Below are 72,089 nucleotides of genomic sequence, written 5' to 3' on the forward strand. Positions count from 1 at the left end.
CGCGCGTGCGCGTGTATAAAAGATATGTATGTACCTACAATATGTCAGGTACTTGCTAAGTACTTTATGTGGAATATATCATTTAATTCTCACAAGGTCCTTAAGCAGTAAATACAGGTGAAGATATTATAGACCAGAAAGGAGAAGGAACTTACCCAAGGTCATGCAGCTAGTACATCATGTATACAGGTTTTAGACTTGGCAGTGTGACTTAAACCCATAGCTGAAATCCTCTCACTTCCCCTGCCACTGTCATGCGGTAGGCTGCCCTGGGTCTTGCCTTCCATGTACTTACAACCTAGTAAGAATGATAAGAGAAATACACCTAGCAATAATATAAAGAAGACTATGGGGGGACAGTATAGAAAAGGCCAATACATCGCTGTGGAGAATAGAGAAAAGAAAGATTAATTTGAGATGGTATTGACTCTGGGGAGTTTCAGGGAGGAATGTGGCATTTGAGCTGGACTTTAAGATGATGGATACTGTTGGGAGTAGAAAAGTCATTTCAGGTACAGAGAACCTAGAAAATACAGGAAGGGAGAAAAGTGCTAGATGTGTCCTGGAAACCAAGGTTAATCTAGTTGGTATGGGGACTACCTGTGCAGTTAGATGATAAGGGCTGGGATCCCAAATGCTGGGCTAGAGATTAAAGGAAATGTAATGATTTTTGTTCACTTATTAATGGAGAAAGTTCACCTGAAGGAGCTGCCAAAGCAATGCCTGAAGCTATAACTCAAAAGACAATAAGAAGACAAAAATGAACTTTTTGCCGGATAAGATGTTTTGAGAGGTTACTAACTCTGTTTGCCACATTATAAAAGGGCAATCATGGATCTGTCACTCTAGGTCCAGAGCACATCCTCATACATCTTAGACCCAAAATCTAAAGTGAGCAAAAATAGATAATGAAAGCAACTGGATATTCTCTGGCCTTTGGACAGTTTTTGCCTTTTTGATTTCACAGGTGAAGTAACTAAGGCTGGAAGAATTGACTTGCCCCAGATTACACAACCAAAAAGATTGTGACATTGATTTCAAGTCTCATGACCATTGCTGCTATGTCCTGATACAGCAGTGGAAAAGGCTCTAAGGGTATGTTTGTCCAAGATGAAGCTGTCAGATTTTAAGCCGTTTCAGATAAATCTCTCCAGACAGCTATGAAATAAGTCTAAGGATTTTGGATGAAGGCACTCATGAGTCTCACTTCCAAGTTCTTCCAGGGAAAAGAAAAAAGCTAGGAACACCTGAAAGATGCATTTTAGGGAGACAGAGTGGCATGGTAATTAAGAGAATGGGATTCAGTGTCTGAAGAGTCCATATTAGCTGTGTCTGTTACCTCATTTTATAAAATGGGGTAAGTAATATAGGTGGTTGTATGGATTCACTGAAAGGATGCACGTAATGTGCTTAGCACAGTGCTTGTTTTTGGAGCACATAGTTTCTTTCCAGCACATCGTTCTCACAACACCCTCATATAGCCCCTCCCTCATAAGAGTAAGAAACCCTAGCCCTCAACAGGTGTTACATTCCACACTAAATCTAGAAGCCTCACTATCCCTTGGAATGCCATTTCCTAGAACTGGGAACAAGAAGAGAATATTTCTGGGTAGTTTGACGTAGAATTAATAACATTCACATTCTTTGCCTAAGTCAGTGCAAATTACTTTCTATCATTTTCAGTTCATGCTTTATGCATTTCCTGTAAGAGGAAAGCTATGTTGGTCTTCAATGGTGTGAGAGAAAAATCCCAAAAAAATTCTGTTGCCAAACCACCTCATTATAATTTCCACTGAGAGGGCACCAAAAGAGCAAAGGGATATCATAAGAGTGTCACCATAGTAACATCGTAGCACATTACAATAAAGTAAAGTGGAGGTAATGACTTGCGTGGTCACTGACAGACATAGATAGACTCACAACCATGTTGCTCAGGAGAGTAGTGCTCACTCAGATAAGATTTGTGAGAGGGTCTTCCTCTTAATTTTGGTAGCCTGATTACCCAGTGTCATTGTGTGCTAACCACAATTATTACAGGCAGGTTACTAACAAATAGCAGGCATTCTCAGAGTCTTTCTTTTCATACCAAGCAATGAGAGTTAACACAACTAAGTGTCTACTTACCAAATCTTCAAAAGCAGGGCACACTTCCTCCTTACTTAGATTATGCTTTTAAAAGCTTGACTAGTCATAATCCTGGAGATATTGTTTCAATGTTTTATGAGGCATCTCTGGGTCCTGAAAATGAATGTGCATGGCTCATCCTAAGCACTGAAATGCAATTTAAACAAAGCAGATGTGTATATGTGTGTGTACAAAAAAGATACGTATAATATAGAGATATATATGGTATATATAAAGGTATTTATATAAATTCATATATCTAGTACATATATATGTATATATATAACTTTTTAAGCAATTTCAAACCGTGGTAAGACTCCACATGTCATCTTAATGCATGTTTCCTACTAGCATAATTCTTACCATTTATGATGACACTAGATGGCTATAATCATCATCTAAAATGCACATTACATCAATCCCATTTTGCAGAAGTGGAACTGAGGCATGCAAAGGTCACAGAGTTTGAGGGCTGGGAAAGACCTTTGACACTGTTCAAAGTTGTATCAGTGCAGCTCAATAAGAGGGTGAAGTTTGGAATCATTATGGACAATTGCTTGCCTTCTGTTCTATAGGAGTAAAGTGAATGTTCTTTCCTAAATTAATTATTTAAATTAATTTTATTTAAATGAAATTGTGATCTTTCCTCCTCCACTTTTGATCTGTTTGTATTTTTCATAGTGATCCAATGTCCCTTCAGATCTTCCTACCAGACTGTGTTTTTGGAGGGAGTTGTTTGTTTTTTAAATCATTTGAATCTTTGACAAGTGACTCTTTTCAGGAGAGAGGCATGATGTTTTTGTTTTAGCTTGACACAAACCACATGTAGTACACTTGTGGTCATCCTCAGTGTTCTGAATAATGGAGAATTCTCTCCTAGGAACTGTCTTAAAACAGGTCATTAGATGTGATCCAATGAGAGTTAGTTGCTGGGAGAATCAGAGTCTAAGGTAGTCTTGTGTAAAGACATCATTGTCTGGATCCCCCAAATCAATTTAAAAGTGTGACTTCAACATCTTTCTAAAATGGGGAAATCAGACTGTGTGCTCAATGGGTTTAAGAAGTGTTCTCAAAGTGATTCATATAGAAGGGGATAGGAAAACAGAGAAGAGATTTCCAGCTTATTTACACTCTTTCCCCCTGTGAATAGGAAAATAAGGAGGATCTCATATGGGACTTTCTCTTGAAAGAGGAATAAAACACAGCTTTACTATCTTTGTGATCAATACCCACTATCATGGCCAATAAGCCAGTCATTAACTCCCGACAGCCATGTATGGAAAACCAAGAAAAGTCTTTGTGCCTCCCCAACTCTCCTTGAGTATCTGTGGAAAGAAATGAAGTAAACTGTTCCACTGTCTGAATGAAGGTGGCTATTAATGAACAAGGAGGCTCTCCAAACCACCCCCTGCCTTCCTGGCCTAAGAAAACAAACAAGATTATCCCTTTCACATCCTAATTAAGGCAAGACACAGAAATGAGGGGACCCCTGTCCTGCCCTACTTGAGCTTCCAGCTGCTTTACCTACTCAAGACCCCATTTCCTCAAGATTCCAATTAGATTTGATACACTGCTCAATATTCATTTCCTAAGATGCTACTTCACCATTTGGAAGGCCCCTTGGGTTGAATAATTATTGATTTCTAAATGGCCTCCAGCCAGTTTCAGATAACGATAGTGTTTCATGTCCAGTGATATGAAAGACTTGCCTTGGGTATTGAACAGCCCTGATAATGCTTTTCTGGGGAAAAACATCTCTCTGAAAGGCTTTTAGAAAAGTTTGAGTCAAAGTTTTTCCCAACTCTTACTGCCTAATGCTCAGGTAGAGTCTCTATAGAGATGAATGGATAATTTCCTTTCTTTTATTTATTCTTTTTCCTCCCCTCCCTATGTCCCTCCTTCTTTCCTTTTTCCTTTCTTTCTCTTCCCTCCTTTGTTACGTTTTACGAAAGAGGATTTACAACAGCTGGGTAACTCATCAAGAAGAACAATTCTCCTTTTCTGTAAAATTGCATTACACTTTCATCTTTTTTCCTTGTCTTGTTGAGTTCCTGTGTTCTTCTCTGTTGATCTCGGCAGATGCTAAACCAGGTTTCCATAGATTTCCATTTGAAGTTGCTCCTCCCTGCTGCTCAAATTGTAGGCAGAGTCAGCATTAAAAACCAAAATGAAAGCACAAGTGAAGAGTTGGAAGGACCCTCAAGACCTTTGCCCCAGTGGCTTGCATAGCCCTACAACATTTACTAGAGATGGATGGCAGGGAACTCATATTGATCGGGCACCTAGAATGGGCATTTTCAGATGTTAACTCACCAAATACTTACAATGACCAAATACTCACAATGACCGTGGTATGATTAGCTCCCTTTTAGACACTGGGAAACTTGTGCAAGGCTCACACAGGCTGCCTATCATGTTACCAGTCCCCATTTGTCATCGCCTTGCATCTATCAGCTCTGTAAGAACTGAGATTAGTGTTTAAGGATGGTGTTTAAGGATGGTACATCCCTAGTGCCCTTGGCTCCAGTGACTTTATAGTGGCTGTTTTCCCAGATTGCAAGCACACATCAGGTGTAATTTCACTGTCTGCCTCAAGACTTTCCACAGCTACAGGAACTTGGTCAGTGAATAAATGCTCCGTCCTCCTATCCTTGAGATGGACAATTATGGAAGGCATTCTTTACATGACTTACAGATCCAAGCCCAAAGTGGCCAGTTGCCATTTCATCCTTACATTGGCTTTTCCTCCTTCTTGTCCCACTCATCCTGTTCTCATTCCTGCTTCCTGGACTAGATAAATTAACTGCACTCAAGTCCTTGCCTCAGGCTCTGATTTGGGGGGAATCAGAAGCAATATTTGGGTTTCTTGTAGATGGAAATGAAGCCCACCACAAGGAGAAGGTTACTAGTGTGAGTCCTATAGGAAAATAAGCCAAACTAGAGAGAGACCCTGCAGCAGAGAACACAATTCCAAGCCAGGAACTCTAAAAAATGTAGGACTCTTTGAGAAAATATATGCCACGGTTCATTAAATTGCCTGGAAGGAAATACATCAAAACATTAACTGGTTTTCTCTTCTGAGTAAATCTTCAATGGAAGTTCCTCTCATCTTCCTCACTTCTATTTATTTATGTCTTGACTGCCTCCCGGGGAGTCTCAATTCCTGTCAGTGGAGATAATGACCATTTTTTCCTGCTCCTCAAACTAGGTTGAATAATACTTAGCCATCATTCTCTACCTGAAAGGCAGCACAGCATGTTAGTTCAGAATAAGCTATGGGTTATAGAGGCAGGTCAAGTTCCAGTCAGCTGGGTGACTTAGTGTTGTCAGGTTTTGCTACATAAACAATCCTGTGAATTCACTGGCTTAAAACTGCAAAGGTTAATGTCGTGCTTGTGCAACATGCTCGTCTTGGGTTGATGGGGAGTAAGGGGACTCTGCTCCTATATCCCCCACTGAAGGACTGAGGCTATGGAGCTGCCATGTTCCAGAATGTTAAGTCACTGTGGTAGAGTGAAAGAGGGCAAAACCCTCCAGCCTTCTGTCTGAAAACAACACCAGCTCAAATTCATTGGCTGAAGAGAGTTGTGTGGGCATGCCTGGGTTCCACTGAAAGAGAAAGTTACAACTTAACTTCCAGGTGAGAAAAGAGAGAGAAAAGCAGAATATTTGTGAAAAATGTCTATCACGTCTGGACAATCACTTAACCTAGGCATCAGTGTCCTCCTCATGTACATGTGGGTGTTCACTTTAAGAGGTTGTTGTGAGGGTTACCTGAGAAATTGCTCATCAAGCACCTGACATGTAACCATTACTCAAGAAATGCTGCTAATCTGACCCTGATTCTTTGTACACCTGAAATACAATGTTCGGGTTTATCTCAATATTTCCCACATCTATGCAAATAACAGCAATTTTTTAAAAATGTTTTTTCCAGGGGCGCCTGGGTGGCTTAGTTGGTTAAGCGTCCGACTTTCACTTAGGTCATGATCTCGCGGTTCGTGGGTTCGAGCCCCGCATCGGGCTCTGTGCTGACTGCCAGCTCAGAGCCTGGAGCCTATTTCAGAGTCTGTATCTCCCTCTCTCTCTGACCCTCCCCTGCTCACGCTGTCTCTCTCTCTCTCCTAGAAATAAAAAAAAAAAAAAATGTTTTTTCCAGTCTTTAAAAATGATCCTGGTGCCTTTTTTCTGAATTTCTCCAAGTTCTAAGATATGTATTGTAGCATAGTGCCCCCCATATAGAAAGGACTAGACTACAACCATGTAATGAGAAAATACTTTGTTTTGAAGGAGAGCTACACATATATAAAATGCTAATCACTCTATTATTTATAACAAGTATTATTCTTGTGCAGATAAACTCAGCTTAAGTCCATTTGAACAGTATGGATCTCATCAGAAAGAACATATTATGCTCAAAAAACTATGGATGGGCATGAAGTTATTATAAGGGTCTGGGCTCCTTTGACTAAGCATGCGATTATAGTTTCAATGGAACCATTATCTTGTCAACAGAACACATGGTAAAACTCTCAGGGGTTGCCTCTGACTTCATGAGAGTGGGTAGGCTCTAGTTTTCCCTAGGGAAGGCAGGGACCTGAGTCATGAGCTATAGCCCCCTGTCCCTCATCACTTCAGGTTTGGACTTGGAAAGCCAGCATTTTGAGGATCTAATCATAAGACTTTCTCACTGTCCTTGGGCTGGGTCATCCCTCTACTCCCTCATCTCGTTCTCACATGATGGTCACAGACTCCTAGTTTTATAAGGTGTTCTTTATTTTGACAGAATTTGGGCCAGATATTTTTTGTTCAGCAAGTGGCTCAGCTCATGTGGACCCTGGGGTTGTTTACGTTTTCAGGACCTGCTAGTGAGAAACTCTAAAGAAGTTTATTTTACAGAGTGAGTTTGCTTTTGCCAGAATGAATTCATTTGCTCAAGTTATTTTTAAAATGTGCTTTTTCTTAGCTTCTTGGAGAAGCTCTCATCTCTTGTTTATGTGCATCTGGGTCAGAACACACTGCCAATCTCTTGATGGAAGCCCGAGAAAATGTCTAGTCAAAGTGGATCAAAGAAGGTTCTCGGCTTTGAACAGAACAGCCTCCACACACTGAATGCTGGGTTAAAATACTGTGCTGCTGGTCCCAAGGGCTGAAATGCTTGATGCTTCTAGAACCAAAAAGGCCATGCAAATGAGTCTCAAACTGCTCCTACAGGTGTGTGTAGGAGGGGGCACCACAAATGGATATTCATCCAGGAGAACACCCACTCCAGTTAATTGAACCATCACACAGTCCAGCAGCAGAAAGATTGCTGGAGGCAGTGTGTAGAGGCACAAACCCTCTACCTCATCTGAGTCAAATGGGCTCACTCATCAAACTACCTTGCAAACTCTGTATTTCACAACTGGTTTTTAAAAACAACTCTTAAGGACATATATTCTTTTTATAAATATTTCTTTTTTAACTTTATTTTTGAGAGAGAGAGAGAGAGGGCATGAGAACAGGGGAGGGGCAGAGAGAGTGGGAGACAGAGGATCCGAAGGCAGCTTCGCCCTCACAGTGGAGAGCCCGATGTGGGGCCTGAACTCACAAACCCTGAGATCATGATCTGAGCTGAAGTCGAACACTTAACTGACTGAGCCATCCAGGTGCCCCAAAAACATATATTCTTAACTTTTAGGGGAATCAGAAACCCTGTTGAGAATCTGATTGAGGCTATGGATCTACTACCCAGAAAAATGCACAAACATGCAAACTTTTGCTTAAAATGTCAGTAGTATTACTGGGGATAATATCCAAGAATGGCCAAGGGGGTCCATAAGTCCCCTTGCTTCAGAATTAGAATTTTAACTTGAGATTAATGGTATGTGGATACTATTCTTTCTCTTAGAATTTACTAAGTTCCTGCTTCATGGCAGGCACTATGCTAGAAGCTGGGGATGCAAGGATGTATAAGACAAGGACCAGCCTTGTGAAGCTCTGTATGATGGGAGACAAACAAATCCATAATAATGATACATAATAATGACTTCAGTGCCATGCTATAGAACTCCAAGCAGAGAACCTACAAGAGTCCTGAATGGAAGGTAATTAGTTCAACACATACTCTGTGCCAGGCGATTGGGAATGAGCTAGTGCACAGACATGATCTCAACCATAGGTGAATCCAGATTGGCAAGTAAAGTTCATCTGGGGGAAGACATGCGTACGCCTGGCAGTGAGAACAGCACGTGCACCAGTCAACAACGAGAGTGAGGGGAGTTGGGGAGCCACAAACAGCTCCTCAAGGAAGAAGAGAGCCCAAGTAGTGAGAGCAAAGAGTGGAGGGGTTCATTGGGTCAGATCCCAAAGGTCTCTGTGCTTCACCATGGACTGCAGGCTTGTCGCTGAGGGTTTTTTTGTTTTTGTTTTTTTTTAAAGCAAAAGAGTCTATTAGAAAGATCACTCTCTGCCTTCTGCAGAGAAAATGGATTGATTGAAGCGGGTGTGGTCTCTGTGAAAAGACCAGAAGAGAGAAAGCTGTTGAGTTAAAGTGAATGGGAAATGAGAGGTTCTGACAGTGGTGGAAGCGATGGACTGGACAGAGTCGAAAAACAGGATGAGGCTTCTGGATAGTACTTCTCATGCACTCTTTCATCCCCTAGACTGACTTTCTCCTCAGGCAATGCTCTCTGTTCCGTGCAGTGAGGTAGTGCTGGGTTCACACTAATAAAAAATGTTGTTACTGGGGGCGCCTAGGTGGCTCAGTCAGTTAAGCGTCTGACTTCGGCTCAGGTCATGATCTCACAGTTGGTGGGTTTGAGCCCCACGTCGGGCTCTGTGCTGATGGCTCAGAGCCTGGAGCCTGTTTCAGAGTCTGTGTCTCCCTCTCTCTCTGACCCTCCCCCTGCTCATGCTGTCTCTCTCTCTCAGAAATAAATAAAAAACATTTTAAAAATTAAAAAAAAAATGTTGTTACTGAAGTGGTATCTCCTAGAATCATGCTCTAAGTTGCAGTTTAATAATCAGATAGACACTCTACATTCAGTTCCTTAATGATGAAGATAATGAAGGTAACAGCTGCAACTCAATTTTATGGATTACTTACTCTGTGCCCGCTGCCCTTCCAGGCATTCTGCATGTATTAACCCACTTATTCTTCAAACCACTGAGAGCAAATGTCTGTTCCAGTTTGCATCTTAGGATCCCCCTAGTCCCAGCCTGAAAGTACTTGCTTGCTATAGATTTCCATTCACATGAAACTCTCCAACAGGCAAAACTAATCTATTGTGACAGCATTATCAGTGGCTGCCCTGGACCTATTCTATTCTGAAGCCTACTGAATAGATGAGAATGTTGAAGCAGGGCAAAGGGGTTAAATCCTTGTCCAAGGTCACACAGCCATGAAGTAGAAAAACAGGCACTTGAGCTTTAGATGTCTCAGCTCCAGGGTCCACACTCCTATCTACTCTGCCTAGAACAACAAAACCTAGTCTTTCTCCATAAAATACAGTATGAGCATTAAAACAGCCTTTTTCAATTTGTCCTGAACGTTCTAAATAATCACACAATAAAAAGGTTTCCACATCACTAACGTCTCCAGAAACAGATTTGGAGACGTACATGAAGCAAAATTCTGGGCGTGAATGTTTTTGCAGATTCAGGCTCCAAAGAACAGAAAAGCAGAAAAAACAAACAATGGTGTTTTTAAACAATGAATGTTGTTTTCCTCTAACCATAAGGGAGTTTTAAAACTTGACAAATCCATTCAGCTTTCAAAGCATTCCATATTCCCCACCCACAAGCAAATGCCAGAAGGTGCCAGTTTGAGCCAACTCTGAGCTCAGGAATGATTTCTAAATAATGGATCAGATTTCTTGAATGTCCACATGCCACAGATGGATACTTACCATCATCCTAATTGGTCTGATGAAAACTGCTTAGCCGCTTATCAAGCTATTAATTCAAAAAGAACCTTTCAGCAAGAAATGAGATAGTGAGGCACAAACGTAGCAACAGCAAATGACAGGATATTACTACTTTGAAAAGATTTAAAATTCTTAAGGTCTTTGAAATTTTAGAGCTACATTGTACATAGGCTCAATTTTAATTTTTTTTTTAACATTTATTTTGGAGAAACAGAGAGAGACAGAACTTGAGCAGGGGAGGAGCAGAGAGAGAGGGAGACAGAATCCAAAGCAGGTTACAGGCTCTGAGCCATCAGCACAGAGCCCAATGCTGGGCTCAAACTCATGAATGATGCGATCACGACCCAAGCCAAGGTCTGATGCTTAACCAAATGAGCCACCTGGGCGCCCCAGCATAGGGTGAACTTTAATGAAGGTCTTTCTGGGGAAAAAAACATGTTTCTGATTATATAGAGAGCAGTTTCCTTAATTTGCAGGGACAGATTCTTTCAGAGAGGACAAAGAAAAAATCATATTTAATATACTCATTATTTTATTTAGCTAACATTTTTTGGGAAGCATGCCCTGTGCCTGATACTGTGCTATGCGTTGAGATACAAAAATGAAAAAGATAGTTTTTGTTCTCTAGCCAAGCCATGGAGACAGGAAGCAAAGGAATAGTGTAATAGATCCAACAAAAGAGAATGCATTAGCAAGTAAGAAGTGAGGTTAGAGTTGAATAGAAAGTGTGTTGCAAAAATTTTGGATTTGATTTTGTAGATGATGCAGAGTTGTTAAACAGAAGTGACCATGAGTTTGTATAAAGATCATGCTGTTATTAATGTGAAGAAAGGGTTGAGGCGGGGAGACATCCAGGGCAGGATGAGTTCTACCTTTTTTTTTTTTAATTAGATTTTGATAAGTGTTTACACCTATTTAACTATCACCCCAATCAAGATAGTGAACATTTTCATCACTCCCAANAGGGAGACATCCAGGGCAGGATGAGTTCTACCTTTTTTTTTTTATTAGATTTTGATAAGTGTTTACACCTATTTAACTATCACCCCAATCAAGATAGTGAACATTTTCATCACTCCCAAATGTTCCCTTGAGCCCTCTGCGGTAAATACCATCCACTCTTGGTCCAAGTCACAATAGCTTAGTTTCTCCTGTTGTTGAGGTTCACGTTAATGGAATTATACAATAAGTACTCTCAGGCTGGGACTAGGGAGGTCCTAAGATGCAAACTGGAACAGACATTCACTCTTAGTTTCACAGTAGCATAAACCCTACAATGCACCCTGTACCACGCACTTTTGTATGATTTTGCGATTTTGTTATGTACTTCAGCAGTTCATTCCTTTTTACTCCAGCGTATTTATTCTATATTAAAAATGTATTATAATCCATTTATCCATTCCTGTACTGATAGGCATCTGGGCTGTTTCCATTTTGGTACTTTTATGAATAGCTTCTATGAACAGTTATGTGCAAGTATTTTTGTGGATGTGTTTTCATTTCTCTTGGGGAAATATTTAGGAGTGAAATTCTTCGATTATGTGGCAAGTATGTACTGAACTTCACAGGACTGCTCAAAAATAGTCAAAAGTGGTTTTAAAACTTTATATGAGAATTTCAGTTGCTCTACAGTCTAATAATTATCAACCTTTAGTTGATAAAAGCTAGCTTTAATTTTCATTCCCTGATGATTAATATTGGGCATGATTATAGGTAATGATTGGCCATTCATGTATTAGTGTGAAATATCTGTTTAAATCTTTTGGCCATTAAAAAAATTGGGTTGACTTCTTAATAATGAAAAGTAGTTTTCTTTTTATGTTCCAGCTACAAGATCTATGTCAGATATATGCATTGTATAGATCTCCCCCAACATAGCTTGTCTGAGTTCCACTATTCATAAAAACCATTCCATATTCTGATACCTCCCTTTCTGCTTTCCAATCCATTTCCCCTTGTCCCCTGAACACACACATTTTAAAGATCATCTAATCTTTTATTACAAGTGCTAGTTTCCAAATAGTGATTCCGTTGTGGTCAGAGAACATACTTTGTATGACTTGAATCCTTTTAGCTTATTTTGAGACTTGTTTAACGGCGCAGAATATGGTTTATCTTGGTATTCCATGTGCTCTTGAAAATAATGTATAATCTACTGTTGTTGAGTACAGCTGTGTTCTATAAATGTCACATTAAGTTGGTTGACAGTCTTATTCAAGTCTTTATATCCTGATTTGGATATAGATTTTTCTCTAAAGTCTTTCATTAAAATTGAATCTATGCACAGTCTCGTTCTAAAATGTCTTCTTGTTACATCAAACATTGAGAAAGGACTCTTTAAATCTCTAGCTATAACTGTAGATTTGTTTACTTCTCCTTACAGTTCTTGCTTTGTATATTTTGAAGCTGTTACTAGGTAAACAAGCACTAAGGGTTGTCATGTCCTCTTGCTGAACTGACTCCTTTAGCGTTACAAAATATTCTTTCTCTCTGGTAATATTCTTTGCTCTAAAATATGCTTCTCTGATACTAATTACAGTCACTCCTGCTTTCTTTTGATTAGTATTGGTATGGTGTATCTTTTTCAATCCTTTTACTTTTAATCTGTCCTTTATTTTTAAGATGTGTCTTTTTGGGGGGCTCGTGGGTGGCTCAGGCAGTTGAGTGACTGACTTTGGCTCAGGTCATAATCTCATGGTCTGTGGGTTCAAGCCCCGTATTGGGCTCTGTGCTGACAGCTCAGAGCCTGGAGCCTGCTGCAGATTCTGTGTCTTCCTCTCTCTCTGCCCCTCTGCCACTCATGCTGTCTCTCTCTCTCTCTCAGAAGTAACATTAAAAAAAAAAAGATGGGTTTTGTTGGTAGCATACAGTTGGGTCTTGTTTTTTTTATCCAACTGACACTTTCTACTTTTTAACTTAGAATATTTATACTTAAATCTCTTTAAAAGATAATTAAATAAAAATAGTAACAATAAAGCTTGGAGCTTATAGCATATGTAGAAGTAAAATGTGAGGCCACAATAGCACCAAAGGGGAGAAGGGAGAAATGGAATTACACTATTGTAAAGTTCTTAAACTATAGGTTGAGTAGTATATTACTTGAATACAGACTGAGAAGTCAAAAAAATATATATGCTATATTATAGATCTTTATATACATCCATGTATATATATGTATATATAGGTTAGTATATTACACTAGCAATCCCTGAAAAGCAAAGTTACAATAAGCCAACAAGAGAAAAAAATGGAATCATAAAAAATACTTAACACAAAAGAAAACAGAAAAAGAAAAAAAAGAACAAATGCAACAAAAAACAAGATGACAGATTTAACCTAAACCATATAAAAAATCACATTAAATATAAATGTTCTAAAACATGATTAGGTAATTAAAAGGTGGAGGTTTTCAGATTGGACAAAAAAACAGGTATGAGCTCTGGTCAGGTACTGACCTAGATAGTCTCTTTAGATAGTCTCATTAAATCCTCTTTTAATAATCACGAGGTATCATCATGGACTCAATTTCAAATATCTTTAAAAAAGTGAGCCTCAGAGAGGTTAAGTAATTTCTCCAAGCAACCCAGCAAGTANAGCACTTTAGATAGTCTCATTAAATCCTCTTTTAATAATCACGAGGTATCATCATGGACTCAATTTCAAGTATCTTTAAAAAAGTGAGCCTCAGAGAGGTTAAGTAATTTCTCCAAGCAACCCAGCAAGTAATCACTCTCAGGCACTGCAGAGGGCTAGGATGCCCATAGTACTTGCTTCCTTCCCTGCCCTTCAATTCGACAACACTGAGTACCTACTACATGGAGGAAGTGCATTAGGTGCTGTGCTGCATGGCAACCTGTACTGTTGAGGATGAAATCCAAATTAACCAGCTGATGACCATGGGCTGCAATTCTACTTAAGATTTGGTTTCCTCATTTGTAAAGTGTAAATAATAACAGGTGCCTTATAGTGTTGTGATGATACACTGAGAAAGTCCAACGGGCAGGGCATATTAACTGGGGGTGGTTCCGGTACTTTAAGCCATACCCTGCAGATCACAGGAGAAACATCAATTGTACAATTCCACTTCAAAACCAAAACGTGCTTGCTAAAAGTGACCATCACTACCCTCCTGTTCAACCTGCAGCATTACAGAAATAGACCACAGGAGTCACTGTCTCATTTTTACTTTACAGCATTCTATGAATGCTTGATGATTCTTCTTTGAGAATCTTAGCATGCAATGAATCAGCCTTCTTTTAAAGAAACCTTTCAACTCAACTATTTTATTTATGAAATCCTTTTTTTCCCCATGAGTAAAAATGTCAATCTTAGGGGGGCCTGAGTGGTTCAGCCGGTTAAGCATGTGACTTGGGCTCAGTTCAGATCTCACAGTTCATGGGTTCAAGCTCCGCGTCGGGCTCTGTGCTGACAGCTAGCTCAAAGCCTGGAGCCTGTTTCAGATTCTGTGTCTCCCTCTCTCTCTGACCCTCCCCTGCTAATGCTGTCTCTCTCTCTCTCTTTCTCTCTCAGAAATAAATAAAATACTAAAAAAAAAAAAAAAGAATTTAAAAAAATGTCAATCTTATTTTCTTTCCAGATTACAAGGTTTAGATTCCTTGTGTTTTAGGACACCTGGAAGAAATAACTTCAGCTTTAAAAAATTTTTTTTAAATTTAAAAATTAAAAAAAAATGTACTCAAGCATTACTTTACATTTGAAATACTAATACATAACTTTAAAAATCAAAATTCAATCCTGGGAGTTAAGAAGAAAGTTAAACAAAAAAACAACATAAGATTCCAGCATTTTATAGAACCTTCAAATATCTTTTCTTTCAAAAGTGAAAACAATTAAAAAAACAATTTAGATTTAATACAGAATGTCACCTGAACAGGAAACCAATCAGTCTTTCATTGTCATAATACTGCTTTTCTGAACAAATAAATGTTGGACACCATATTTCAAAGACAGTTTATTCAAAGTTCTCCATCTAGGAGAAAAGAGCTATAACAATGTTTACACATGCTTTAATAACTTACTTCACTGTACAACTTGCATTCTATATAATACAATAAACCAGCAAAAGAAAATAATTGGTCAGCACTCTTTAATAATCAATTATATAAGAAGCACTGAGTAAGGGGTACAATAAGGTGGTATTCTTTCACGAGTGCACCACAGAGCACCAGTCATCTTGTTCCATTTGGGTCTAAAAATCAAGATGTCTACACCTTTCTTATTAGTGATGTGAAAGGCAATTAGGACGTTCCAGAACAGAACATGTTGCTTTTGGTTCAATTTGGTGAGCAACGGTAGAGGGGCTCTGTCACTTTTATCCCTTTCTTATAAGTATTTTTCCCTTTTGTGTAACTTCCACAGTTTTAAATAAAAATAATTTTTATGCTTGTGTATACTATTATGTCAAAACTGTTCTAGCACAGAATTGTATTAATCAGTTATTTTACAGCTAGCACAATGGTCCAAACACATTAAGGAAACAAAAGAAATTGACCACTTAGTTCTGCCGAAGTAGCACCTAGTAAAATAGCACATCAGTAAAGTTTCTCCTGCTTTCCTCACATGATGCAGAGGGACAGAGACATGGCAACAACCTCAAAAATAAGGGCAGAAATTTGAGAAGGAAAAGGACCAGTTATTGTTCTCTGTTCCTGAAAAAGGATCTTACTAGTTAGTATATTCTCCATTACATTTCATAATCTTGAAGTTACAATTGCCAAATCAGGGTAAGACTATGCAGGAGGAAAACAAGATAAAAATGACTGACTAGTGTAATTTGAATTTCTTCCAAGTAATTATATTTTCCAAGAAAAAAAAAGGCACAGGAGGTACACATCTCAATTTGGCTCAAAAATAATAAAAATTAATTTAAATAGTTGGCATAACTACTAAAACATAAAACCCAATTTCCTCTATTGTCTTTGACAGAGCTCAACACATACACACATACACACACACACACACACACAAATACCCTGATTGGTTTGCCATAATTGGGACTACACATACTGTGTGACGTTACCACACAGACTGAACCCTAAGGACCACCAAGTCTACAAAGTAGGATCTAGTAATTAATTTGAATTAAACATCTGCTTGATCAATACATTCTTTCAAAAACTTAACCTATGTTCCAAATAACTTCCTTTCATGGAACTGAAATGATTCAGATGCTCTAATTTTCAGCTGATTATAAAAGTATTACAGTAATCTTACATACCAAGAAACACCAAGAGATGAAAATTCACCTAGTATTATATCTGTGAAAACTAACTCAGATTTCACTTTGATACATGTAAACCATAAACTGTTAAGTTTCAAAAACAGTAGTTGTGGTCAAGTTCATATCCTATTATTATATCTTTAAAAGATAACAGGAACATTACTCTAATTGTAAACATAAGTCTGTACCCCAAGACAGCACACCTAAGAAAAGATGCATCCATTGTAATGATGTACCGGAAGTCCCGACAGACCTGTAACAACTGTAGTGTAACTAACTTTAACTACATTGCCAAGTAGGAGTCTGGGACATGACCCAAGGGAATGATGTTTCCCACACCACTGAGCTACTTCAGCAGCAATCATGATGGTGACAAAATACATTTAACAAGTTACACATTTAAAAAGTCATTAGAACATCTCGTTCTTGTACACTAGTATAGAAAGGTCTTCCAAAGATAAATGAGTGTAGGCCTGGTTTAATTTTCTCAGCTAGAGCCATTATTATGTTAAGGTCGCCCTCTGCTGTTAAATCAAGATCTATCTTCAGGTTCCGAAGGGACTTAAAGGGCTTTTTCCCCTTCTGCCTATAAATAATGAAGAAAAAATTTTTTTTACATATAAATACATAAATATATATAGAAAACATCCAAAAGGAACAAAACAAAGCATAATGCACAAAGGTTTTTATTCCATATGGTTTTACTTACGTATCATCTTCTATATATTTTATTAGCGTCAAGGCTTTTCTGTGAAGGACGAGTAGAAACTGCGCCAGGAAAGTACTCCTCAGAGATAAACCAGGCTTCAAATGAAAAACCTACAGGAAAATGAAGAATTTCCATAAATAATTTGCTCCAATTTTTCTTATACACCATATCTCTATCACAGTGTTGACAATGTCTGGCAGCTAACACACATTAGAGCAGCTCTCTACAGCCATTCCCTCTGATGCCCCTAACAGACCGGAAGTACTAAATCCAGAGGCCATTACGTTTTTCTGAAGTTTTCTATTTTATCTTTGAAAATGGACTCAAATTTTACATTCTACCCCAGAATATATCCCTGTTTACTTTATTAAGAATCATGATGTAATTTGCTTCCAGTTGTGTTACTTAACTTTTTCTGCCCATATCTCCATATAAAATTCAATCTCTCAGAAGTTGAGCCATGCTTATAGACTATGGTTTTAAGATTTTCTTCTCTCTCTACTCATGGGGTGTTGAGGGTACATGTGTAGTCATAAAATGATTTTATACAGCTTAAGAAGCATGGGATTAATTACGTGACTACAAATTATCCTTGAACTTTGTAGTATGTCACAGACCACACAGACCTGGTTCGAAAATTGTGAGTTAACTTAAGGATCTAATTATTTCAAAGCTAGTTCTATGACCTTGTTTCCTGGCCTAATCTCCAGAATGATATTATGACAAAGCTCTGTTATGTTAAGAAATAAATCCCATGTAATCTGTAATTTTATTCATATGTTAATTAAGCAGATTATTTTTTAAAAGAAAAGACAACAGATGTTATTATTTCAGTAGAAGTATGCTAAGTTTTACAGACATTTTGGCCCCATTAAGGCAAATAAAAACCACCCTTCCCTCCCTGAAAGAAAACACCTTGAGTTATATGTTAGTGGTTGGAATTAAAACATTTATTATTTGACCTGGGGAATAATGCATCTTTAATTGTTAGTATACATCCTATGCCCATTAGCCATTCAAAAGAAAAATCATTTTCACTTTAGAAAAACCTGAGACACTATAAAAAGACAGTGACTTAATTCTACAATGATATGTGTATATAGCACAAGCAACGTAGTATATATTAAAAAAGATAATACATCCTACTGTTCATTTTCACAATCTTGGATTTAACATTTACCTGATCCAGGAAGGCTTTTACCAGAGTGTCTCTGTGTAAAACATCTTGAAAAATATTCCTACAAAGAAAACAGTCCAAATGTTGAAATGGCTATACAACATTACTTTCCAAAATTCCTCACTCCAATCAATAAATTCCACTTCTTAGAAATGGAATATTATATATAAACATATTTATAAAAATAAGAGGTGTGTGTTTGGAGATATAAAATATATATTCGTTTTAACTCAGGGATACACTTGTATATTACTGGAGTTTGTCAAGCCAGTATGTAATTATTTTTCTCCTAAAGATATAAGCAGTCCCAAGAAAGACACGTACCTATCAATCTATTTTTGTACCCTTACCTTATAAATAAAAATTGAGAGCCTCAGAGAATTAATAAATATGATTACCAATTCTTGCCATGTCAAAAAAAAAATAAAAGCAACAAAATAAAATGTATCACTAAGATCAAAACCCAAAATAAAATAAAAGGTTAACTTTATGTTTATAATAACTTGTAATACACTATTCAGGAAGAAAAAGGTGAAAGGGTGAATGCTTAAAAACATTCAAATGGGATTAAGGAACATCTTGAGCACTGAGTTGCATCAACAAACCTATCATCAGGCAAGTACTATGAACCAATTACCCAGGACAATATCAGCTACTTGGTAATGAGTAAGTAACTAAAACATTAATGAACACTTCAGATAATATATATCTAACTCACCATAAGGTAAGCAATTTTTAACTGAAATAGTAGGGATCATCACTGAACTGATAAGACTGGCCAAGAGGTGTGTGTGCATAGATAAATAGGAAAGTACCTAAAATTTCCTAGATTAGGAGATGGGTATACCAACAAATTACAGAAGAATGAAATTCAGAAGGAAATCTAAAAAAAAAAAAAATCAGCATTTCCTGATTACTGGCTGTCTAACTGGTGGCCAATTTAGTAGTAACAGCACCCCTTTTTCTGGGTCTGGAGAGAGAATAAGCCTAAATTATTTAAGCCTAGTGTTCTGAATATACTTGTTTCATGGACTGTCTCAGTCTTAAGTAAATCAGATGAAGCAAATGTTAAAAAAGAATTATTCCCAGTGACTGATTTTTCATGTAGTGGCAGTGAGTGGTATTAGTTTTAAAATTAAAAATATCTTATGTGGAAACTAATTTGACAATAAACTATTTGTAAAAAAAAAAAAAATTAAATTAAAAATATCTGAAAATTAAATAATATTGCTTAAAGAAAACTAAAAAGTACAATATATCTATAATTATAAAAGTTAATACACAATCTAATGGTAGAGAAAGTATCATTTTTGGCTCATTTTATGCTCAGAATATTTACTCAGAATTGTCAACAAATTTTAAAAATTCATGACTTTTTTTTTATCATAAGACTAGATGGCTAATCAGTGAGGCAATCAAATATAAGTGACTAAACTGAGTAAGAAAAGTTAAAAGCATACACATACTTTCTCTAAAAACATAAAAATACTACATGGTAAATCCATTCTAAAATTCACTAAATTCCACAAAAAAGGAGTTCTGAAGTAACCAAAGAAAAAAAGTGGAAAAAATACTAAACACTTTAGTTAGGAAGAAAATGTCTGAAAGCACAAATTAATTTTGTGAACTACTATACATGTACCAAAATTCCCAATACTTGAAAACATGGTCATCACCTGGAATTCCGATTTTGACCAATTTCTTTTCTTTCTTTTTTCTTTTTAAAGTTTATTTATTTTGAAAGAGAGTGTGAGCTGGGGTGAGGCAGAGAGGGAGGTAGAGAGAAAGAGAGAGAGAAGGAGAGAATCCCAAGCAGACTCTGTGCTGTCAGTGCAGAGCGAGTCAGGGCTCAATCCCACAAACCGTGAGATCATGACCTGAGCCTAAATCAAGAATCGGCGGCTTAACCGATTGAACCACGCAGGTGCCCCAGTTAGTCACTATTAGCCTTTGCACCTATTACTGTGCCTAGGGCCTCAATGTATATTTGTTAAATGAATACTTAAACATTTACTTTTAAGGACTAATCTAATCTCTCTATGCAAAACATAGTAAGATTTAGAAAAACAGACATTTAAGAAAAAAAGTCATGATTAATCAAATTATTTCTTCAAGCATAATTCTCTTAGTAATAGTTCTTTCCTTTCAAACACAGACTTGTTTTGCTTCTACTCACAGAAGATACTATTGCATGATACCGTTTAACAACAATACATTACATACAAATCAGGAGTGAAGCTTTCATCTGTATAGATGATCGTATCCTGAGCCATGTCTTCTTCTGAAGTGGCCCTCCAGAATGCTGTCAGCTCAGATCTCATGTATCTACGCTGATTGTAAATGTGCTCGTGACATGGTGGCATCTGCTTGACAGTGTTGACGTCCACATCTATGTGTGTGGTGGGATAGGGAGCGTACATGACTTGACGGAACGGGAGCACAAAGCTTCCAGTTGAATCCTGTCATAATGAAAAGAAAGTTTAATGTCTTATAGGCCAAAAGACATGAAGAATTATTTTTTAATAAGAAAAACAGGCTTACACAAATCCATCTCTAGAAGTTTATCCTAGGAAATTAGGCATGATTGTATACAAAGTTTTAGTGATGTGTGCACTAACGCACTGGCTTAAATAGTTAAAACACTAGAAAATAAGTAAGCTTCCAAAGAGAACTGAGTAAATAAAAATGGCTTATTTTTAGCTGCTAAAAATGAATTTGTAGAACAAATGAAGTTATCAATTTGTGTTGACACAGAAAGATGTTCACAATGTATTATGGAAAAAGGAGGTTGAAATAAGTGGGGATAGGGGCAGAAAACTAGGTAAAAAGATACATACAGAAGAAAAAAAGACCAGAAAGATAGATGCCAAATATTAATGGTGGTTACTCATTAGATTATGAGATTGCGAGTAAACTTTTATTTTTCTTGATTATTCCTCATGTCCTTTTAAATCCCAATGTATATATATATTTTTATAAGTAAAAAAATGTGCTTCTTTCCAAGTATTGTCAGTTGGGTAGTCAACTGCTATGTGACAAGTATCTACTGTGTATGAAGCATTGTAGTATATATTACAAATACAATATAAAAGTTATTTTAAATTTTTCACTCATAATGCTGTAATAAACACTTTTTTTTTTAATGTTTTATTTATTTCTGAGAGTGAGAGAGAGACAGGCTGCATGAGTGGGGAGGGTCAGAAGGAGACACAGAATCCGAAGCAGGCTCCAGGCTCTGAGCTAGCCGTTGGCACAGAGCGACGTGGGGCTTGAACCACCAGCTGTGAGATCATGACCTGAGCCGAAGTCGGATGCTTAACCAACTGAGCCACCCAGGTGCCCCTGTAATAAACACTTTCATAAGTAAATCTTTCTCCTTATATAATTGCTTCCCTAGGATGGATTTCTAGAAGCATAAATAGTAAATTAAGTCTCTGAACATCTGTATTTATCTTTTATTTTAGAGAGACAGAGAGAGGGAGAACGTATGTACGCATGCATGCACATGAATGGGGAGCAGCAGAGGTAAAGACAGAGAGAATCTTAAGCAGGATCCATGCTCAGTGTGGAACTGGATACAGGGCTTCGTCCCACAACCCTGGGATCCTGACCTAAGTTGAAATCAAGAGTCACACACTCAAATGACTAAGCCAACCAGGCATCCCAATCTTTTTTTTTTTTTTTTACAAATAGTTTATTGTCAAATTAGTTTCCACATAACACCCAGGGCTCATCCCAAGTGCTCTCCTCCATGCCCATCCCCCCCTTCCCCCCACATCCATCACTCCTCAGTTTTTGTCAGCATTCAAGAGTCTCTCATGGTTTGCCTCTCTCCCTTTCCCCCACCATTTCCCCCCTTCTTCTCCCCCTTGTTCCTCCGTCAAGTTCCTCCTAATCCTCCTATACGTGCAAACATATGATATTTCTCCTTCTCTGCCTGACTTATTTCGCTCAGCATAACACCCTCAAGGTCCATCCATGTTGCTACACATGGCCAGATTTCATTGTTTCTCATTGCCACGTAGTATTCCATGGTATAGATAAACCACAGCTTCTTGATCCATTCATCTGTTGATGGACACTTAGGCTCTTTCCATGTTTTGGCTATTGTTGAGAGTGCTGCTATGAACATTGGGGTACATGTGCTCCTATGCATCAGCATTTCTGTATCCCTTGGGTAAATTCCTAGCAGTGCTATTGCTGGGTCATAGGGGAGTTCTATTGTTAGTTTCCTGAGGAATCTCCACACTGTTTTCCAGAGGGGTTGTACCAGTTTACATTCCCACCAACAGTGTAGGAGGGCAGGCACCCCAATCTTTGAACATCTTTAAGGCTCTTGACAAATAATGTTCCAGCATTTCTGAAAGGCTTAACAATTTATACTTATATGGAAAACTCTTAACAAGTATTTTTCATTAGATTATAGTTTCAAGCTTTCCTCATCACAACTGGTATAGGTCCCTTTTAGGGATAAAAGTACATAATTAAATGAGAAGGTACTGAGAAAAAAAGTACTAAGTGCCTTATTATGCCTTTGATAAAAAGAAGTTCTAATTTTCAGATCTGTACAATTCAAATTGGAAATAAGTTTCCCTTAAGTATTTTCTGTATTATTCTGAGCTCACAGCATGCACACTATTAAAAATGCAAAAGCTGAATATGATTTTTATTTGCCACAACTTTTAATAAGTTTTGTTTCATTTTGCTATGTATAGATCCTCAAGAAAGCATTCACTATAAGAATCACATAACCATTAGGCAATCTACCTTCTTACATCTTCTGACTAATTGAAACATCAATGATAGATTCAATAAAGTAACTGTTTTCCCTGTAATTATTGAAAATAATTGCTAATTTACATTTATCTGCCTTGCTCCTTGAAAAGCGGACTCAAATAGTCAGAGAAAGACAAGTACCATATGATTTCACCCATCTGTGGAATTTAAGAAACAAAACAAGTTAACAAAAAAAAATCCAGACAAACCAAAAAACAGATTCTTAACTATAGAGAACAAACTGATGGTTATTGGAGGGGGGGTGGGAGGATGGGTAAAATAGGTGATGGGGATTAAGAGTACATTTACCATGATAAAACACTGAATGTAAAGAATTACTGGAACACTATACTGTATAACTAAAATGAGTATAATGCTGTATGGTAACTATACTGGAATTAAAAAGAAAAATAAATAAAAGAAAAATGTAAAATAATTTAAAACTATATACATGTGAATACATATATACATATTGTTCAAATCCTATATACAATGCTGAAGACAGGAAGCAGCTTTAAATTTTTTTTAATAAATGAATACAGTACATAAACAAAAATGCTAACACAAAAATTCAAATCCTTTTCAGAAAAAAAGTACCTATTTTAGATGTGCAATCTGATTCAGCCACACATTTTTTTTAATGTTTTATTTACTTTTGAGAGAGAGAGAGAGAGCAAGTACTGAAGGGGCAGAGAGAAAGGGGGACACAGAATCTGAAGCAGGCTCCTGGCTCTGAGCTGTCAGCACAGAGCCCAATGAGGGGCTCAAACTCATGAACCACGTGATCATGACCAGAGCCAAAGTTAGATGTTTAACCAACTGAGCCACCCATGCACCCCAGATTCAAATAATCAACAAATAATCCTGGGGCTAGACAGGCAGCTATAGGAAACCAAACAGACACACACACGCAAAGATATTCTAAGCTGTTTCACTCATACTTATAAATATGTAAGACATATACTGTGCTCAGACTTGTGTATAGGATCAGCTCCTTGGCATATAAACATGAGATGCATGGCATGCTAATATTTAAAGTACATTTATAAAGAGTGTCAAAAATGATTTTACAAAGTTGCTTTCACTTGTGACAAATGGAAACTATACCTTTAGCAGGCCTTGTACAAAGAGCCCTGACTCATATTTAAATGAGGATTCTGCTTCACATAATCTGGAACATTTTCTCTCTGCTGGAGTCAGAAAAAGGCATAATGTTCTTACTATCTGTAAAAAAAAAAAAATTAGCATTAAAATAGGAAATTAAAAGGCCATTGGTATGCTTATGAAAGAAATGTGAATAGGAACTTCAGCCATTACTGTCAATAAAATACATCCTGAGAAAAAAGCATTCCTTAGTCACCAGGAGTAGTCCATGGGACATAATATTTGTTGCTTAAAATAGGAATTCTGTGGTCAAGTAAGCTTGGGAAATAGTGGTAAATGTACTATATGATATCTCAAAACCTTTAGCATTGGAATATATATTGTGACTTTCTGGGTGATTGATATAACATGCATACTTTATCCAATTATTATATATATATAAATAATATGTATGTATATATATGTATATATATAAATAATATGTATATATATATAATTGATCATGGAAACTTTACATTTCAGTACAAACTAATGACTTAATATAACTATTAATTCCACCTCCACCCAGCAGCAAGTATTTTTCAACAAAAGAAATAAACAATTTTGGACAAGAAAACTAAATGCAGTTAAATTAGGCAGAATTATAGCTTCTGTTGAGCAGTTCCACATGTAAAATCCCATTCTAATCAATATAAGGAGTGTCCAAATCCTTCAAGTGAATGACAATTCTATCAAATTTGATTTAAAATAAGCAAGCCACTGGTTGGAGTCTAGAAATCTGGAATTCTAACAGGATTTGATCTATAGCTCTATTAGGAAAAGTAAAAAGCTATGTTAAGTATGTTGGGATTCAGACTGTCTCAGAGTTTTTATATTTTAAAGTAGTGGCTTTCAATATAGAGTGATGGCAGCCTTTTTCTCAAATTAAAAAGATAAAAGAGAAGTGATTACTCCAGAAGAGGATGTGCAATGAAAAAAAAATGTTTTAAAATACACAGGGCCCCAACCACAGAGCTTCTTTTTCCAGAAAGCTACTGGGAAGTCCTTCTGTGAAACCTGAAGGTTCTGGTTGACACAGAGGGAAAACTGCCTTCTTGGGGTAACAGATGTAATAATAAATCACTAGACCAGCATAATAACACAGGTGTACTAACCTCTCATGATAATACTAGATAATAATAGATGCACTAACCTCTCATAAATGGATGTATGGAAAAATGTTAATTTTGATAAATTAAGGGTCATGCAAGCATACAGGGTAGCTATCTAGAGAAAAACATTACAAATATATTTTCAAGTAAATAATCATTCCTAACACATTTCCTGTGTAAAATATAAAAAGAAAAATCAGGTTTGCTTAAATTGATACTTATGTACAATATATTTCTTTCTAGTTAACAGTCAGTGAAGAAAAGTACAAAATCCCTTAGTTTAGTGCCTAATGTTTGGAAAGGTAACTTCATTAATTCTTTATTAACTCATATAGCACTGAAGGAAGTGGTCGCAGACATTACTGAGTAAAACATAACTTCCGCTAACCATTGAACAGCAGTAGGTCCCTAAAAGAAACAGATTTAGTAAGAAAATAAGGTAAGAAATCAAAACGAATAATTAGATAACATTTCTTTGGCGTTAGTATCACAAGTACATGATTATCTTCATATTTCTTAAAAGTGACATCAGAAAATAGAAGACAAACGTTTTTTTAAAATACCTTATTTTAATGAAATTCTCAAAACCATTTATACAATACTGAGAACTATATCAAATGAATTATCAAAATGAAACTGATAAATGATTTCCTCTTTAAACAGTTTATTTCAATTTACTTCTGCACAGGGTGTCACAGTAATTTGGCTTGACTGCAACCTAACTTTTAAAGCACAATCCATAATAGGTTAGCAGTATTAAGAAGTGAGATTATTTGCTGGATTATAAAATAAGTTACCTTATTTACTTTTTCTGCACTGCTACCTACTACAACAGAACAGCCGCAGGTCTGCAAGTGTGAGCTAATGGCACTGCAAGGTGGAGAAAAAAGATGAAAAACATTGGCTGTAAAACAATTTCACAAACTAAACAAAAAAGGGCAAGTGAACTTCAAGTAACAGACTAGCTTTACATGATCAATGACAAAGCTGTAGGTAAAATTACCAACTTTTATTTCCATAGTACTTTTATGTTTTCCATAGGCCTTTCAGACAGATTCACCCATTTGAACTTAAAACCCAGTTAGTAAAATGTCACCATTTTATAATGAAAGAAACTGAGATGTCAAGAGGTTAAGTGATTTACTTAAAGACAAATGGGATTAAAAACTAGGATATGACTGGTGACAGTGAGCAGAAGGAGGATTAAAGTGCTTCTGATTCATATTATGTAAGGCTTCCAGGTTCAAAACACTCACGCCTCTGAGTTTCCATCACAAACCTAAGGAAAAAGACTATGGACATGAAAGCAAATATTTTATCCTTTCATTTCTCATGAAAAACAAAGTAAGATTTTACAGTAATCTACAATAGTAAAGAATCACTGAGGTAGAAAATGAGATTCTAAGTGCAGACAGCGCACTTAGTAGAGGGATAAATGTTGGCTGATACTATTGTCACGAACATTTTCCTTAGAAGAGACAGAAGTAGAAAATGTTAGCTTTTAGCTGTTACGTGCTTATACATTCTGGGCACTGTTTTAAGTGCTTACTATGATTTATCTCACTCAATTCTTATAATAATCCTATGATGTAGATGCTACTCTTATTCCCATTTTACAGATGAGGAGATGGGGGCACAGAGACTTTAGGTATCTTGCCCCAGCTTATACACAGCAATAACCCTGGAAGTCTGGTTTTAGAGTCCACACTCTAAAATCTACTATAAGATGGAAAGGATCAGTAAAAATACAAATAATTTTCTTTTCTAGGCCTAAATAACCTAGGTCCATCCACAATGCAACCTAATTCGTAAGGGTTCTGTGATATTGTGATTTGTAAGAAATATGTATTTGGTCTTTATCCACATTTCCTGTCTCACAGCTCCCAAAACACTTAGAATTTCCTAAGTGCAGAAAAAGATCAAGATGCCTTTTGTAATGTTAATGGGGCGACTTTTGGAAAACATCTAAGGATGAGGGCTGATTGCCAATGGAGCCAACCACTGAAGATTAGAACTTTCAGTTCCTCCCTCTGACTTCTGGGTAGGGGAGAGGGGCTGGAAGTAATCACCAATGCCCAATGATTTGATCAATCATGCCTATGTAACGAAGCCTCCATAAAAACCCAAAAGGAAGAGGTGTGGAGAGCTTCTGGGCTGGTGAACATGTGGAGATGTGGGGAGAATGGTGTGCTCAGAGATAGTATGAAAGCTCTTGACCCTTTCTCCAAACCTTATCCTATGCATCTCTTCCATATGGACGTTCAGTTTATCTTAGATTCTATCCTTTATAATAAACTAGTAATCCAATAAATAAAATGTTTCTGAGTTCTGTGAGCTGCTCTAGGAAATTAATGGAACCCAAGGAGGGGGTCATAGGAACTTCTGATTTATACCCAGTTGGTGAGAACAGGTAAGATCCAGGTGTCTGAAGTCCAAGGAAGGAGTGGTTGGGATCTCAAATCTATAGCCAGTCAGAAGCACAGGTAAAAACTTGGGCTTGTGACTAGTGTCTGAAGGGTGGGTGGGGCACAATCCTGTGGGACTGAACTCCTAATCTGAGAATCTGACATTATCTCCAGGCAGAAAGTGCCAGAACTGAATTACATTGTAGGACCCACTTGGTATCTAAAGCATTGTTTGTTGGTATGAGGAACTCCTGCAATACTGGCAATGGGTCCGAGAACTCCCTTTTATTCTTAGTTTCAGATTTAATGAGAAGTAAAGCAAGACACCAGAACCAAATAAGAGAATAAGATTTCTTGTCAGGCACTATGGAAACTCAGCTTCTTTCAATATTAGAAAGAGTAACATCAAATATATCACAGACATGTAACATGCAAAAATAACACAAAGCTAAGTAATACTTCAAATATGCAACACTGTTCCTAGAATAATTTGGGTAGCTATTCTATTACTTTCTTCCTTCCAAATCATCTCATTGGTGAGCATAAGAGTTCTAAGTGCTTTATCCATCTTTTATGAAAGGAAACACAATTCTTACTTGAGAAGGAAGCCTTCATGACAACTGTCACCAATGTCATCATCATTGAGAACTGTATCAGCTATCTAAAATGCACCACAAAAAAAAAAAAAAAAGTTATTCTGGCTATAATACAGCAGTGAAATAACACTCTTAAATATACAAGTTTTCTGAAGTCTCGGTCCAATAGAACACATTGCCCTCATTTCTAGGCATCAAGAATCCCAATAAAACAATCTGCAGACGCTTCTATAAACTTTCAGAAGAACAAATGTGAAAACTCGTCAGGCAGGTTAAACAACAATTTTTCAGAGAACAACTTCCTCTTCTCTGCTGTCAGAATCAGAAGACAAATCTTAATGACAAAGTCAGAGAGAAACAAGAAAAGTTTCCTAAAGGTTTTTCTACATGTGCTTAGTGTGTGATTCAAAATGTCAACATGTGATTAAGAAGACTAGATTAAGGAACAAAAGTAAACTTGTGTTAACCACCACTGACTTGTACACTGCTTTGTTACCGAAAGTACTACATTGAATACTGACTGCTCCTACAAGGTCTGGAATTCCCCCACCTCTAAGAAATACAAAAATGGTGAAATAAACTAAATATGTGTAATTCTGTCGCAACTATCCCTGACCAAAAAAAACCTCTTTTTGGCCATAAAACTCAGGATTATATGCATGTTTTTTATGAAAGTGGCTAATACTTCATAGGAATAGCATATATGACAAAGAATGCACACTAGTAAAATTGGAATGCTACTAATATGCATAATAGTAATAGAACTCAAGAGAATTGATCAGAGGTAAGGTACCAGTGTTGTTATTTAATAATAAAAGTCATGGCTTACATCTATTTCTTCAGGAACACTGTGTGATTTCATAGATGAAAGCAGCTCCATTACAGGGATTACTTCGCCAGTAAGCATAGGAATAATACTCTGACCCTGTACAAAAAAGCAAAATGAAGCAAAAAAAAAAAAAAAAGAAACATCACACAATGAAGGTATCTCCTGCTTTTCAAAAGTTTGAGTTACACCACTTTGCTTTTACGAAAGACTTACACTAGTACCTGTTTTCAGTAGCCAAAAGAAATCCAAAGAGGATTTTTGCTTTCACACACACACTAAAGGGGAAAAGCTAAAAAGTGCTGAGCACTTGTTTTGCAATGAACCCCTCTGAGAAGCAGCACATACGCTGAGGGCAGGAGAGGCCCTGCAAAGCTCCTTCCCTGGGGACTACACGAGGCAGCTCAGCATCAAGCCTCCTTAGTTTTGGACTGTGTGAGCATCTGTGCTTTGTCTTGATTTATTTTGTGCATTCGTTAGCAGGATGCGTTCTGGATATCAGAGATGCGTAAGAGGGTTATGTTTTGGGGCTGGGAATGCCCAAGCAACTTTTCCATATAAATTAATGGTAACTGCTTCTTCACTTTACGGCCATTGCAGTGTATGAAAGGTTCTATAGGAAGAACACTCTACTTTTGGATAGCAGGGAAAACCTGTATAGGATAAACAGGGCAATAGTAAGAACTGAAAGCCAAGAATGACACCCTTTAAGAGAAACACTCAGTAACATGTTAGAACACAGCCCCAAACATGTCTACTATTCCAAACTATTTCTAAAGGATGTACGTCCTATTTAAAACTCATATTCATTCTTCTAGGAATGATTTTCTTTAGTAAGAGTGGAATCATTGGCTTATCATTTACTGTCACAGATAATAATTAAATTGTCATGCCAACTTCAGAAAGGAGTTCCTTTGATATTTGAGATAAAAAAACTCTTGTTAATTAAAGGTCACTGATGCATTTTATATTTAAAAATGAGGAAAACCGGGGCGCCTGGGTGGCTTAGTCGGTTAAGCGTCCGACTTTCGCTTAGGTCATGATCTTGTGGTTCATGGTTTCAGGCCCCACGTCGGCGTCGGGCTCTGTGCTGACTGCCAGCTCAGAGCCTGCAGCCTGTTTCAGTCTGTGGCTCCCTCTCTCTCTGACCCTACCCTGCTCACGCTGTCTCTCTCTCTCTCTCCTAGAAATAAATAAAACATTTTAAAAAAATAAAAAATAAAATAAAAATAAATAAAAATGAGGAAAACCAAGCATAAAAAGGCTTAGAAATAGTCAACAAATAACTCAACACTCAACATCTACATCTGCAATAAAGTTTAGTACTCAAATGCAAATCAAAGTCATCAAACATATTTTAACAATCAATAAAACAAGTTTCCTTTAGAATTCAAGATAAAACTCGAATTATGTATCAAAAATGCAATTTTGAAATTTGTAGCTTCTAGAATGAAATTCAAAGCTCAATACAGAACATCACAAATGCGGAGTGTTGCAAATATGGATGATCCCTCATTTATTCATTATCATCACCCCTGCCCCCAAATTTTTGGACCATCTTGAATATGTAAACTTTTAGAGGTAGATAAATTGTCACATGTTCATTAATTTTTAGTTAAATACATTTTTAAAATCACATATTAAGATCAATCTAATAATAGTTTTTTTCCTTACTAACGTCTCATGAAACTCTCATTCAAACTTTTCACATGTGTCCTTAAATCTCAGTCATTCCAAGAGTCATTTTTTCAGTGACTATACCCAGTTTTTCAGAAACTTAGGACTTTAAATGTGATGCTGTCTGTAGGAATTTTATGCTAAGTCACAAGCCTCCTTGCAAGATATAAAAGGTTTTATTATTAAAAAAAAATTCATCCCGTAGTAACCTCCAAACATAACCACTCACTGTTTCTGCTTTTTAAAAGAATTTCTAAAATGCTTGTTTACAATTACAATCAACACATGCAATTCAACAAGAATAATAAGCTATAAAGTGATTTCTTCATAAAGTGATTTTATCAGATGACAGCTATAAGCATCCAAAACTCACACTGAATGAAGTCAGTGACTGATTCCAGACTCATGTGTCATCCCTAGATAGTATTTATTTGTTCAAGATTTGCAGGGATTCAATTATCAGGCAGTTTCTTTTCAGAAAGGATAACTGTAGGAAAATACTTCCTCTTAGGTACAGGCATATGTATAGTGCCATAAACCAAATCTCAGATATTTATCATAAGTGAATGGGCATCCTCATCAAAGCTTAACAAAAACATTCTAAAAGCCTGAACACAGAAGAGCCTCTAAAGTAAATCCCCCAAGTTTCTTTTCCTCCTTTGACTTCTCTAACTTGAACTTCTCAGCAGGAGGATGTTTCCCCTTTAAAAACCTCCAGCTGGTCCAACTATACAGAAGGGATAGGATAACAGAAGAGCCTTTAAAAGAAAAATAAAACTGGGGCACCTGGGTGACTCAGTTGGTTGATCTCAACTCATATCTGACTTGGATTTCAGCTCAGGTCATGATCTTGGTGCATGGGATCAAGCCCCAGTTAGGGTTCTGTGTTGACAGTGCTGAGCCTCCTTGGGATTCTTTATCTATCTATGTCCCTCCCCTACTTGCCTGCTTGGGATTCTTTCTAGATCTTTCTATATCTATCTATGTCCCTCCCCTACTTGCGTTTCCACATAACACACATGCAAATAAACAAATTTATAAACAAATAAATAAAACTTTTTTAAAAAAGAAATAAAACTTAGAAATTAATAGTGGTAAATTTCTTAAGTATAGATTTCTAGTTTGGAAAAAAAAATCCCAAGAAAAGTAGAATTTTACTGGGTCCTAAATATCTTTATCTTGAAGAAACTCTAACTCCTCCATAACTAGTAAGTACATCTAGAGGTTGGTAAAAGTCCCCTCAGTTCTTGGTACCCTGCACATTACCAGTAAGTAAAGGCCAGGCTTCTCTGGGTAAAGGGAAACATCTTCTAAGTGTCAGATCTTTCCCCAGGATTACCTCTCCTGGCCTGGGAAGCTATTTACAAAAGTACAGACATAACAATCTTGTAAAGTAGGTCATTCTATGGGGTTTTGTGTTTTCCTGGTTTAAGTCCCTGTATATTCAAATTTTTAGAAAAGTTAATTGTTCAAAGTACTATTATGTCTTGTATGCTAAGGAGAACCACAGAAAAGACAACCCAGCCATAGAACGGAGTTCAAAGAGAAGGCACACTGAGGGTGGCCAGCAGCAATGGGAGTAAAAGCAAAGAACCCTTTCTCCATTGGAGATTCCCCTTCAGAACATCTCTGCCCTGAAGTGAAATGGCTTGCATTTAATTTCCATATGGGAAACCACACCCTTGCAATCAAGCATCTCAAATACTGGTGCCTGTGCCCTAAGGACATTCAAAGAGACTTATTTTCAGCAGTCTGATCGGAAAGAAGGTGAGAATTATCACTGGCAAACTGTAATATTAAATAGATAGAAAATAAAATATAAATTGCATGACTTTTAAAAATAAAATGTGAGACTTCAAATAAATATTAGGCTTAGAACTGTGTCTGTACCCCCCAGATATCTTAGGAGTATACTCACTTCCCTCCTGTTATAACTACTTCTGTGGAAATGTCTGAGAAGTAACACTTTAAAGAAAATCTCATAAAAAACTTAAAATTTTTAGTATGACCAAGTTATTCAAAACTTACTCTATGCAAACAGAAAAAGGTAGCAAAATTACTATTATTCTCCACTTATTTAACTCTTCCGGTCTAAGATATGAAAATTTTTATTTAGTTTATTCAATATATTTCCACAAAGGCTCTGTTCATTTTCAGACTCACTCTGTCAAAATAGTATGGTGTCAAGGCCTTAAGAAAAGTAGCCCTAAGGGGCACCTGGGTGGCTCAGTTAAGCGTCTGACTTCGGCTTAGGTAATGATTTTAGGGATCATGAGTTCAAGCCCCACGTCAGGCTCTGTGCTGACAGCTCAGAGCCTGGAACCTGCTTCAGATTCTGGGTCTCCTCTCTCTGCCCCTCCTCTGCTCAAACTCTGTCTCTGCTTCTCTCTCTCTCTCAAAAATAAATAAACATTAAAAAAATTTTTAAAAAGGAAAAAGACAAGTAGCCCTTAGCCTTATATAGATACATGTCGTGAGCCTGATGGTGTTTGACAGTAAGCAATCTGTATCTTACCTGATCTTCCATTCTTTCTGTGCCTTCTAAGACTATTTTCTGGACATTTTCTTGCCTTTCCTAAGCGAGAGAAAATTCATTGAAATTAAATTTAAAAAAATATATCGATACTTGTTTACTTTTCAAAATACAGTTGTGTAATTTAATTCATGGGAAAAATATTTTCCACATTAGGGCAGAAAAAAGGGAGGGGGCAGGAAATTAATCCAACAAATTCCTTCTTATAAATGATACAAAATAAAATAAAAACACCCTTTTCTCTGCAGTTAAAAAAGATAACTTGTCAGAAAACAGTCAATGTAACACCTGCATAGTTTCACAAAGGAAATTATAATGATTTGTACTTTTCAAATTAAATAGGATCAAGTTGAATCTGGGGGCTTCCTGATTTTAAATGATTTTCATAAGCATTTAAAATAAGAAAACATGTAAGCAAACATAGTAAAACACTATTCTTTTGAAAGATACTATTTCTCCTTACTATCCAGTAAAAGCCTTATAAAATTAATTAATAATGCTTTAACAGACTTCCATATTAGTATCAAAATTATAGAGCAGAAGAGAGTTAAACTTGTTCTTCAGATCAGCCAAAAGTACATGAAAATATAAATATCACCAAATATTAAACCACAGGATTTAAAGGATGACAGCAATTTTCTCTGGCTCAATCTGCAAAATTAAAAGGAACATCTCCTGGAAACCATTTGGTCCAACCTCATTTTACGAATTTCAGAACTTGGCAAAGAAGTCAAAGAGACCAAAGGCTACATGGCCAACTGCTTATGAAACACTTGTTTTGACCTGCTTGGACCTACACACAGTACTAAGTGAAAAACTGGGTCATGCAATGCAAAAAGAAAAAAGGTTTTATGGTATGTTTCCTGAGACAAACTCAGACTCTAAAACTTATTAGGATATTCTTAACTTCTCTATGCTTTAGCTTTTTACTTGTAACATAGAGCTATCATCCCCTACCTTGAAGGGTTATTATGAAGATCACTGACATCAGACTACTAGACCTATGTATTTAATAGGGCAGATGGAGGAGTGCTTGCGTGGCTCAATGGGTTAAGTGTCCAACTTCAGTTCAGGTCATGATCTCACAGCTCTTGGGTCCAAGCCCCACGTTAGGCTCTGTGCTGACAGCTCAGAGCCTGGAGCCTGCTTTGGAATCTGTGTCTCCACAGAAGGTCTCTCTGACCCTCCCCGGCTCAGGCTTGTCTTCTCTCTCTCTCTCTCTCAAAAGTAAACACTAAAAAAAAAAATTTAATAGGGCAGGTGCAAATAATAGCTACTACTTGAAATTAATTGCATATAGTTTCTAAAAATTAGATATAAATTTATCAGAAGATAAACATTCAATGGCTAGGTTAGCATGATTAATAAGCTCAAAAGTCACTCACCTTGTGCATCCATATCCTTCCTTTTCTGATAATATGTGTTAATCTATCAACACACACTCTGTGAAGTGGGAGGTAGAAGCTAAGTTCAGTCTGTGGAAGTATAATTGATAGACCATATGTGCTCCTATCTCCATTCCAGTTTCCATCAAAGATCAATGAAACAATAATGACTCCTTTTTCAGACAAGACAAAAAACTTCACATCTATAGCTCCACTCTCTGCATTTCGGAGGATTTCTCCATTTAAGGTGTGGTTGGCAAGAAAAGTTATTTCTCCATCGCTGAGAAGTAGCTGTTCTGTCTTAGGAGCCCAAATGTGTCTTACTCTAGGACCAAGAATATTGTCCCAGTAAGCAAAGGTAGCTGCTAATAAAGGTGATTCACCACTTAGAGCAATCTCTGTCTTGGCAACAGCTGGAGATGGTGGTGGACAGAGATTCGACATCACTGCATCCCAACTATCACATTATCCAAATGCTCCAGGGATATCTAAACAATGACATACAAAATCAATAATTAGGTTCAGTCATTTTAAAGTCATACGGCAGAAACCCAAATGATTTAGGCCTATATGGTTTTCTCCTCTTCAGTAAAAAAGGATTTGAAAGCATGTCCCACCAGCTAGCATGGCAAGTACACATTAAATGCTTGTGAATATGATAAACTTATGATACATAGTATCTTGTCACCTATGTTCAGGGAATACACTTAGAAATCCAAAATAATAATGACCTAAAAAAAGGTCCTTTGGACATTAATATGAATACTACATACTAAAACTCATAGAATAGACTCTCACTGTTCCCAAACATCCAGTCTATGTGCAATTCTAGTATCATTGGATATTTCCTTTCTTAACCTCAGCAACTAAAGAGGAACAAATTGGGAAGGGGAGAACTCAGCAACAGACCACTACTTGTTGTGGACTGAACTGTGTCCCCCACAAAATACATGTTCAATTCCTACCCCCTCTGTATTTGTGAATGTGACCTTATTTGAAAATAAGTGTAATCAAATTAAGATGGGGTCATACTGGATTAGGGTGGATCCTAATCCAATGATTGGCATCCTTATAAGAAAAAGATTTAGAGACACATGGACGAAGAGGAAATGGGGCTGTGAAAGGCAGAGGTAGGAACGGGAGCCAAGGAAAGGCAAACATTGCTGGTAACTTCTACAAGCTAAGGGGCAAGAAAGGATACTTCCCTACAACCTTCAGAGGTGCATGTTCCTAGAGACACCTTATTTTGGACTTCTAGCTTCTAAAACTGGGAGAGAATAAATTTTTGTTGTTGTTTTATATCTCCCAGTTTGTGGAACTTTGTTATGGCAGTCTTAGAAACTAGTAAAGACACCTGTCAGTAACAACATCCTAAAGCTGTTAAAAGGATGGGCGGGGGAGGGGAAGAAGAAAGGGGGGGAGGAAGGAAAGCAAGCAAAAAACACAACAATCTGGGACCATAACAAAAAAAGAGCAAAAAGTCCTGTTATTCTCAACAAATTCTCACGGTACTAAAGCCCAATTTGGGGTTTAACATGACACTGAAACATCAAGATGAAGATAAATACATTTAATATGCTACTTAAATTTAAGAAAGCTGTGTAGCATTGCACTGAGTTCATTACAAAGAGAGCTCTACGCTAAATGGCTAAAATAAAAAAGCTTTAGTTGTTTAGAACATATAAAGAGCAAAGTGACTGGATGGGATACTGGCCAAACCTTCCAAACTGAGATAATACACAGAGACAAAAGCAAACAGCTCAAGGTCACAGAGTCAGGCAAGAATCGTCTTCATACATCTCAACCCACTGAAATATAACACTCTAAAAGTATATACTCTATGTGATATTAGTGTAAAATGAATCATTCTTGCCTAATATTAAAATAGAGGGGTCCCTGGTTGGTTCACTTAGTGGAGCATGTGACTTTTGATCTCCGGGTTATGGGTTTGAGTCCCAGGTATAGAGATTACTTAAAAACAAAATCTTTAAAAACAGTTGAATGCATAGATTAAAAGGTTCAAAATGAAAAGAAACACAAGAAACCATTTAAACCAAAAGAACCATTTAAGCAAGTCTAAAAATGTGGAATGTATTCATCATAATGATAAAGGATAGTAATTAATAGGTAAGTTATGATATACTTATCTTTGTTTCAGGACTGCTTTGAGAGGTAACATTTGATCTATAACTACAATTTATTTACTTAAAGAATTTTATCTGCATCTTGTCAAGAGAGTTCAGAGACTGCTGAAAAGCAGTGACTTCTATTTTTAGAGTATTAGAAGAGCATTTTTATCATGCATGTCAAGAATAGGTATACAGAACTCGGCAAAACACTACAGTATGCATGTGGAGAAAAGATTTAACATAAAGGCAGTTTATGTATGTATTGTTTAGTTCAGCAACTCATTTAGGGAATATTTACTTTTTAATGTGTTATATCAATTTAATAGTCTTAAAAGACTGTATTGGACATAAATTGTCTACCTTATTTGAAATATCCACTGTTTTGGATACAATTTAAACAGTTTACAATTACAGAATACAGGAATGTAATTTGAATTCAAACTGTAATGATGTTGTCATCATGAATAACAAACTGGAGACTACAAAATTGTATTGTAACATTTTTCTTTTGTTCTTCTGTTTTGAATAAAAAAGGTAATAATTGGGGGACCTGGGTGACTCAGTCAATTAAGCACCCGACTTCAGCTCAGGTCATGATCCCACATTCGTGGATTCAAGCCCCTGTCTGTGCTGACAGCTCAGAGCCTGGAGCCTGCTTCAGATTCTGTGTCTCCTTCTCTCTCTGCCCCTTCCCCTCTCGCAACTCTCTCAAAAGTAAACATTAAAAAAATTTTTTTAAAGGTGAATAATCATAAAAACAAAACTTTGCCTCAAACATTTCATCATTACATTGAAAACAGCAGCATTTCCTAAAACCGAACTGAGCCCTAGAGCAAAATCTGGTAGGATCACGGGGAAATTTTTACCTGACGGTGAAAATTCAACTATCACAGACCATTAATTACATTTAGTCTCATTGCTAGTCTCATCAGAAAGAAAAGAAAGGACAAGGGCCATATTGAATTGTTTAGCTTAAAATCCTGTCAAAATTAAGAAGTTTGAGAAATGAAATGTTACGGAGAAGAATAATTAGGAGGTCTGTAAAAATAATTTTACTAACACTTAAAGTCATCATCCTTGGTAAGGAAAATCCATACATATAAGGGTGGCTGAAAAAAATCAGGTCAAAACCAATCGTCTTTTATATCTATATATCTATATGTAGCTGGCTACTCCAGAAGGTTATCAAACATTAGCCATAAGAGTCTTTTGAGGGAAACCAGGATCCAAATTGGGTGACACGGTGGCTTGCCACTCCTGTAAACAAAGAATAGGGTTCATGAGGATATACCAATATACTTTCTGAAAATCATCCAACATATGCAGACAAAAAGATTATATTAATTACCATCTGTTAAAACTTCTGGCAGAGTAGTAGGTTTGAAGCTTGGCTTTTTCTTAACCTTTTGCTAAAACTCAGCCGTCTCTTCTCTCACTGGTATTTATAAAGTTGGTTGGTCCACTGTTGTAAATCAGAATTATGCCATCAGAAGGCTCTCACTTCTTGTAACCATGCTTTCAGTTTATTTTCTCCCAGCCCTTTATAAAAGAAGCAGGATCCCAAACCAGCCCACTTCCTGAAACAGACCATGCTCAGGCCAGCTTTAATGACAGTGAACTGTTTGTTAACAGGAGACTGTTTGCAACACTTTCTAAATTTTTATCAGGGGAGACTCGGAAATGAAGTTTACATATCACTATCAGGTGATCTCTTACAGATCCAAGTTTCTCACATAATAAGAAGACAAACCCACACTGCTCCTTACAACTACTTAATTACCAAAGGGCCCTAGGGCAGGCTTGAAAAATAGGAGTCTTCATTGTTTTAGTTTTTTTAAACCTCTTTCCTCCGAAAGCAAATTTTGGACTGCTAACAGAGCCAAATAAAGAGACTATTTTATCAACTTTATAACGGGGGAAAAAATCTTTAGCTCCAATGCACTGTTTCCTGCAGCAGGTTAGTGCTGGCTTAGTGCACCATCAGCAATGTCGTCTAGAATTTCTCTCATTTTTGTTCTGGAAGTATAAAAAGCAGGTATCACTAGGTGATTTTCCAACTAATTGAGGGCTTTTCCAAAGGAGCAGGGCTGGCTGAGGTGCTGGCCAAAGGTATCTGTGTCACATAACACTATCGTATTCCAAGTATTCTGCCTTCATAATATTAATCTTTCATATATATTCTGCCGCTGTGAGATTCCTTCCCATTATGTTAAAAGTTTCCTGGGGCGCCTGGGTGGTTCAGCCGGTTAAGCGTCCGACTTCGGGTCAGGTCATGAGTTCACGGTTCGTGGGTTCGAGCCCCACGTCGGGCTCTGTGCTGGCAGCTGGCTCANAAAAAAAAAAAACTTAAAAAAAAAGAAAAAGTTTCCTTAAGCGTGAGAAAGATGGTATCAGTATTTTTCAAGTTAGAAGTACAAATTAAAATACCAGACATGTTGTGTCCCCTTGCTTTGCATCACAGGTGAGCCATGGGAACAGGTGGAATGGAAAATTATCCATTGGCCACAACCAGACTGTTAGTTCACTAGAGCCTAGCTAGCAACCTCCACGGTTTCTGAAAGGGCCATCGTCTTTCTTGGGCAAGTGCATAACCTCTCTCTGCTGAATAGAGAAGACTGGTGAGTTCAAGAGGTGACTCAGACCCCCTGTGGGCACAGCAGACTTGTAATCAGGGCACTTGTTTCTGCAACAGATACCATCAGCCAAGGGATGCTCAAGTCAAAGGTCACTTCCTTTAAGTAAGTCTGTGTAACCTCCGAGCTGTGAAGCAAGTCATGACCCACACAGTAGAAGCACAACCCAGTCTAGAATCGCTCCGCAAATTTACAAGGCATCAGCAATCTCTAGAAACTTCTATTCAAATTGTGTAGCCATGCGGTATACCCGGGCCACCATCCCAACCCGCAGGATCTCCTCTCGCACCCCGACATGGTGTTCACCGCGCACCACCCTCCCTCTGGCCTTCCCAGGGCCAGGCCTCTCAGTGCCGGAGGCGCTTTTCCCTTGAATCCGCGGTGCAGGTGGTACTGCGGGTCCCTTTGGGTCTCACACAGGATCCCCGGAAAGGGGCCGGCTCGGGGGCTGCAGGCGGGAAAGCCGGCTAGCGGCCCGGGCTGCAGCCCCTGGTCTCCGTGCCGCCGCTGCCGGGAAGGCTGGGGCCCGGATGGAGGCAACTCCACTAGTCACCAGCGGGAAAACCCGATGCCAGGTCTCGGTCAGGGAGGACGAACCGAATCCTGGGGAGAGCTGCAGCCGCGGCCGCCCCCGCGCGGTCCCAGGACCCCGAACACAAACAAACGCCGGCCAGCCGGCTTCTCACTCACCCACTCGCCACCACCACCGNCCCCCGGGCCCGGCCCTCGCTCGCGATCCAACCCCTAAAACCCCTCCAGGCCGCAGCTGTTCCCCGCCTGGTGCACTTCTGGGTAGATTTTACCTGATCTTTCGCCCGTCACCTTCGGCGAATATTGTGAGAGCAAGCGGAGGGGAGAAAGGGTGAGCCAAACAAAAGGACACACCTCCTAAGCACACACCTCCAGCTCTCTCTGGACCCCGCCCCTGAAGGGAAGAAACCGGGCAGCAGGGGCGGTTGACGCTTCAAGCGCCATCTTTTACGTGGGCGGAAGAAGTCGCCCCTTAACTTCGTTTTCCTCATGGGACGCCGTAGGTACGTCTTTGAGTTTTCGATTTGCATTTACGTGAACGCGGGAGGCGAGTGCAAGTGGGCGGGTCGCTTTTGCTCCATTCCTTTGTTCAATGATGGGTTCGGTGGAAAGGGGGAGTAAGGTGTTAGTGCTTTTTGTAATGAGGTAGGCTCCTGAGCCTCGAAAAAACAGAGTTGGTAGTTGTGAATGGTTTTGTTGTGTGCTCTGGCAGATAGTGTGTGTTGAATTAATGGATTTATTTTTTCCTTGTGACACTATTAAGTGTGCTGTAACTTCACCTCAAGTCTGGTTAGGTAATTTCCTTTTCCCACAAAACCTAGTCACCACAGTGTTGTCTTTACATATCAGCATTTTCTTAAGCATGATTTTCACATTTTTAAACGTCATTTTTGCTAGTTGCACAATGTGGGGAAGTTGGTTTTTGTTTTTTTTTAGCCTTCGATAATGTACTTCATTCTGTTTGATGTGCTGTATGATTTGTTTCTAAACCTTGAGTTAGTTAGCCTTTTGGTATGCAGGTATATGTGGTACAGAGGCATAGCGCTTAACATTTTTCATCTTTAGAAATCATACAGCACATCTTTATCACTGGGGAAGAAAAGAAGGAATAAATACACAAATGACCCCTTCAAACTTCTACCCTTCGCAGAATTAGAACCCTTACCCAGTCAGTGCTGTATGCTTGTATCATAGCACCAAATAAGTACCATTCATTTAGTTCCTATTGTGTGTTCGGTACTATGCTCCTTAGTCTACGTCCTTCTGTGGATTGGGGCAAAAAAATCAAGAGGGAGAAAGTAATTATGACAGTACTGTGATCCACAGTACCTGTATGGTGTAAAAATTTTACATTTGAAGGTGTAAAATAGGACAGATATCCTAGTGTACATCCTTTCTTTAGGAAGCCAAAGAGAAAATGACACTAAGTACATAGTAATGTGATCCATATTAGCAGGACCAGAGGGTGGCCTGGGAATCTGTCTTTAACCCTTACTTCCTCCAGACTCTGTCCATCAGTCCAAATAACTCAGCCATCTAGTGAAAATACATTTTGCTATTGAAATGTTTCTTCAAGAGACCTAGTCCTCCAGTATCAAATAGACTAATACTCCAAGATACTGTTTAGAAATTTTGAGCTCTCCACCTATCTACACGTAATGAATCAGCAGTCATACAAAAAGGCTCAACTAAGAGAGCAGTGAAGCAGGTAGCTAAGAGGTTGGTCTCTGGAATCAAAGCTGGTATAAATATTATCTTTGCCTTTGATCAGTTGCGAGACTTTGGTCAGCATGTAACTTGTCTCATTTGTTTTTTGAGGTATGTAACTTTTCTTACCTCAGTTTCTACAAAATGGCAAGCAGAATAATTTCTCACTGGGTTATTGTGAGGTTCACCTGAGATCAAGTAAGCTATGAATTTAGAATAGCACATGCAAGCAAGGGTGGCTTTAATCTTAGTTTTAGTAATCATGCAGGGATAACTGAAGAAATAAGAAATGACTTGTAAATCTCTTAAACTGTGTACATATTTATAATTCCAATAATCAGAGTATCAGAACCCAGGGAATATTATTGGTACATAACAAATGTCAGTTATTGGCAGGAAGCCTTTTCCCCCTCCTCTCTTTATTAATGTATTTCAGAAATGTCTCATATGCTGCTTTGGAGCTGAGCTGAGGATTTGTTGATTACCTCCCATTTACCAGGATTACAGCAAATTAGATTTAACTGTGACTGGCATGGGAACTATCTGATGTCGGACATGGATGAGGAATATTGCTATATAAACCACAGTGAGTTTAATTTCTTTTAAGTAATGAGATTTTATGTGGTTGCCTTAATCATTGCAGACTTATCAGTATGCACTTTATGGTACATTGCCTTTTGGTTGGAATATAAATGAGCCAACACCCAGCCGAGGTACTTCCAGTTACAATCTTGGTTACGGGATATATTAAGTTAATTCTGTGAGCCAGTGTGATATAGATGGTTTAGAAAGCTCTAGTGGGTCCACGTCTGCTCTACTGATGCACGTTGTAGGCAGTGCCCCTGTGAGATAACATTAGGATACAAGGTATATTTTCATGTCCTTCTGGGATTTACCATTGTACAAACAGTAAGCTTCTCAATGAGAAGAATCACATCCTCCATGAGATATTGACCTCTGTTTCCTCCATGCTGGTGCTCTGTACCTCATGAGCAACAGTTATGAAATGTCTAAGACCCAAAAACAAAGAGTCCCCAGGGAGAAGCAATTCCTAGCTAATTGCAGCATCATAAAACGCACAACAAGAAAAAGAACAAGTTGAACAATAAGCCAGACCCTTCCCAGGCCCATTTCAGAATGTCTCCCTGAGCCCATCTGCCTGTGGGGAACCCCACTTGGAGCTCTCAGCATTTTTTTATTTATGCGTGTACTTCACTATTCTTACTAGTATGTTGCTTTTAAGTAGATTCTTTAGTTACTTCACGTGTGGCTTCTGCCTCTCAACTTTGTCACAGGCTATATGAGACCCCGGACGGTGAGTGTGCTTACAATTTCATCTTCTCACTCCTCTGTTTTTGGCACATATTAGATCATTAGTAATGCCAGCTGGCTAACTGAAACTTCATTCCTACTACTTAAAATCTTAGAATTGTTATCCTTAGGCCAGGCTCTTGTCATGCAAGGGCTTCTTTTGAAAACGGCCTTTGTCTTTATTCATGGGCCAGAGTGATAGCCTTTCAGGTTCACGATCACTTTGATTTGAAGTGGGTGAGAAGATTCTGTCTTTTTTTTTTTTTTTAACGTTTATTCATTTTTTAAGAGACAGAGCATGAGTTGGGGAGGAACTGAGAAACAGGGAGACAGAGAATCCGAACCAGGCTCCAGGCTCTGAGCTGTCAGCACAGAGCCTGACCCATGGCTCAACGCCACAAACTGTGGGATCATGACCTGAGCCAAAGTTGGACGCTTCACCTAACTGAGCCACCCAGGAGCCCCAGAGCTCATGTCTTTTTTTGTCATCAGTGTCATCTTTCCTACCTCCTTCTCCACACAATTTCTTTAGCACAAAAAAGAAACAGAAAATCATAACTGTCCTTGGAGGCCATCTCAGGTCACTTAGTTTTAAAATGTTTTGGGGCGCCTGGGTGGCTTAGTCGGTTAAGCATCCAACTTTCGCTTAGGTCATGATCTCGCGGTTCGTGGGTTCGAGCCCCGCGTCGGGCTCTGTGCTGACTGCCAGCTCAGAGCCTGGAGCCTGTTTCAGAGTCTGTGACTCCCTCTCTCTCTGACCCTCCCCTGCTCAGGCTGTCTCTCTCTCTCTCTCCTAGAAATAAATAAAAATTTTAAAAAAATATTTAAAATGTTTTGACATCTGTTTTTTTTTTAATTGAAGTACATACAGTTGGCATACAATATTGTATTAGTTTTAGGAGTACAACATAGTGATTCGACAATTGTATACATTACTCATCGCTGACCAGGATAAGTGCAGTCACCATCTGTCGCTACACAGGGTTATTACAATATTATTGACCGTGTTCCCTCTGCTGTACTTTTCATCTCCGTGACTTATTTGTTTTATACTGGAAATTTGGACCTCTTAATCAGACATCCGTGAAGTTTTAACATCTACTGTTTTTCTTCTTAAAAATTTTCTTGATAAAATTGACCCTTTCTTTTACACGTGTCTGTAAGGACTGGCCTCTAACCTTCCACAGATAACCTTTGTGAGCTTTTCGTTGGAGTTGCACTGAACTTTTAGGTCAATTTATTGTCCTTACATTTATAAGCATGGCATATCTCTTTACTTACAACTCCTCATGTATTCTTTAATTAGGTTTTATAATTTTTGTGGGAAAGATGCCTCACATATTTTTTGAGTTTTTCCCCAAGTTATATTTTGTGTTGCTATTAAAATTTTTCTTCTCAAAATGACATGTTACTCTTTTAATTAAAAAAAATTTTTAAGAGAGAGTGAGCAAGTACGGGAAGAGTGAGGGGGAGGGACTCTATATCCAGCACAGAGGCCGATCTTAACCACTGTGAGATCGTGACCTGAGCCAAAATCAAGAGTTGGATGCTTAACTGACTGAGCCACCCAGGTGCCCTTGAAAATGAAATTTTAAATTATTTGTTTCCTGTATTTAGTATCACTAGTTTTGTTATGTTCATTTTGTGTTTGGCAGTTTTGCTGACTGTTCTTACTGGTTGTAAATATTTAAAAACCACAAAACAGAGGTATCAATCATTTCTCTCTCATCCACAGCGTTCAGTAGCTGCCTGTTTCCCATAGTGTCCAGGTCCTTAGAATGACTAAAGGCTCTCCACAGTCTGGCTCCAGCTGAATTTTCAAGGACCCATTCCTACTGCCCTTTCCACTAGTTACTTGCAGATCTGTGAGTGTTTACTGCTTTGTGACCACTCACATAGTACAGTGGCCTGGAATGCCCTAACGGCTCCAGTTCTGTGCGTGTGAGAGGAGATAGCAGCCACATGTTGCCTCCTGCAGGAAGTCTCTGAATTTCTCCAGTTAGAATCAATGTGACATTCAGTTATGCACCCTTAGCCTCCACTCCTGCGCTATTAATATAAAAATCAAACTCTTTGTATTCACATTTTACCATTTTAGGGCAAATAATGATCATATAATACTGAAATTCAAAACTATTTGCACACTTATAATGAGAACTGAGTAATGTATAAATTGTTGAATCACTATACTATACAAGTGAAACTAATGTAACACTGTATGTTAACTACAGTGAAATTAAAATTAAAAACTTAACAATAAAGAAATTAGAAACCGTTAGAGATGGTGGCAACAACACAATATACTATTTAAAGGTATCATTAGCTTTGACGTTAGGCTAGCCTAGGTTTGAATCCCCGTTTAGCTACTTTGTATTCTTGGGCAAGTGACTTAACATCTTTGAGCCTCAAATTTCCTCCTCTTGAAAAATGGGATTGCTTTGAGGATTAAATGGGATAATACACATGAAATGTTTACCCTGAAACCTACCCCATGGTAATTGCTCATTAGCACTGTTATCACATGGTAGATACTCAGTTGGTGTTTCTCGAATAAATCTAATCCCAATCCCTAGTTTACGGATGAAGAGACCGAGAAGGCAAGAACAAGAAACTCTCTCAAGGTCATACCTTTAGTTTGGGGCAGATCTGTAACTAACAATGCAAAATGAATATAATCCATATCTTCACTAGATTGAAAGCTTCCTGAGGGCAGGGACCTTTTCTTATACACCTTTGTCTTCCCCTTATTTCTAGGCATAGGGCCTTGATTATATTAGACTCTCAGTAAATGTTGAGTGCAATTTAAGAAAGTTCCCATCAGAATCAAGAATAAATTAAGAAATTCTTTAAAGCTGTACATAGATTTGACTTTGCAGAATTTTACTAAGCTACAAATATGTCACATGATCAAGGGATCCTGATAAGGAAAAGCTTAATATTGTTGTATTTATAAGTGACAAAAATAACAGGCCACTTAAGGGTGAAGATTTCCAGATAGAGTAAACATGTCATGAACTTCCAAAGGAAGAGGTTAAGAAATTCATATACATTATTTTTAACCTACAGTTTTACCCATGGCATTAATTATGAGTTTAAATGTGATTATGAAAGATAAAAAGTATTGCCTTTATAGAAGCAATGGAATTTGATGAGTTGTTAATCATGAAGGTTAATTAGTTCCCTTTGTGAGAGCAAGGAACTGAGTCACAGGTAGTTGGTCTGTTTTCAAAACTGTAAGAAGGGATGGATTATCATGTCATTATTTTTCATCCAAATACATAGAGAGATATTCATCTTTTTAGTAGCTTGCCTGGGAAATTAAAGAATGCCTTTTTTTGTCAAAATTAAGATTTTGCAATTTTTCGTATAAATTATAAACCTGTAGACATGCGTAATTTAGTATAGAACAGTAAGCTAGATGGATAGATGAGAGGTAAATTATTACTATTAATCACAGTGTTAGTTCTTTCAAACTTTATTTTCCTCTTCAGAAATGACTCCTTATTTGCTTGTCCGTATTCCACATACAGGGATATAGAAGAGAAATAGTGCTGGAACACTGATGATCGCATCTCAGGACCATGACTTGCTTTTCCCAAATAGTGCTTCCGGAAAGAATGAAAATACTGCATGGGGAGTGACATAAAGATCTCATCCTAAAGCTCACTTTTTCCGCTAATGAACTATACGTTATAAGTCAAGAGATGTGCGCTTTTTTTTTTCTTTTTTCTGAACATGAGAAAAAAGAAAAGCCAAGCAAATGGTCCCTTTGACGAGTAGCAGATACCTAATACCCTTCTGGTGTTGCTGCACCAGGATCCAATTATCTCCCACATTTCTTAACAGTGTTTACAAACTGCTTGTGTATTCAAGTTGAATTAAATGAATGGCAAATCCAAATGAAGAAAGAAAGAAAGAACAAAGTAAAGTTGAAGTCTTGATCCTTTTCATGCCTAACTATTGTCATTGTGGAAAAAAAAATCCTAAAAAGTAGAGTTCAAATTCCTACTCGCTTTAGGGCAGGCAGCCTGTGTACTGTCCAGCTCTGTGTGCCAAGTGCTTGTTAAAATTAATTATCATTCAACAGCTTTCTCTAAGTAGAACTCCCAGAAAATATGCTTGGAGTAGAGGAATGCAAATTGGGTTATGAGGTAATTTTATACTCTAGGGACAGATTTTATTTTATTTTTTTCATTTCATATTACTTCATGTTGGAGAAGGTTCATTATTATTTATACAGCAGAATAAGCCCCAAAGCCAATCCATTTCCAACCTTCTTGTCACTTTCTGCATTCCAAACACCACTAAATTCCCAAATGACTAGGCTAATTCTTTCCTTAGAGAGCCATAAAACTTGCTTGGGGTATTACTAACTTAGGTGATAGCACTTTATTGAAAATAAGCCTTCTCCAGGAGTGTGTTCAAAGACCTCATTTCTATGTGGCTGTAACTGTGGTGGAAGAGAAGGAGGCTTATCTATTGATTAGCATTTCTGAATTGTTTCCTTGAGCACCTTGGGCCTACACTAATAGTGTCGGGGGGTGAGGGAGGACTGGCTACTGAAATAGTTTGGAGTGCATGCTCCAAATTTATTCTACTGATTTTATATGTTTAAGATACACTTCTGAAAATGTTATTTATCAAATGAATTTGGTCTACTAGATGACTGACTGGTATATTCAACATACCCTATTTTGCAATTAATCAAAATATTGTTACAAAATTAATTTGAACACAAACCCCATAAAGCTTTGTTTAGAACCGAACAGGAACAACAAGATATCATTTAAAAATTTTTGTTTAATGTTTATTTATTTTTACAGAGAGAGAGAGAGAGAGAGACTATGAGCAGGGGATGGGCAGAGAGAAGGAGACACAGAATCTGAAGCAGGCTTCAGGCTCTGAGCTGTCAGCACAGAGCCAGATGCCGGGCTCAAACTCATGAACTGCGAGATCCTGACCTGAGCCGAAGTCAGACACTTAACCATCTAAGCCTCTACAAAAAAACATTAGTTACTTTCCTTTTGCACGCCACCTCCATACCCTGACTCCAGGCTAAGTAAGGTAAGGGGGTGATTCTTCAGGCGTGCCTGGTTTAACCCCCGTGAGATGAATCTGTCTTGTGTGCACGGTTCTGGGGCTAGCAGTATAACCAGTGAGTTGAAGAAAGGAGATTTTTCCGTCCCAACATAAGAACTTCCTGACAGAGTTGCATCAGGATGACATTGGTAGAGAGTTCTTCCCCTGGGAAGCATTCAGGGGTGAGCTAAGCTGTTCCAAAGAGGTGATTCAGGTAATAGATGGACAGTACGATCCCAAGAGTCTTGACAAATGACTCCTTCAAGATTGTGTTCCCTCTTTTAATTGCTGCAGCTGGAAGAGCTTTTACAAAGTAAAACCACTTTGTAAGTGTAGGGCAGGAATGAAAACTTCAGATTCCTCTCTTGATTGTGGCCAGCCCATTCAGAGAAGACTTCTGTGAAAGCTGTCAAGGAGAAAAGCTTCCCTGAGATGATGGAAACTTTTAAATTGGAAAGGAATAAAATGAAGAAGTGAGATTTTTTAAATTGTGAGTTGCAATCCAGCTCTCATTTCCGTGTACTGATTTCGTTTTGAGGAAGGACCCAGCTGACCAGGAAAAGCTAATTTTGCAATGTTACTCACTTTTTTGAGAATTGAGTAGAAATGACGGGGCATGTGCTTCCCATCTCCTTGCTCCTCCCTCTCCCACTTCAGAAAAATCAACATAGTCAGAACAGTTCTGAAACAAAAGCTTTTTCTACTGAAGAACTTATGCAAGAAAGATTTACTTTATATGATACGCAAGGACCAATTTTTATTTATTTATTTATTTTTTAACCCAAGGCCCATTTCAAGTTTTACTTCCTCTGAAGCCTTTCTGGACCAGTTCGGCCAATGGGACTTTTCCCTCTTCTGGTCTAGAGCATTTTTCCTTTGGTATTTATTTAGTACCATTTTGCACTGTTGATAGTTATCTTTATATTTATACGTGTTTTGTCTCACCTCAGATCATATTCATGGTGGGCCCTGAGGGAAAGCAGTACAAAGTCAAGGACGGGACCTTTATTCGAATATAACTTATAAACGCTGAGTTCTCTTCTTCCCCAGCCTCCCACAAGTGTGTACAGCACATTGTGTCTGGCACATAGATGCTTATAAATATTCACTGTAGCTGGTTTGAAAGTGTTACTATAGTGCCCAACATCAGGCTTTCTACATAGCAGTTAAATAAATCAAGGTTAATTTTATGAATAGACAACACATTCACATGTTAAAAAATCCGAATGATGTTAGGGACGCCTGGATGGCTTAGTCCATTAAGTGTCCAACTTCAGTTCAGGTCATGATCTCACTGCTTGTGAGTTAGAGTCCCGCATCAGGTTCTGGGCCGACAGTTCAGAGCCTGGAGCCCGCTTCGGATTCTGTGTCAACCTCTCTCTCTGCCTCTCCTCCTCTCATACTCTCTCTCTCTCTCAAAAATAAATAAACATTAAAAAAATTCATTGAAAATATCCAAATGATGTTAAAATTAATACAGTGGCAAGTCTCACTTCACCCTACTCTTCATCCACTCTATTCCTCCTGCCCTTTCTTCTGTTGATTTTTTTTTGTGTTCATCTGGTATCTTATTATGAAAATGCAGGAAAATATAAATATGTATCCATATCACCTTCCTTTCTTAGACAAAATTCTCATACTCTGTGGCCGGTTTTGTACTTTTTTCACTCAACCACCTGTTTTCCTTCTTTGTCAGTGCATGGAGGTCTTCCTCATGTAAGGGCTGCAGAATATTCTGTGGCTGAACTATAGTTATATAACCAGTCACCTTTAGATGGACATGTGAATAGCTTTCAGGTTCATGCTGTAACAAACAATTTTGTACAAAGTGAATAATGTACATGATTTTCTAAGTGCACAGGTACATCCTTAAGATAAATCCCCAGAAGCAGGGTTGCTAGAATAAATGCAATTATAATTTTTAAATGGATTCCCAAATTTCCCTCTGTAGGTATTGTATTATTTCACTCCCCCTAGTAGTGAATGAAGAGTCCATATTTCCCACAAATTTGCCAGTCAGATGTTTAACCGAGCTTGGGTATTTGAGGATGTGATAGATGATATATTGTAATTTAGTGTTACAATATATTGTTGCATTGCTTTTATTTGCATTGCCTTTTATTGTGATTACAACTGAAATCTTTTTGTATGTTTCAGGATCATTTACATTTCCTTTTTTCCCCTGATTTATATTTTGCCCAGTTTTTTCTACTGGATTATTGGTCTGTGAGGGTTTTTTTTTTTATTTCTAGCAACTTATTACATACTATGGATATTAGCCCTTTGTCTGGAGAATGAGTTGCAACTAATTTCCTAGTATCTTATATGTCTTTTGATTTTGCCATATTTTTTTGTATTATTTTTATATAGTTGGTTGATCATTTTTTTGTTTGTTTTAGGTGGACACCTTAATTGTGAGTCATAGTTGGAAAGGCCTTCCCTACTCTAAATTTATAAAAGATTCTCCATATTTCTTTTTTTTTAATGTTTTATTTATTTCTAGGAGAGAGAGAGAGACAGCGTGAGCAGGGGAGGGTCAGAGAGGGAGGGAGTCACAGACTCTGAAACAGGCTCTAGGCTCTGAGCTGGCAGTCAGCACAGAGCCCGACGCGGGGCTTGAACCCATGAACCGCGAGATCATGACCTGAGTGAAAGTCGGACGCTTAACCGACTAAGCCACCCAGGCGCCCCAAGATTCTCCATATTTCTTATAGTTCTTGTCTCATTTTAAATGTTGGACCCATTTGGAGTTTGCCCTGGTGTGCATGTGAACTGGGGATCCAGCTGCCGCCTTATTTTCTCTAGAAAGTTATCCAGTAGTAATACATTGAAGGGGAGCAGGTATTGCCACCCCAAAATATGTAACTTTGGTATGAGGATTATGTTGAGTTGAAGTCAGTCAAGACCCAGCCGACTTAAGAAAAACTTTTACTTCTCCCTTACCACCTAAAAGAATTTAGATAGGGGTTCTGGCCTTGAAAGAGAGCTATTACCAGAGATAGCTTTTTATTTGAATGACCTTTCTCTGTGGCAGGGCAAACATCAATTACCAAACATCTGCTCTTCTGATTGTTCCGTGAATTACCCTTTTCCGTTTTGAAGTCCCAGGCCCCAACCTGATTTCCCAGCTTAGGATGGCATATAAACCTTAACTGCCCAACTTGCCCTTGAGTCTCATATCTTTGTGGCTCCTGTACATATGAAATTAAATTTGTTTTTCTCCTGTTAATCTGTCCAATGTCAATTTGATTATTAGGTCAGCCAAAGAACCTAGAGGGAAGACGGGAAATTTTTTCCATCACTTTACTGTAAATATGGATTAATTGTAAATGGCTAGGATTCACGGTAATAGCTAAACCAGTAGATGGATTTGGCTAATTCAGAGAAACAACTGATCAAATCAATGACAACAGGAACAACGCATAAAAGCAACAAAAACCAAATTAACAGATTCTTTGAGTTTATCCTTAACCTTTCTTTGATCTTCATGAAATGGTGTCAAAAGAGTTATGTTAAACCTTGGCCATGATATGATCCACCTGGCACTGTGCTAGATGCTTCACCTATGTTATTGCTAATGTGGTTAAGTCCATGTCAGGTGACTTTTATTAACCTCATTATACCCGTGAGACATCAAGCCTCAGAGAAGTAAAGCAGTTTGCTCACAGCCCATTTCTAAAGAGTGTGGAGCAGAGTTTTTTGATTCAGGTATAAGATTATAAAGCCATAGGTCTTTATATTTAGCAAAGACAGTGAACTACATTGTCCGAGATCTCTGTAAGGGAAATAAAGACCCCTGAGAGAAAAATGATGGATTTGTTAGACACATGTAAAGCCACAGTCAGTCCTGTTTTTACTTACCAGTGCTATTGCATTCTTGTACTTCAGTTGCAAAACCAAAAATGTCCATATACAGAGTGCACTGTAGTCTCTTATTAAAATGATTTACCTTATGTAGAAAAGTAAAGGGCAAAAGCATTTAAGCTTGTCACACATCTTTTTGGCTTTCTGGTAATTTTTAGGTCAGATTATTTGATCATGAAGCCTTCATTAAAAACCAAAGATCTTTTCTATACAAAACTAAAATAATTTTTCCATTATGAGGAGTGGGTAATCCAAGTTCACACACTGACTTGAGGATGAATATGAAAAAGTAAAATGTTTATGACCAGATAACTTGCTAGTCTCTTGCCAAAAAAAAGAGTCCAAAATCTCAGCTTTGTGTCTGAGTGTCAGTGTTTTACTGGATTTTTATTTTGATGGTTGAACTGTTCACGTATGTCCATAATGTATAAAGCCATGCTTTAACATAAACCTAAAATAAAAATGCATATTTTCAAAATCAATTGTTAATCACTGACAGTTCTGGGGCCCACCGTTTGGGCTCTGGTAGGCCAGGCATGTGTGGCAGTGAACACATAGGCAGGAGGATCCCAGGGCTAGGTCTTGAATCTATGATAAGCTTTCCGTGACGGTGTTGCCCAGGAGGTGAAGCCGTAACTGGAAAGCTTCAGGTCTTAGCCAGGCTGAATGGGAGGGGCATCCCGTGAGCGATCTGACCAAGTAGCCAACGGAACAAAAGTGGACCTCGAGTGTGAAGTACAGACACCGCTCATCAAGAAGGAGGCAGATTGTTTCAAATGTTTAAATCCGAGGACAGTTCACTCTGGTAGTGTCTGGTCTGTAAATAGAGGAACAGTCACTTTTTTTAAAAAGTTGCCTTTTGTGATTGTGTGTCTTCAACATTTACATTAATGGTATTTTGCAACTTGCTGTTTTCCAGGCAACATTGTGTTTTTGAGATATATCAGGATACTACTACATGTTGTTTGGGGATAGGTAAAAGGAAAGTAAAAATAGAGAAATAATACTTGACGGAGTTGCACACCAACTTTGGGAGGTGGAAGACATAGGGATACAGAGAGTGGGAGAAGAGCTCAGTCTGGGTAGGTGGTTGTATTATTCTCCAATTGAAATATGTTTTATCTCTCTCAATTTTTATTTGTAATTGTGGTAAAATAAAATTTACCACTGTTAAGTGTCTAGCTCAGTATCATCAGGTATACTCCCACTGCTGTGCAACCCATCTTTTCATCTTGCACAACTGAAACTCTAGACATTAAACTACACATTAAGTTCCTCACTTGTTATTCTTTCCAGCCCTAGCAACCAACATTTGTACCTTCTGTTTCTATTAATTACTCTAGATATTACATGTAAGTGGAATCATACCATATTTACCCTTTTATGAGTGGCTTATTTCACTTAGCACTTAGTCTCTTCTCAAGGTTTGTGTATGTTGTAGCATGTAGAATTTGTTTCCCTTTGAAGACTGAATAGTACTCCATTGTATGTATAAACCATACATGGTTTATCCATTCACCCATTGATGGACACTGTGTTGTTTCCTCCTTTCGACTGTTGTGAACAATGCTGCTCTGAACATGGCTTACAGAGTTCTCTGAGACTTTTCTTTCAGTTCTCCTGGGTATATCCCCAGGAAATTGCTGGATCATATGGTAATTTTATTTTCAATTTTTTTTGAGGAGCTGTCATACTGTTTTCTGCTGTGACTGCATCATTGTACATTCCCACCAGTAGTGTACAAGGATTCCAATTTCTGTGTACTTCTGCCAGTGCTTGTTATTTTCTGTTTTTTGTTTGTTTTGTTTGTTTTTTTGGATAGTAGCTATCCTGATAAATGTAAAGTCATATCTCATTGTTTGCATTTGTATTTCCCTGCTGCTTCTGTATTTTTTTGAAAGGATTTTATGTTGTGAACTAGGGTAAGGGAGATGAGTGAGACTCAGGCAGTGTTGAGGAGGGGAAGGGAAAGGCATGGGCCCAGTCAAGCGGGAGAGGGGAGAGATACAAGCTTAACCCTTCCCGGTACCCAGCACATGCAGAGATTTCTATGAGTGAGAAGGACCAGAGTGAGCTGAGTGAGCAGAGAAAAGGGCAAAGCCTGGAGGCATTGCTTGAGATAAGTGAGTAAAAACGATGCAGATGCAGGAAAGGTGAAGGAGGCACTTGATTCCTGATAATTAGTTATTTTTTCAGCAAAACTGAGTCGAAAAACATTACTTGGCAACTGCCAGTAATAGGCTCCTTTCACCAGCCTGAAACCAGTTATTATCGAGGGTATTTGAGTCAATCACGCTTGCATAATGATTCATTCAGTGAAATAGTTTAGACATAAAAAAGTTCAACTGTGCACTCACACTCTGTCCGTCAGAGGCATCCGTGCATGAGGAGAGTGGGGACAATGACTTGTCCCTGGTATACCCTGTCTCTTGGGTTCCTCTGGGAAGATATTCTACCACCCAGAGAAAAACCAAATGCCTACAAGTTACCAAAGGATGAGTATTTTTCATTTAGGAGGGAATTGCCTGCTTCTTGATGAGCAGCGTCTCTAAGGGCATATTTGGGAGTTGGGTTAGTTTTCTAGGACTGCCATAACAAATTACCACAACCTGGATGATTTAAAGTGACAGAATGTATTTCCTCACAGTTCTGGAGGCCAGAAGTCCAAAACACAGGGCTCTATTTCTTCCAAAGGTTCAAGGGGAGAAGCCTTTCTTACCTCTTTCAGCTTGGGGTGACTGTTTGCATTCCTTGGCTTCTGGCCAAGTCACTCTGCCACACCAGTCCCACATTTCCTTCTCTTCTGTCTTTTATAAGGACATTTGTCATTGAATTTAGGGTCCACTTCCATAATCCAGGATAATCTCATCTCAAGATGCTTAATTTAATTACACCTGTAAAGACTCGTTTTTCAAATAGAGTGACTTCCATAGCTTCTAGAGATTTGGACATGGATGTACCTTTTGCGGGGGCATTATTCAACAGGAGTGCAAAACCTTCATGCGAATTCCAGCCCTTCCCCTCTGACACGAGTCTGCTCAGGCTGGGAGTGGGAAGAGACACTGAGGCCTCAGTGTCTTGGTTTGCTCTTTAACAGACACCACCCAAAATCAATGATGAAGCCAGCAAATTTGGCATGTGAATCAGTTTAATGTCCCACACATATTGTTGGTGGTTAGAATAGACAGATGTGTTTAGTGCTCCCAGTTTTGGTTCCCGGGGACATAAGTCTCTTGTGCTACATTCTTTTCTCATCACCCCTGTCCAAAGCCACACCCACTCATGGAGTCCTTCCTGTTTTGTGCTGGGGGCAGAAATAGGATAGTAACTACTGAGCCACTCTCAGTCCTCAGTAACCTGGGTAACCTGAGATAGAGCAATCCAGTATTCACACCCCAAAACTATCCTGTTGGAATCTGCTTATTGAAAGAAGTCATTTTCACTTGTGAGTGTCTCCTGAAGAGTGCAATTCCAGGACCAGTTATGTGTGTCAGGATAGCAAGTCTACAATTTTACAGAAGTGATTTCACTTCAATAGAAACATCTTTATACCAACACAAGATCAATATTTCTGATTTCTATGCTTAGTGTTATTCTTTGAGATTGACCAGAAATTGTTATTTATATAGAGATATATTTTATTCTGATAATGGTAGGGAGGAGATAATGACTTAGGGGAACATCAAGATTAATGTCCTTAGTGTCAACATTTACCCTGTAGTCAATGTAATATTAAATCCCCTAATGCATTTTACCTGAAGGAAGAATAAATCCCCTTTCTTTGGTCAAAAAATAATATAGGAAATCCTGTGTTTGTTGCATTTATTTTGTAAGCTTTTTCATTTGAAGAATATGGCACATATATGAAAGAATGTACAGCTTAGTGAATTATCAAAAAGTAAACACACCTGTGTAATCACCATCCAGGTCAAGAAAAAGTTCATTGCCAGCTTCCCTGTCCCCAGAAGAGAACTTCAAGCCCCTTCTCTATTTACTATCCCTACCCTTCCCACCAAAAGTAGCCTCTGTTTTGACTGTTTTTTTTTTTCACAGTTTTTTTTTTGCCTGCCTTGGAATTTTATGTTGCATATATTCTTTAATCTTTTTTTTTTTTAAATCAAAGCATCTGGAAAACATTTCTTTCATGACATCCCATCTCAGAGGCAAAATAATTGTTTCTTTATAGGTATCTCTTTGTTGGGAAGATGAACAGCTAACCCCATACATCATTATCATAAAAACTTATTTGTAATTTACATGAGAAACCAGGATGAAGAGTAACATGTGACCTTGTGGTCTAGCATATGAACACAAATGGAGTCATTAAAAATAAAGATAAATGAGTACTGGAAATTTTAATTTGTGAATTATCTGGTTCTCCTTGCTCTAGACTTTCTCTCTTGATACTAAGGTGACTCTAACCTTTGGGACATAGTAGCATTCTTTTGATTATTTAAATTTTTTTTCTTTCTACCAGCTTGGTCTCTTCTAATGCATTTTCCCTAACAACATGGTTCAGTGTTTAATGGCTTAAAAAAGAAATGACTTGGGGCACCTGGGTGGCTTAGTCGGTTAAGCGTCCGACTTTCGCTTAGGTCATGATCTCGCGGTTCGTGGGTTCGGGCCCCGCCTCGGGCTCTGTGCTGACTGCCAGCTCAGAGCCTGGTGCCTGTTTCAGTCTGTGACTCCCTCTCTCTCTGACCCTCCCCTGCTCACGCTGTCTCTCTCTCTCTCTCCTAGAAATAAATAAAACATTAAAAAAATTTTTAAAAATAAATGACTTCAAAGTCAATAATATGCAGAGAGGCTCATATTTGTCTATAATTTAGATGACATACTTCTAAAATTATGACTGATCCTAATTCCCACTAACACATTTTATTTCCTCAATGCCAAGGGGGAAATGAGGTGGGAGATGCGATGAGGAAGGAAAAAGAAAAACCACATTGAATGTATAGTCAGTCAGGTGTAAGGCTTAATCTAATTTCAGAAATGTTGAAATGTGGGGATGGGGGGAGTGTATCTTAGAATTGAAGAATCATATTAATGCCATTTGCTGATATCAGTAGATGACATTGGCCAGAGGCGGTTTGATGTTGTTAAGAGTTTTCTCTCAAAATAAAAAAGTGGAAAAAAAAATTAGGAAGTCACTCTGGAAATTTATATTGCTGTCCCTCAGCTGATATTGGAGGTAGGAATGGGTTACCCTTTGGAGGTTATGAGGACATTTGTGCATCCTGTTATTTCAGGAGTTCTGCAGAAAGTCTACTTGTCCTCGAAACATTTGTCCTATCGTCTCTACTTCCTTCCTGCCACTTTAAGAAATCACCTTTGATATCAGTCTTTGAGTACTGTTTATTTAAGATGTCTGGAGAAGGAAAGTAGCTCCTGGGTTCCTCCCATTGCTTTCCCTTCATTCATTTGCATGGCTTAATTATTATGTTAGCTAATTGTCACTATTAAAAGCACAGATCCTGACCTTAAGGGAATAAAGTGCAAAACAGATACCTCTTCATTTCCTGACAGTTTCAGTTTACTGGGAATAGCAAACTTCTTCCCAAGCATGTGAGTGCTTGATTAACATAGAAGGAGTTTCCTAAGCATGTAAAGGAGGAAGCCCAGTAGGCCAGCAAGCTATTTGTTCACCCTGTGTATCCAGGTTTTGAGTACTGCCTTTTTTGTGTGATCTTTAAGGAGTGATCAGTAAAAATCACTGTTTCAAGCCATTTGACTTACTAGTAAATGGATGTATTAACAAGGTGCCTTTTGCTATATCTTTGTAAATATCTGAGGTAACTTTCTTATGTATTTTTTAAATCACTGTTAGTTTTTAAAATGTAATTTTGTTTTATTATTAAAAAAATTTTTTTTAAGTTTACTTATTTACTGGGAGCCACACTGGTGTCTCTGGATGGCAGTCACAGCAAGGAAACGGCAGTGTTTGCACAGCTCTTGCCATGAGAAATGAAAACTGGTATCTCTTTCTGCTACTACTGGCTCATGTTGGAAATGAGCCTGCTGGTATTAACCAGGCCTCACAATATTCCATATCAGACCAATATTCTGAACACAGATACCTTGTAAGGAAAAGCAGATTCCTGCCTTTACAAAAGAGATTTTAGATGAAAGCTCTGTGGATGATTGTCAAAAGGCTCTTCCTATGGGCCTTGCAGATCTAAGACTTAGATAATAAAGGAGGTTAAGAACATAAGAGTTACAAGCCTGGCCCCGAGACAAAGAGCCTAATTTAGAGTTAAGGAATAGATAAGGGCAGAACTTAAGTTAATACTTACACCTTCTTCTAACTGGTGATGTATGGCAGTCCCTTCCCCAAGGCCTGTCTTCTGCAAACACCCTCCCTTACAGGTGGCTGGGATGAGGATAGATAAGAGTAGCTAAAACATTACCCACAAACAAAAGGCTGACACATTTAGGGCCTCCATGGTGTTCACACATTCAGCATCAAATAGGTTTCCACAAACAACTTATTAACCAGCTCAAAAACATTCATCCTCTTGAGAGCCAGACGGAATGACTCTTAGCCCATCTATACACTTAACCTATGACCTAACCTTAGCGTTATTAACTTAAAAGAAATATGTATCCTGTCTTTTACTAAGAATACAGTTAACTCTTTAGTTATAAGATTTACTTAACCTCACTATAATTGGAATAGTTCTGCAAGAATATATTTGTAAAACCTGCTTCTGTATACTTTCCAAAGCATCTTATCACAAAGAGTTATCCATTGTAAAAATTCCTTTTTCTGATATCATGTTATCATTTAATCTATAAATAAAGACACCAAAACTGACAGGACAGAGATGCCTGCCTGATGATCAGAAAGAATCTCGAGGCTCTCTCACTCTCTCTCTTGCCGACACTGTCCATCCTTCAGGGACCCTTGGATCTGCCGGAGCCAGCCTTTGGCACTTATTCATTTTGAGAGAGAGAGAGAGAGCACATAGTAGGGGCAGAGAGAGAGGGAGAGAGAGAATTCCAAGCAGGCTGTACACTGTCAGCGCTGAGCCCAATATGGGACTCGAACTCACGAACCGTGAGATCATGACCGAGCCAAAATCAGGATTCATATGCTTAACTGACTGAGCCACCCAGGTGCCCCATAGTATTTTAAAGGAAGATTTTATGTCACTTCTATAAATAGACATCTACTATCACTTCCCATAAATAAAAGATAAATGTTAATTAAGTGCATAACACTAAAACCATTTCCCACTTTAAGAAATAGCTTAGAAGAGCAAATTTGGGACTTAGGACCAGAGGATCAGAGTTCTCATCTCAGCTCTGCTACTTACGAGTTCTCTGGTTTGGGGAAGGTCCCAGGCCCCTCCACAGAAAGAAGGGGTTGGCAGGAATGATAATAATGCCCACTGCCTAGGTTTATCATGGGGATTAGAAATGACATAATACCTGGCACATTTTAAGTGTATGGACTCAGAAACTGATAATTTTTTAAAAAATAATTGTATCTTTGGTATTAGTATATCAACTTATTTATCTTTGCTCTCCTGAAGCTTTGCCTGCCTGCCTTTCTCCAAGTGACATGGGATAAACCACGTAGCAAAGGAAAATGGTGGTGCCTTTCACTTTTAAGCCTAAAGTCCAACCAGTATGGCAAATGGAGTTCACCTCAAGTGCAAATGCCCATTTATCAGTAGTTGGTGCCTGGATCCCTTTATTGACAAAGGTTGTGATAGCAGTGCTGTCATTGAGTAATGCTGGTTGTCTGCCTCCAACATGGGAGGGCAGAAGACTGGTACTTCCTATTTGACAACATTAACTCCTGCCTCTTTTTCACCAAGCTTTCTTAGCTTTCCAGAATCTGCATCTTGCAAGATGCCCCCAGTTCAGCATGGACTTCCTCTTCAAAAGAGAGCTTCAAAGTCATTTCAAGCACATTATAATCATTTTCCATCCTGAAAATAGTCTAAAATTATGGCCCTCTGAGGCCCTTTTGATTCTACCACCTCTTTCTCACTCCCCTAAAATAACCCACCTCCCAGTCCCATTAATTCTTGTTTAGAAAGAAAAAGAGCTGTCTGTGTCTGTTCTACCACTTTTCTTGCTCTTTTACATATCGTAAAGGATTAGCAGGTATACGCCTCAAGAAGGCTCGGAGAAGGGGAAATGTATGAGGCCTGTGCTCTGGTTAGCGATCAGGTCCACATAGCAGCTTGCTGGATGCTCCTTTACCCAGCTCTGCAAATAGTTTTGGCAATGGGAAGTGCTACCAATGTGACATAGTGGAAAATCATGGTACATAAAAGACTTTATGACACTTCCCTTTTTTCCAGCTCACACTCCGGAGTGAACCAGTAAACAAATCATTAAAACAGGAGGAAAATTATTCTTCTGGGGCTTAAGGCTCTGTCCTAGTAAGAAAAGAATACTCTAGAAAGAAACATGATGAAAAATACTTAGGAGAACTTAACTTTTAAATGACGTTTTGATGCCAACAGAGTCTAAATGCTGACATCAACACTTCCAATATTTGTCCATTACTGTTTAATACAATAGGTTAAGTGTTGCTTCGGGGAGCTCGGAATTGTTCACTTCCAACGAGTGAGAAGGATGCTCATTATTTCTCTTATTATGTCTCCCTAGAATCTGTATTTCTCTTATCATCCACAGATTGCTCCTTGGTAATTTTTATTACTAACAAAACCGTAACCTGATGGGCTTCTCTGGAAATAGAGGGTATTGTGAAGTCACTCAGGATATAGATATGGTGCTGATGGGATCAATTAAAATGAATCCCAGCCCAAGGAGAGGTATTTTGTGGAGCATTACAATGTGACAAAGATGAGTTTAAAAATAATCGCTTATTTTATGACCACATTTCACAATCTTGTTCACCCAGATAGTTGTGACAGTCACATTCTGGACCAACATAAAGAGTGAGATAGGGGAAGACAGACTGGCAAACATGATTTAAAAGGAATTGATGTTTATCGATGAACACTTCATCATTTCCAAGGGCTTTCAAGAAAAGACAGCTTCTTTTATAGACAATGAAAGGGGACTGTTAATTCAGATGGCATTATCTGAAAGCATTTCCAAGCCTCCTAGTAACCTTCCATTCTCTTATTGTCCTCCCTGTTAGAGATCACAGCACCTGTGTATAATAGCATTTGAAAAATCTCTCTCTCTCTCTCGTGCGCGCGCACGCGCGCNTGCGCGCGCGCGCGCACACACACACACACACACACACACACACACACACACTCACACCAGACTTTGAAGGGCAAGGTTAATTGGACATGTGAGAATGTGCTATTATTTCATATTGAATTGGGTGGCTGGGCTTTTGTGTCATTAGTTTTGTGGTACTATTTGGGAATCTGAATTTAATAATTTTTTAAGAACCTTCTAATATGATGAGAGTTTAATTAACTCACTGCTAGAGTTTTCTTTTTTAATTTCAGGTTTCATCCCAAAATCCCCTTACACAAACCCTTTCAAGGGGTGCCTTACTTTTGAGATACTCTAAGCCCCTGCCTGGCTTTAAAGACTCCATCTCCTTGGGGCACATGGGTGGCTCAGTCAGTTTAGGCATCCGACTTCAGCTCAGGTCATGGTCTCATAGTTCGTGGGTTTGAGTCCCATGTCAGGCACTGTGCTGACAGCTAGCTCAGAGCCTGGAGTCTGTTTCAGATTCTGTGTCTCCCTCTCTCTCTGACTCTCCCTTGCTCATACTGTCTCTCTCTCTCACAAATAAATAAAAAACATTAAAAATTTTTTTGAAAAAAAATATCCCATCTCCTTGCCTTCCCCGTATCTTTTTCGTCCTCCATCTTCATCAGGGAGTTCTCTGTAATCTGCCCCCTTCCCCAAATTGGGTCTTCTCTCTCTGGTCCCTTTCTTACCTTCTCTTTTATCCCATCAACCCATTTCCCAGATTTGACACACTTTTTATTCTCCCTGCCTCTCCAAGTTCAGCAAAACCTATTCAAGGTCCATTTCTTCCAGGGGACCTAGATTACTACCTTCTCTAGTAAGCTCCCATTCCTTTGAAATACAGGTTTTTTAAGCCATGCTCTCTAACAAATGAAATACAAAGGATGTATGTGATTTTACATTTTCTAGAAACAGGTAAAATGAATTTTAATGATATATTTCATCTGTTATTTTCAAAATATTTTCATTTCTAGATATAATCAGGTTGAGATTATTCATGAGATATTTTTATTTAGTTCTAAGCTTTAGAAATCTGCTTGATATTTTATACTTATAACACATCCCAATATGGACTAAGCACATTTCAAGTGTTCAATGTGGCATGTGACTACTGTATCAAACAGTGTAGGTTTAGAGTCTGTACCACATTCCCCAGCTCTCAAATAGATACTTTTGTATTTTTTATCTTTTCACCTGGACCTAATTGCAAACAACTCCTTGAAGTTGGAGGCTATGTTGATACCTCTGTTTTCACACTTCATTCCTGAGTGTATAGTAAGCTGTAAGTAATTGTCTATTAATGGATAGGGAATATTATTCTTATCTGTGACCTCTGTTTAAGTAACTATAATAATATTTACTTAAGCACAAATTTTTTCCATTGTAGATTCCTCATGCTTGGAATTTCCCTTTTCTTTATACTTACATTATGATTCAGCTACCATATAACCTCTGTTTTGTTTGATTTGAACCTTTTGGGGTATGTTGGACAGGATTATAAGAAGTAGATGTACATTATTTGCAGTTCTATTGCACTAGAGAGCAGTATTATCACATAATACTCATCATTCATACAGCGTGGGAAAAATAGGGTTTATAGCTGAAATCAATGAAATAATTGCTTCCATTGTTCTTTTTATTTTCTTAACAGAGACTGAACAAAGACTCACTAGAGTCTCCCAAACACTAGACCCAACTGTAAAGCAGAGCCTCTTTGGTTTGATTGCATTATGGAAAAGACATGGTTTTACAAGCTGAAACCAAATCACTGGGATAGAGATAGCTTGCAAAATTGGAGAGAAGGAAAGTGGTGGGGAAAGAAAGGAGAGCCTAGAGAGAACAGGGACAAATGGGCGACCTGAAGTAGAGAATAAGATAGGAGGCTTCCAAGTTGTGTCAGTGGCACCAAAATGGGGGGAAGCAGGAGGAGAATGCAAACTGCCAACTATTCCGCAATCTTCTGAACAATGTACTGATGTTGATGTGTATACTATTTCTACCCTCTTGCCAACTTAAATCAAGGCCAAGTTCTTAAAGACAGAATGCTGGAGTATAATTCTAGGACTGTGCCAATAAACAATAAATCAAAGTCCATAGTTTTTCTCATCATGTAAAATTGTCATATTAAAGTTATAAACATTCTCTCCATATAGTCTGTTTAATGTATCTACAGTTTTTATTAAGAATCTGTCAGTTGGTCCTTTAATGACCCATTTATTTAATTTTAAAATACTGTTTCTGTTTCTTGTTGGTAAGATCAGTCTCAGTTCCCTGTTAACTTTCTCCCCATATGATAGCAAATATGTCCACTGCTGAACAAAATTGCTTCACTTGGCTTAATTCTACACTTAAAAAATTTCCATATTTTAAATCTTTGGTACCTTCACATGTTAGTAGAATTTTGACAATAGGGTATTAATATCACCGCCGGTTCTATGAAAGCAAAGGTACTCGTCGGGACCCAGATATCTTCGAATGAGGGACTTGCGAATTCACCATAACCAAAGTGTGAAGATTCTGTTAAGATTTTGCTGCTGATGTTTTTTCTGTCAGGATCTATGCTTGTTGCCTATGCCCTGGCCAACTGCCTAATCCTGAGTACAGGTCTAGATATCTTCATCCTGACTTCTGAAGGGCCTGGGAAACAGCCCTGTCTCAATAACCCTATCTCAGTGCCAATAGCTAACCAGTGACTGGCATTCTCAAACAAAGGCAGTGTACATATTTTGTCAGTGGTAATGGAAATGTCCACAAGTAGAAGATTTTGCTTTTTAACAATTTGTATCAGTGTTCAGTAAAGTGTAGTCTGCAGACTGGGCCAGTCCATGATGCTTATTTTCTGCTGTGTTACATTTGCTTTGATTTTGTATCTTAAAATGTTATTTTAAGTCTGTTAAAGCCAATAATAAAAGAATTAGGACTTGTATTTTGTATACTGTTGATTTTTAAATTTTATTTTCTCATAATTTGTTTTTATTGCATTTTATGAAAATATTAGCTTCAGTGGACCCTTTATCATAGATATTTTGAGAAACACTAATATTGTTACTCAGTGTATAAAGTAGTGAAGTGANAACACAGGGCTCTAGACAGCTAGAGAATAAAAGAGAAAGAAAAATTGTTTCAGTGTAAATCATTATTGTCTTCATTATTTTGCCAGAGTTAGCCCCTGCATCTGTTAACAAATCTACTATAAGCTTTTATTGAATGTAGAATATATGCTGGGGTAAGGCATTGTCCTTGGTGCTGAAAGGCATGGGGGTTGTCCTTCTTTTCCTCTTGTAAAGCTGTAGTCTAGGCTTTCCAAACTTGGCTGCTATACCTAAGAATCACATGGGAAGCTTTATAAAAACTATAGATTTCTGTGCTCCATCTGAAAACCTACTGATTCAATATGTCTGTGGGTGGCATCTCTGAAGCTGTATTCTAGAAGGTTTGGGATGATTTTGATGTTTGTTTTGTGTTGGGTAGACTATTTTAGGCCTTGGGCACCTCTTGAAATGAATTAAAGTGGAATTAGCAAGCATTGGAATATGAAAAATGTCATAAACTCAATAAGCATTTATTTAGTACTCCCCATGGTGAGTACAAGCAAGTTGCTCTAGTCAAGATAATTAATGCTAGACACTATAACCAGAACATTGACATCTCATGGCTCAGTAAAATAGAACTTTAGTTTTTACTCTCATAGAATCCAATGCATAAATTCTTGGTCAGCTCTTTTCAAAACAGTGAATCAGAAATCCAGGCTCTTTTAACTTGGTACCCAACCATCCTTACCACATTCCTTCTAGACATTACCTGTTTAGAAGTACTCACAACACTTTAATTAGATGAAAGAGAGCAGGTAAATTAGATCTTTCTGAGTATCCAGGAAGGAAAGGAAGTGTTTTGTTGAATACATAGTATTATCGCTGCCACAGAAATGTATAGTCTCTGTTAATGTTTTAAGCAGTTTTATTTCTTCCAAGGTAGTAAGAACTAAGACTACTAAAGAGGCATAGTTTAAGCAAATACAAACTTATTTCAGTAGCTTCTAAGAAGGAATCTACAAAGGGTGTTCTGCCCTTAATTTGCCATTCCAAGGATTAATGATAATAGAGACCATTTGATTTTTTTGTAGCATAAATTATATCATCAAAACCTCTAATAATAGAGGTAATAATAGGATCCTGCTTCCTATAGAGTCTCCAAATGCTGCTGTGGCCATTCTATTCTCTATATGTTTTGAGGTCAACTTCTCTTCTGATCTACATTCTATTATCTTTAATAGAGAAAGATTTCTTAAAATACAAAAGACAGCAATATTATTAGAGAACTCAGAGTCTAATTCTCTAAAATCTGACTAAAATGTAATGATAGAAAAATGAAGATCTCCAAAATTGAACTCACGAATTTTGCAGTATCTTTGTGAGATAAGTCATCACTCATACTTGAACTATTAAGAGTGTAGTATTATTGGGGCGCCTGGGTGGCTCAGTTGGTTGAGCGTCCGACTTCGGCTCAGGTCATGATCTCGCGGTTCGTGGGTTCGAGCCCCGCGTCGGGCTCTGTGCTGACTGCCAGCTCAGAGCCTGGAGCCTGTTTCAGTCTGTGACTCCCTCTCTCTCTGACCCTCCCCTGCTCATGCTCTCTCTCTCTCTCAGAAATAAGTTAAAAAAAAAAACACTAAAAAAAAGAGTGTAGTATTGTATATGATGAAATGCTAGTATAAAAGGTGGAATAACTTAGGATCCAGGATAACATAGATGAGTCAGAGATCTGTCTGGCTTGAAGAGTCTTTAAAGATTTTACTGATTTTATGATGCCTCGTGACAAAGCAGGAGTAAGCTAAATCTTAAATCTGAACAAAAAATATATACAGAGCTTTTCCAGGTGATATCTGACATTATCTTTCCCAGTCTTCTCAAAGATCCATCCTTTCTTATTACTGTTACATTTTCATCTCCTCTAACAGTCTTTAAGAAAGTTTGTCTGGGGGATGATAGGAATCTTTGTCTTTATATTATATTTGATGATATATAAAACCTCCAGTATATTCATTTGGATTTTAATATCTACAACTATTCTAGTTTTCCAGGTGCTCCACATTGAATTTTGAGGCCTGGAAATCAAAAAACAGGAAGAACCAGTGCACCTGGGTGGCTCAGTTGGTTGAGCGTCCAACTCTTGATTTTGACTCAGGTCATGATCCCAGGGCTGTGGAACCAAGCCACGTATCTAGCTCCATGATCAGTGTGGAACCTGCTTGAGACTCTCCCTCTCTGTCTCTCTCTCTTTCTCTCTTTCTCTCCCACTGCCCCTCTCCTCTGCTTATATATGGACTCTCTCTCACTCTCTAAGAAATGAAAAAAATAATAGGAAGAAAGGAGAGGACAGGACCAAAGGGTTTTGTTTTATAGTATGATGCCCTTGTATTAGGTATAAATATTAGTTTTCTTTTCTTTTTTTTTTAATTTTTATACTTTATTTTTGAGACAGAGAGAGACAGAGCATGAGCAGGGGAGGGTCAGAGAGCAAGGGAGACACAGAATGTGAAGCAGGCTCCAGGCTCTGAGCTAGCCGTCAGCACAGAGCCCAACGCGGGGTTCGAACCCACAAACCGTGAGATCATGACCTGAGCCGAAGCCAGACACTCAACCAACTGAGCCACCCAGGTGCCCCTAAATATTAGTTTTCTGTAAAGCTTCTTTAATATGAGTTTTCCCCAGACTTCTATTAATTTTCACAATAAACTCTCATTTTTATCCTTAATTGTTCCTGTGAATTGTTATTTACCTTTGGACCAAAAATCTGGATCCTAGCTACACCCTGCTGAAGGCTTCTTGCTGTGTCTGTTTGCCTTCAGCCAGAAGTTCAGTAGATTCGACCCTACCAAGGCTAGCATTGTTTTACAGATGTTGACTGCTAATTGATTCCTTATTTGAGCAGACACCAGGTAATTGGCTATTTCAGTAAGGTTCTTTCAGTAAATGTTTTTCCATTAATACTCTTATCTGGCACCAGATGGTCCTGATCTTCTAGTGGCACTTTTAGCATGTGTTGTGCTTCTTCCATCAGTTAATCAGGGTTGGCCTCTGGTCACTGCATACATGAGGACACTTGAAGGAAGGTTGACCTTTTAGACATAATAATAACAGGCTTTGCATGAGTTCACTTTTCCAGTGTGGTTGGTATCTAAGTCTGAAGAGCTGGAACACACAATCCAGTCTTGTCCAATACAAAGAAGCATAAAGCTCAGCGAAATTAGGTGATCTCAACAGTCATTTAACTAGTTAAAAACAGGATCTATAAAAGTTAGGTGAAGATAAAACCACCAAATGGTCTCTAAATACAAACTTGTTATTGGATTAACTTAAAATTGTTTCCTCTTATTCGGATTATATATTGAGTAATCTCCCTTCTGAATAATGACCTTTTTAAGTAATTGCGTTCCTGAGATGTATCTCTAGGAAGTAACAGAGAAAAAAATGACAGCTGCCAAATGGTTCACTGAGCTGTTTTTCAAAATGGCCACCATTTTTAAATTACCCAATGTCCAGTAAGAGACAGATGGTTAAAGAGTTGACAATGCACCCATGCCATTGTTAAAAATGATCATTGATGGGGCACCTGAGTGGCTCAGTTGGTTAAGTGGCCGACTTCAGCTCAAGTCATGATCTCCCGGTTCATGACTTTGAGCCCTGCATCAGGCTCTGTGCTGACAGCTCCAAGCCTGGAGCCTGCTTAAGATTCTGTGTTTCCCCTCCCCCACCTCTCTCCTTCTTCTTGCTTGCTCTCAAAAATTAAAAAAAAAACATTAAAAATTTTTAAAAATGTTCATTGATAACTTTATAGCAACCTGAAATAAAGTCTGTGATATAATGTGGATTTAAAATACCAGAATATACAGATGTGGGTTTTCCCACTAGTGAAACACAGATTCGCTAAGAAAAGGATAAGCTGAGGGAAGCAATATGAGGTAAAGCATAAAATCTGTCATTTCTATGAAGCTTGAAATATGGAAAGATGAAAGGGAAGGGAGGCAGGAGGAGTTGAAGTCTGACCTATTCATCAACTTTAATGCCCTAGATTGTTGGAGACCTCATGAGGAAATAAAAAAGGAGATGGTTTTGAAATTTTTCCTCCATGGACACTTGTCCATATGAGGTTGCAATCTCATTTAGTACTCTTTGTAAACTTGGGAGCATTTCAGTTATAAATATATTCAAATGATATTTGAAATTCCTCAACAAGGTGCAATTTAACTTTTAAAATAATAGCCCTTTCTGCAACGCACATGCTGCACATATAGTTACTAAGTATTTGAATTTTAACAGCTTTTTGAACTACTTTCTGCCCTTGAACTGGGTTTCAGTTAAAAGAGTCTGTCTCCTCTAATAGCAAAGCAGAGGATGAGCATTCACCAAGGATTCGTTATTTTGCCACTAAACAATTGTAAATATAGGATTTATTCAGCTCCTTGGAACATGTGTTAAGAACGAAACAAGTTACTCAAAGATGTCTGGGTGCAAGAAGCATACCTTGACTTTGGAAGTGGACTGTCAAGGTTGTCATATAGACCCAAGAAGCCAAAGGGGGCTTGGAGAATCATATTACTTGCATTCATACAGGACTTCAGCTAACCAAACCTAGAAAAATAAGACACTGATTTTTCATGACATCCAGGAGGGCGTATTGTAATCATATTGAGGAATGGCTTTGTGTATGGACAAAAAATAGGTCTGCATATCAGTGTTACTGCGTTTGAAAAAGCATTATTTAAGGTGTTGAAAAACCTCAAGGATTAAAAAATGTCTATGCTCAGCAGTGGCTGTGAGGTGGCAGTTTGTTTTTAAGGATTTCCACGGTTTTTGTGCCAAGAAGCAAAACAGACTCACACTGCAAATTGTGCAGTGATAAACACATGTATGCTTATTATTTTTATTAATAAAAATTATGAAACTACAACTTCTACACAGGACTCCATACTTGACTAGAGTTTTGTTATCAAATAATGTGCTAAATATCTTCATAAGAGTTGTAACACCTTAGAAAATTCAGTAATCTCAGGGCATCCAGGTGGCTCAGTCGGTGAAACATCTGACTTCAGCTGGGGTCGTGATCTCATGGTTCATGAGTTCAAGCCCAGCATCAGGCTCTCTGCTGTCAGCACAGAGCCTGCTTCAGATTCTCTGTCTCCTTCTTTCTCTGCCTCTCCCCTGCCCATTCTCTCTCACTCTCTAAAAATAAGTAAATGAAAACTTAAAAAAAATAACCATTTACTTTATATAAGAAAGAAAATCCAGTAATCTCATTCATCTGTTTATTTAATAAATATTTATTGAATATTATTATATGCAAAGTGTCGTCTTAGGTGCTTTAAAGCTCATATTCACACACAAACAAATTTTGAGGGCCAAAAGGAGACACAAATAACACAAATCAAGGAAATGTATAATAGAGAAAGATCCTTTGCTGCCAAAGCTATTAAAGACCTTGAACTTCGCCTTAGAGGTCATATGTTCTCCTGGTAAGTACATTCATTCTCTCAACAAATATTTATTAAGTGACCATGTTATAGGCACTGTGTTGGTAATGAGTATACAGTGGTGAAGACAGATGTAATTCAGTTCTTTTCAAACTAGCAGTCTAATTGGGAGGTGGGCATGAAATGACCACCAAGAAAAGCCAAAATAAAATGATCTCAGGAATGCTCAGCTGATTCTGAGAGTGAGAACCTCACTTACCGTTGCCATAAGAGCAAGACTGAAATCAACTGTTCTCCATGAAGGTTGACAAGGATGTAGGTGTTTGGGAAATAAGTTTACTTGGAAAATGACACCTTATGAAAACTTAGTAAGCACTAGCTTTCTGCCAAAAGTTGCTATTTAGGCTCTTGCACTGCAGAAAAGAGGGGGCGAGGAACCCTTCAAGGTTTACCTTTGCTGTTACTGTACTTGGATCATTTTACTATGAGAACCTATCCTTTGTTTGACATTGTGGCTGATTATATAAGTACCTCTGGAAAACACTCAATAACTCGGTTGCTTTAGTATATGATGCCATGCATTATTGACCTCTTCCCGTGAATAATAAGACGTGAAAGTCTGTGTCATTACCTATAGTATCTCATTCTTACTATAGAATCACTTCCTACTCCTGGTCACTGATTTATAGATGCAGTGCAATTAAATTGTATTTAAAAATCACCATCAAAGCCAGGAGCATTACACTTAAATACCTAACCTCTCAGCATACCTAGGTCCTTCCCTTTCAAAATGTTTCATTAGAGTATCTTTATTATTCCCAATTACAATGCGTTCAGCGTTTATGTAGCTGTTTTTGATCCAAGTAGTGTGCAACACAAGTTTATCTCATAAAAGAATTTGAGAATATTCCCTCTGTAAATATCTATATATATAGTTATATATATATAGTTATATGTATATAGTTATATGTATAGTTATATATATATATAGTTCTATATATATATATAATAAATATATATAGTTAACTCTGCATTGCCTATATTTATGGGTGATGGTATAGTGTGAGTAAGTCAAATTCAGAGATAATACATAAAAACATAGTTCTGCATTGGTGATTCTCAAACTCTGCATTAGCCCTAGAAACCATTCATTAATGTTGTTCAGTGGGCTGATGAAAATGGAGCTTCTATCATTAAAACGAGGGCTGGAAGCCAAAGACTCCTCTTGTCTAGGCTGCAAGGGCCTTCCAAAGAGTTTCAAGCCTTCTCAGAACAGTTCTGAAGCTTCTAGCTCAGCCCAGCAATCCCCCCAGCATGGGATCTTCTTCCTGGTGAGCTGGGAAATGATGATTTTATAAGAAAATAATACAGATCTCTGTAGATTTTAATTCTCCCCTGTATGTCATTAAAAGCAACTTGTGCGTGTTGATTTGTGTGTTGTTGTAGATACAAAAATTTGGCACTGTCTCCATTACTTTTGCCTTGCTTTTTAAAAAAATTTAATTAAACTTTTTGAAGCACTGAGTTCTTTCTCTGCTGAAAAGTAGAAGCTCACATTGTAGGTGGGTCTTTGATCTTTTTGTTTACCTAAATGAGCCACAAGGAAAAAAAGTTTGGAATTTTTTCTTATAAAAATACTTTCAATTTCTACCCTGTCCAGGCTTGGCATCAGGTAGACAAATGAGCATGTTTTTATTCTAGTACATTTCGTTTCCTCTGGCCATCTTCTGATGGAGGTGTGAAAAGCCAAAATGTGGATAGCTGTAAGGAAAAGTAGAAATAGCAAAAAGCTGCATTAATGGAACTAACAATATGTGAAAGGGCTTCAAGGTGCTCAGAACACAGATAATGTGTAGCTCTTCATGTGTAGATTCAAAAGCAGCAGATGCCACTGTTCAGTCCCTGGCTATCTCAGAGTCTCTGCTGTCTTACCCTTCCCGTAGCCTAAAGCTACTGCCCCTCCCCCCACCGTGCACAGGATCAGCCCTGCCCCCATTATAAGAAGCCATCCCAAATGCCACCAAGAAGGATATAAGTGGCTGTCTCACATTCTGGCATCTGCATTACATTACTCTTCAAATTCTTATCCCATTTTGCACTAATCTGAAATGTCTTGTTTGTTTCTAGTTGACATAGGCCTTCTAGAACCCTGCTACTCAACATATGTTCAGGAACCAATAGTATCAGCATTATCTGTGATCTTGTTGGGAAATGTAGAGTCTTATATCCTCCCTCAGACCCACTGAACCCATATCTGCATTTTGACAATATTCCCATGTGATAATTTACCTGTTGATGTTTGAGAAGCTTTGGTAGAGAACCCAGTTCCTGCACTTTCCCCCCTAATGACCTTGAACCCCTCCCTGGGGTACACATCTCCCTGATGCTGGCTGCCAGTCCACTTGCTTATCTGTCTTGTCAGTACTGCCTGCTCTCTGATTGGCCATCACTGTATTGGGCTCAACTCTTTCAGTACTTTGTAATCTTCTCTCATGTGGCCCAAAACTAGCATTTCCTTTGGTTTGTCTTCAGTTGTCTGTCTTTATCATTTTCAGG

General features: G+C 38.1%; 1 protein-coding gene and 1 long non-coding RNA gene across 6 annotated transcripts; one reads left to right on the top strand and one right to left on the bottom strand.

Annotated features, from left to right (window-relative positions):
- Positions 1-14,990: 14,990 nt before the first annotated feature.
- C9orf72 (C9orf72-SMCR8 complex subunit) lies at positions 14,991-40,228 on the bottom strand. 5 transcript variants are annotated; one of them, XM_077766101.1, is made up of 12 exons: positions 40,064-40,084; positions 37,801-37,997; positions 34,612-35,099; positions 33,209-33,268; positions 29,020-29,115; positions 28,191-28,255; positions 25,987-26,059; positions 24,042-24,158; positions 20,382-20,617; positions 18,162-18,219; positions 16,982-17,091; positions 14,991-16,858 (listed from the first exon to the last, which is right to left on the bottom strand). In XM_077766101.1, the coding sequence occupies exons 3-12, from the start codon at positions 35,053-35,055 to the stop codon at positions 16,672-16,674; spliced, it is 1,446 nt and encodes a 481-aa protein (XP_077622227.1). In that variant the 5' UTR covers positions 35,056-35,099; positions 37,801-37,997; positions 40,064-40,084; the 3' UTR covers positions 14,991-16,671. The 5 variants fall into 5 exon arrangements, with proteins under 5 accessions (XP_077622227.1, XP_077622226.1, XP_077622229.1 ...); XM_077766100.1 differs by lacking the exon at positions 40,064-40,084 and adding an exon at positions 38,089-38,199; XM_077766103.1 differs by lacking the exons at positions 37,801-37,997; positions 40,064-40,084 and adding an exon at positions 40,177-40,228.
- Positions 40,139-46,836, top strand: LOC144233275 (uncharacterized). Its single transcript, XR_013335633.1, has 3 exons — positions 40,139-40,407; positions 42,048-42,197; positions 46,453-46,836. It is a non-coding gene; the product is annotated as an uncharacterized LOC144233275 (long non-coding RNA).
- The last annotated feature ends 25,253 nt before the right edge of the window (positions 46,837-72,089 follow it).

The sequence above is a fragment of the Crocuta crocuta genome, unplaced genomic scaffold (assembly GCF_008692635.1).
Source record: "Crocuta crocuta isolate KB4526 unplaced genomic scaffold, BGI_CrCroc_1.0 scaffold529, whole genome shotgun sequence".
In the NCBI taxonomy this organism is placed as follows: Eukaryota; Metazoa; Chordata; class Mammalia; order Carnivora; family Hyaenidae; genus Crocuta; species Crocuta crocuta.

What these genes read in the sequence shown, in the direction of transcription:
- C9orf72 (XM_077766103.1), bottom strand. Translation starts at nt 35,055, where the DNA reads ATGTCGAATCTCTGTCCACCACCATCTCCAGCTGTTGCCAAGACAGAG. An exon ending in TTGTACAAGGCCTGCTAAAG is followed by an intron (nt 20,618 to 24,041) that starts GTATAGTTTCCA and finishes TCATTATGACAG; the next exon opens with GATTCAACTGGAAGCTTTGT. An exon ending in GAAAGCTTCACTCCTGATTT is followed by an intron (nt 18,220 to 20,381) that starts GTATGTAATGTA and finishes TTTTCTTTGTAG; the next exon opens with GAATATTTTTCAAGATGTTT.